The sequence below is a fragment of the Blennius ocellaris genome, assembly GCF_963422515.1.
Source record: "Blennius ocellaris genome assembly, chromosome: 6".
Taxonomy (NCBI): Eukaryota; Metazoa; Chordata; class Actinopteri; order Blenniiformes; family Blenniidae; genus Blennius; species Blennius ocellaris.
In genome coordinates, this window is record NC_137655.1 from 17,988,183 (window position 1) to 18,058,639 (window position 70,457).

The following is a 70,457-nucleotide window of genomic DNA, read 5'->3' on the forward strand; positions in this document are numbered from 1 at the left end:
ACAATTTGTTTTTCAGAAAGAGATCACTTGGTTAGTTGGAGAGAGCAACAGTATAGTTTTTCCAAATGCTCTCACGGAGATTTTTGATTTTTTGATTTTTTTTTTTTTTTGTAATGTGGTCCTGTCTAGGATTTAAGCAAAGACAGAAGGACCCCTAAACATAATCCCCACCCCCTTTTGACAAACCCACTCCTACCTCCAAAAAGCCACCACCTATCTCTTAGCGCAGTGTCATTTCGCAGTGTGTCAACCCACCTCTGGAATTTCAGTGCGGAAGAAGGGAGAAGCAAATTATGGGACAGAGAGTAGCGGCAGCATAGAAAAGAGTGTGAGAGAGATTTTTCTATCCCCTCCCTTTGAGGTGACTTGGAAGTTCGAGAAATACATGAAATCCAGCGTTCTTTCCATAAGCTCTCAACTGAGACCTTCTCCTGTCTAAGCAATTTAATGAGCGTTAGCCCCAAGGAGAACAAGCCAGAACGCACAGCAACAAAAGCCAGTCTCTTGGGAAACAAAGCGCTACGGCTGTGATAGACATGCAGCCATTTATTCTGGTCGGTGCTCTTATTCTCCTGCTCCACATCTCATCTGGCAGCACAGAAGCCCAAAGGTAAGTCAATCAAGCATGGGATGTTGAATGCTGGGCTTATAATGACTGAGACCTGCAGCAGGTGGGACTCGGATGTGTCGTCAGTTCGGAATCTCAAATCTTCCAAAGTTTGAGGTCTGACCGATGTTAGACGTATCACATAGCAGTAAGTCTGAATGCTCATAAAATCCCTCAAATGCTACCTATAGAAATGGAAAGTGTACAACTTATCCTTAATCGTGTGGCCAGGAAAGGAAATTACTAACACTTGAACTGCTGGTTTCTCCACATGCTATTATTTTAAGTGGAGCTTTAAGAGTAACACGAACCCCTTTAGTTTAAACTGATTTACGTGCTTTAAATCTTCACGGGAAAAACTGTTGTTTTGATGGTATGCACACATGCCGCTGCTGCCGCTGGAGACTGGGAGAGAGTAACAGCTAAATGTAGCACAGCAACTGTTGATAAGTGACGAGCACCTGTCACACTCAGGACCCCGTCTCCGCTGGACTATTCTGGTTGATTTCTATCAAGTCTCAGATTCCTCTAGTCATACTGGAGCCTAAGCCCCTGTTAAGATGCCAACACCACTGAAACCTAAACATCTTGGATGTCAAAAGTTAAGGCAACTTAGGATTTTAACTAAATTTACAGCTCCAAAATACACACATGTGCAATATCATCTGTCTGGCCCTGTGAGTTATTTTTGGTGGAATGTTAATTTGGTAACAAAATCCGAGAAGAAAATCCTGCAAAAAATTATTTTAGACAATGATCAAAGTTCAGTTAAAAAAAAAGGAGGAAATAGAAGTCTGTGAAGCATGAAACTGAAACACGGGAAGTGTCTGATTAGGGTGTTTTTTTTTATCTGTGGCCTACATCCTGTCAGCTGGCTCTCGCTCCACAGGGAGCCCCACTTTCATCACTTAAGTGTAGCTGCCTTAAAGGACACTTTATTTAGGTTATTGTGTTGTTGGACAGTAATTTAAAAATCTGACAACTGCCATTTAGGATAACTTTAAGGGTTGTTGATGTGTGGGCTTAAAATTTGCAATAGCCTACATTTACCATCAGTCTGTCACTGCGTCTACTGGGCTAAAACTGGGTTGGAAAACTTTATTTACATTGGGAAGTTCTGTGGGCTGGCCAAGGTCAGCTGTAAATACTAGTAAAGACACACAAATTACACATCTTACCTTTTACTCTTCTCTTCTTCAACAAAGGCATCACAGACAAGTCCCTACTGGAAACCAACCAGGTGTGTGTCGCTATGGCAGGAGACTTGAGTGTTGCTACGGCTGGAGGAAAAACAGCAAAGGACAATGTGAAGGTGAGAGGACTTCACATTTTCTAAAGTTGAGTTTGCATACAAAATGTGCTACACCGTGAACAAAGATCAATATATGCATGGTATATTTAATGCAATGTCTTTTATTATTGAACTGAGGTCTGAAATCCCTGCCTTGATCTCTTGACTATTGTTATTCTTTTCAGGAAAGATATTTTCCAAACCAAAAAATGTGGAGAAAATGAGAACCTACATTAAAAAAAAAAAAAAAAAAAGACATTGGCTGTGTAATAGAAATGTGTGGTTTGACTATGTTCCACTATCCTCCACCACTGATATGTCTGGTGGTATTTCTTCTTTTTTTTATGTTAAATGTTTTACCAGCTCAGTGTGAGCACGGGTGCAAGCATGGAGAGTGTGTTGGCCCCAACAAATGCAAGTGTTTCCCAGGATACGCTGGAAAGATATGCAATCAAGGTAAGTGTGGTTGCTGAAGAACGTCTGGAAACATTGTTCACTCTGGGTACAAAATAATCTAATTTCCTGTGGATAACTTCCTTGTGTTTTTAATAATCTACCTATCTGCTGAATTGCAATGAGTTTGAGTTAAATGTTGGAAAAGGCAGTGCTGCAGATGAAAAAATAACAAGTTCTTCTTTCTAGATCTGAATGAGTGCGGCTTGAAACCTCGTCCCTGCGAGCATCGCTGCATGAACACCCATGGTAGTTACAAGTGTTACTGCCTCAACGGATACACCCTGATGCCTGATGGATCCTGTGCCAGTGAGTCCAACTGAGAAAATATTCATTCAGGCACAGAGGATGACACAACAGTTGTTGTTATTTTTTGTATGTATAAGTCTGATCATGTGTGTGCATGCTTACAGATTCAAGGACATGCTCTCTTGCTCACTGCCAGTACGGCTGTGAAGAGGTACAGGGGGAAATCCGCTGCCTCTGTCCATCAGCAGGCTTGCAACTGGGGCAAGATGAGAGAACTTGTGTAGGTGAGCAGTGCTATTCACACAATGACAGAGCATAGTGAGTTAGTGTTTTTCAGCATTCAGTGTCATGCAGCTAAAACTGGATTTTTTAAATTTATTTTTTTATAATGGCAAGACAATGTGAGTATTGTGTTACGTGACTTTTGCACGCTGGAGTTCAAAATCAGATGGAGGCAATTAAGTTATATTTCTTCCCACAAAACTGCTTGAGCTGACCCTGAGCCAGCGGGGCACGATCACACAGGGGAAGTAATATACTGGCTGCACAGCATTAGGTTTCAGGAGGGCCATGGATCCAACACTCAAATAAATGTGATTAACAGCAAAGGGATTGTCTTTCAAAATGTGCCAAGAAAAAATATCCCGAGAGGAATTCTGCAAAATATGATGAAATAAGCACATTTGTACCATATCAAAAAATTAAATATCAAAATAAGCAAAATGTCAACTATCTGGTCTGCACCAGATATGATACAACCCCAACCGCCTGCAGGCCAAAATGTTCATTTGCTTCACAACTTTGACATGGCACTGGATCACGCTCAAATTCATGATGGCGATTGCGCTATTACCTCAAAAAGCTTCATGGCCTCCAGGAATATTCTCCATTGTTTTCACAGCAGCGGCAGTAGCTTGTTTGATACACACCACCACCTCCCACCAGGCTGGGCAACGCATCAAACGTATTTGAGCATTGTTGGGTGGAGAGAAGCCTCTGAGGAATTGTGTTGATGATCACCCGGATGGCGATGCTCCCTGCTGGCAGGAGGAAAAGACCAGCTAATTATTGGATGCAACCGGCTGGCCAGAAAAATGGATTGCAGGAAGTGGTGGTGTCTATGGTGCAGTAGAAATGAGCCTTTCACAAATAGTATAAAGAAAACGGATAAAAAAATGAATAATCCGATTACCATTATTAGTTGTGATGTGTCTAAAATGCAGGTTCCTGCAGTACAGAGTAAATGTGAAGTGATGGATAAGTATAGTGCCGAAAGATTGGGCCCATTAGATTCACACAGATCCATAAATATAAAAACAGAACCATGATAACTTTCTTGTTTGTTTTATCTCTGTTCAGATATTGACGAATGCGTGACTGGGAAGAACCTCTGCCCGCACAACAGACAATGTGTCAACACCTTTGGCAGCTATTACTGCAAGTGCCAGGATGGCTACGATCTGAAATATGTTGACGGGAAATATGACTGTGTAGGTAAGGTATACAAGTTTATGAATGCGAACTGCCTGTAAGCAGTTGTACGAACAGTACAAATAGGCTTCTTCCTATTCCAGACCTGGATGAGTGTGCAGCCGGCACCCACAAGTGCAGCCACCATGCTGTCTGTTTGAACACTCAAGGATCCTACAAGTGCAGGTGCAAGTCTGGCTTCAGAGGCAATGGCTTCGAATGCTCTGGTGAGATCCCAGATCTGCTACTCATAACTATGAATCTGTTCATTTTACGTCGGCCTTTTCAATTCTGCAAGATAGGGCAAGATCACAAATGAAGACGCTTACACTCGATGGCAGAAACATGTGTCTCAGAACTTCCCAGATGAGAGCAGTCAGTCAGATAGGAGCTGTTTAACAGCAACATATTTCATTTGGACTCCTTAAACATCAGAAACTGCGGTCCTGCCAAGGCGAGTTTCCTGTTTTCAGACTTCACTCCCTTCACAGATGTTAGCATGAGAGAAGCAGAGATTGAAAACACACCTGTGTAAATATATGGCACTGCACTGCAGCCTTCCTACTGAGGAAGTGGAAAAGAAGGTAGTGCTGCACTCGTTGAACCAGACCCAGACAACAGGTGAACTTTCATGTGGCCAAATTACATAAAGAGTTCACGAGTTTCAGTGTGAATGAAGATGCGTTTATTTCTTGTAGTCAAACCCTTTTATCAGAGGCCCTGGGATGGAGACAAAGGCAGTGCAGATGAGTTCCTGAATGGTGAGATTGTGCAGAGCCCAAACCTCTGCATTGGATGCTCATGCTCTGCTCTGCAACCCCATCCCTCCCATCCTTCACTCTCGCCGAATGCCTCTCCCAACTCTCTGCCTGGCTCTTGGCTGGATATGTTGTATGCCCACAATATGCACAGCTTGTTAGGAAAATCCTGAGCATGACCTTTTTTCATAAAGAGCTGACATGATGAAAGGCTTGTAGATTCATAATGACACTATATAAATATGCATTGAACGGACGTTACTGTCATGCTTCATTTGCATGCAGTAGTATAATCCTATCTGTTGTTATAGCATGTACATCTGCCATAGCTCCACCCCTGAGGGGAAGTGATCTATTTTGTTCATGAACTGGTAAGTGACTTCAGGGATGTGATTAATAAGAATCACATCTGCAGACTACATGACAGCAAAGGCACCTGCATCCTGGTGAAATATATTCATTTCCTTCACATGATTGCGGATCCATGTGTCTAATCCATTTCCTCTTCCTTCCTATACAGCCATCCCAGACTCCCAAGTGAAGCCCGAGATTCTGGGAGGCAAACTGAGCAACGAAGACATCAAAAACTTTATCCCCGAGCCAGTCTCGACTCCTCCTCCCAGGATCCAGCAGCAACCTTTTGACTATGATGGAGAGGAGTACATCGGCGTTGAGACTGAGGGCAGAGGACAAGAGGGATTTCCCGAAGAAGAGGAGGGTGAGGAAGAAGAAGACAACCAGCTCAATCCAAGAGGAGATGTTTTTGGTACGTTTCATTTTTTTTTTTTGTTAGGCCTGTTTGAAGTGAATTCATTCTACCATTCTGGGTGGTCTGTTGGGATGTGCAACATAAACACACTCAACTAACCCAAGTATGTTTCGACTTTTGCTCTCATCTCTGCGCAGCATCTGAACACAATTACACACTGTTCAGGAGGAAGCTAAACAAGTAAAACTGAGCAACCCCTGGATTAAACCATTGGCCAAAGAGGACAATGAGTTGGGTTCATCAAGTTCCCTGTTGAAATCAGTATTCGTCTGACAACACCAGTTCATAAGACCTCTGATTAGTATCCTATACATGACAAACTAGCAACTTTGCTTGACCATGGTCGCACTATTTTAACATGCACAATTTCATGAAGGTGATCAATTTATAATTTAAAAAAAGTGGAAGTCCACAATCATGATCATTTACTCTATAAATCTCACAAAATCTGAATAATATTTCTTTTCGTACTGCATTACAAGCACTGCAATTGTTGTGTTTTTACAATCACAAAACGTACCATTCTTTTGTTTTCTAATCTAACATACTTCTCTCTTAACTGCTAATACTTAATCGGGGTCTATAAACATGTTTGTAGTTTATTAATAATCCAGAAATGTGTGATTCAACGCAACCTCGACATTCGATTGATTATAACAAATCACAAATTAATAGTGTTCATACAGTAGCAGTCATCTGACTGAAAAAAATCCCCTAGATGATGTCTCTTTTCATCAAAAACCTCTATATTTATGGGAACATCCAAGCCTGTGGAAGAAGCCAGGTAGCAAGAGGAGACAGGCCCCAAGACATCCATCACCTCCAGGGAGGAATTTTACTTTGTCGGTATGTGAGAGCTGAAGGATCGGACCCATCCTGGGTTTGCTTCCCATCTCCTGGGAGGAGGGTGAGGAAGGGAGGATAGTTACAAAGCCCCCCGAGCCTTTTATTATGTTTTCCCCAAAACAGCTGTTGTGCAAACAGACTTGAGTCCTTGTAGGAAAGTCTGTCATCAGCACTCGAGACCTCTCTAACACCAGCCCACTGTGGCTTTGCAGGTTCAATAACCCCAGCTGTCACTCGTCTCCGTGTGAAAGGGGGTTTCATGGGGGTGATTTGCTGCAGGGGCTTTAAAAAGGCTCGGGGAACAGGGGGAGGGGGCTATATCCTAAAGTTGTAATTCCATTTGAAGAAATGGATGACAGCAGGGCAGGTCTACACCTGTTTGTTAAAAGCCCCTTTCTCGCTTTTGTTTTATCAGGGAAAATCTTTGCGGTATTATTTGGGATCTTTTTCCAACAGTACATAATTGCAAAAAGCTGTTTCAAAAACTATAATTACAATTCAGTTGCTCTACTAAAGTACACTCAGATGCCAATTTACGAGGTACCGCCACTTCTAAAATGCTCACAATAAATCTAAGCTTAGACTTTCTGTTTGAACAGAACATGACAACCTTCATATAGAGCACCACGGGCAACAGATTCAATATAAAACTTTTGCGCAGCGACTGCTTGTTAAAATAATCACAACAGATTATTTTCATCATAGGTTCTGCTAAAGTGAACTCAAACGCATGAGAAGTCCATTCATATGAGTCCCACTGAATGGCAATAAGATGCATGTTTACCGGAGTTAAAATTTGATGAATATAAATGATTGATCACTTTTCCTCCTTTCATTCATGAACCCAGTTTCAGAGGACTTTGAGTCGGTGTTCGGTCCAGCCACAGAAATCAAGGAAGTCCACATAGCACCAGCTCAGGAAGGTATTAATCAATTTGACTCCACAATGTTTACACAACGGTTTACTGAAAACTTTATGCAACTCATCACAAAATGTCTTTTACCTTCCAGAGTACATCTTGGACTGCAACTTTGATCAGGGAGCATGCGAATGGGTCCAAGACAGGGCTGACGACATCGATTGGAGTGTGGCTTACCACGATCATGGTAACAAAATGCAATTTTCTTTTTCCCCTTTAAGTTTTGTGTATTCGTGTGCTGTTACTCACGCGAGGAATAAACTGTCAGGTGCTGAGTACTACATGGCCCTCAGTGGGCTCCTGGGGGACCAGGGCGACGTGGCCAAGCTGAAGCTGCTTCTGAGTGACCGCGCTCAGCAGGGCAGCTTCTGCCTCGCCTTTGACTACCGTGTGGTCGGCCACAATGTGGGAACGCTCAGGGTGTTGCTGGATAACAATGCGTACCCAGTGTGGGAGCAGAGCCAAAGCCGGGACCAGAGCTGGCAGGCGGAGTTCCTCACCGTGGCCTGGACAGTCGAAGCCCCAGAGTCTGTGAGTACTTTGTCAGATTTAATTAATATACTAATATACGAATCACCCCAGCCCCTGCATCTCAAATATCTGCTCGTAATGGTGGAAATTGTTCTCAAGGTGTAATGACACTAGGTTAAAACCTATTACAAAGAATAATGAGTGATATCTGTGACATGGACATGTGATTGTATGTCTTTCAGATTATCTTTGAAGGTCAGCGTGGGAAAGGTCTTGGAGGTGAAATAGGACTAGATAATGTTGTGCTGACCTCAGGGCCTTGTCAAGATGACGCCAGTCCAATTTTTTAAGGATTTCCACCTCCGATCAACATTTCTGTGCTGACTGATACCTGCCAATGCTTCTCATTTCCAAAGTCCCGGGTCTTAAATGTCTTCAATGGAGCTCCCCAGTCTTCTTTCATGATGCAGCCGCGTGGTCTGGAGCGATAAATACCTACAATCAGCACATGCATGTTTATTTCACCACCATGCTGCTGCCCTCAGTGCATCCCACCGCATTCATACATTATATGGTGATTTTGCTTTTTCAATTGTCTTGAGCAACACAAATGACTCAGATCTCAGGAATAGGTGGAAATGCTAACTTTGCCTTTTAGTTGTGTTTAACAGTATTGTGCTTAGGCCTTTGTTGCATATGTGACAATGTATTGCTGAAGTTGCCCAAAAATAATATACAACATATAATGTGAATTGTTAGCTTAATTGTTCCAGATAGCTTAGATGAGAAAAACAATTTTGAAGGCTGTTTAGTTGAACTGATAATAAAAAAAAGTATTAGGACGTAAATGATGTAAAATGTTTTGTTTTTATTTTCTAATAATGCTGTATTAGTACATTAAAATTGTTTTTATACAATCCTGCCTGTTTCTTGTTCTATGTTGTTGTAATATTACATATTTGGAGGGCCAGACAGTTGACATCTCTGTATGGAAGTTCTCCCTGTAGGGTTTCTTCAGGTTGTCCAGCTTACTTTCACAGTACATACACTGATGCATTTCCTTCAAATTCAAAAGAGAAATGCGTCCATAATGAGATAGCCAGATCACAGAGTAACCCTAGAGAGAAATATTTATGTGGTTTCTATAGACATCGCTGTCTTTAAAGGAAAATATACACAAAGGACTCCTGGAGGACAGTTCTGAGGTATTTGTGCTTCGCTTGATTTAGTGGGTGTTTTATACATTATCCAAATCACAGAAGGAAAATTGCAGTATTAAATTGAGGCCTAACCACTACTATGCTAGTTAACCAAACCGCAATCCAAAAGGAGCAGCATAAATCATTCTTACTTTGAGTACTTGCTGGTGTACTTGTTTTTTCATGAAAAGCTCGAGCGGTTCTAAAGTATTTTGATATACTGTGTTGTTTAATTTAGTGGACATTTCAGTGGGATACCTGGTTACAATCAAACTAACTGCTGGGAAAACGATATATATAATTTATTTTAACCAATATGCATTTGGCTTATATAAAATGTAAACAAAGCTGATAGCTAACAGTTATATATCGCCCTCTGGTGGTGTTGCAATAAACTGCAAAGAAGTGACGTATACCAAATAATTTGTAACAGATGGGATACCAAGGTTAGTTAAAAATGCAATGGACACATACAGAAGCCAAGAGCATAAATGTGGCTTATTTGTCGTAACTGCGTGCCGTATCATCTGTAATGGATTAAAGTAATATATAAGTGAGGGCCTGCTGCGTTACCTCTGCGCTCGTTGGTTGTTTCTGTCTGCTGATGAGATCACATGACCGGTGTTTCGGATGAACTGGTTTCCCCGTCGACTGACGACCAACTTCCTTTAGCGTCCGTCGTTACGGCAGTAGTAACGACAGTTGTTAAAATAAGACTCCGATAAAGTACGACACTTCAAAACTTTGTTGTCAATGTGGTTAAATTGTACTCACCGGGACAGCGATGGGGTTATGTCGGGTTTTCTCTTAACATCTGCCTTTACTGGCATCAAAAACAGAGGCGAAAGGAAGTCGGTCACCAGTTAACAGGAACACCAGTTGAAATGTAACACCGGGTGCTAGTCTGCGGCTGCTCCATGTTAGCAGCGAGCCTCTGGACCTGACCAGGAAATTGTGCTCCCTGACGTTAAATCGACTCACGCCGGGGCGAGGGGCTGTCAAACTAATGCGTCTACATTACTCCACTTGTTTCGTTATCGTTGATTCAGCTGCAGCTTCACCCAAACTATAAGGTACTGTTATTAGCAAGAGAGTGTGCTTCATTAACTCCAGCTGTGTTGTTTTCCTCTTTCATGTTAGCCTAGCTTAGCCTGGAGCTAACTCTGGATATTAATTGTATCTCGTGGTATTCTTAAAGTTCGTTTTTGAGTATACTCCAGCCACAAGCTAAACCTTTTTTTTTAAAGTATTATTTATCACTGCAACAATGTTGATGGTTTGATTGCAATTGACTTCTCACGTCTCAGCAGCCGGCAGCCACAACCAGGAAGCTTGAAAGCCTCGTCACTGTGTTCCAGCTGGCTGATCGTTACCTGCATGGCTGCTCACATCAACATTAAACCATGAGCATGTGACCGCAGACTGGCGTTTACTTCACATGATCTGGACGAGCAAAAGGGATCCAACTCGACAAGAGGTGAGGGGTCGAACTCGCCAAACATTCACCAAAGTTGCGTTTCTGCAGAGGAGTTCAATACATTGAGCAACATGGATTCCAGCAAAGTCGACTTGCATGTTGGTTTAGGCAGAATCAAGTGACGTTCAAGGCATTTTATGCAGAACGATATACTAAATAGATATTGTTGAATGGTAAGAGATCCCTGACAGGTTTATGTAGTTGCAAAACGCCTACACAACCAAAAATATATCTACTTTCAAGGTGCAGGTGTGGTATTGACCACTCTCAGAAAGAATACATGGTTAAGTGTGTGCAACATTAACATTTTTATTGTGGAAGCCAGTAATCAATACACAATCTTCAGATCATAAGGTAGCACGGCTTTAAAAACAAACTCAGTTGTGTAGTGGAACTCAATACATGTATCAAGTAAGGACTCTGAGAACACAGTTTACTGTTGCACTCACAGATCCTTGTTAAAGCTGAAAGAGTCAATAAAGAAACACAAGTTCAATAACAGAACAGGGTAGAATCCTGTGATCCAGAAGAGAGAAAAAAAATACTTTGTGGAACAAGTAGAACTGTGATCTCTAATATGAATAGATGAAGGACCATCTGTTGTCAGTTAAACCTGCATCCTTGACTTAAGAGATACGTTTGTACATATGGTGAGCGACTGACATCCGTCATCATTAGTGCTGCATGACTAGTTTAGATTTTGGAGCAACACACACTGTTCAATTCAACTTTATTTATATTGTACCAAATACAGCAGTCATTCCTAGGTGCTTTTAACAGAGAAAAGAGAAACTGTACATTCTGTTTTTAATACAATTTCAGTAAGATGTGGCTAAACTATGTGTAGTACTCCACTGAGTAAGAATAACATGTATTAAATAAATAATTGCAAAGTTTCAAACATTAACCCAGTCTGTCAAACTTATATTTAGGTTATTTTTATACAAATATGTGCAGTGTTGGTACACCGTGTATCAAATGTAAATGGAGTATAATCATGGTAATCAAATCTTCCTGATTTTAAAAAGCCTCAAATATACTAAAATAACAAGGTTCAGTTTTTAAGAATTTCAATAAGCTTTTTATAAACATTTAAAGACAACTTAATTTAAATAGAAATACAATTATAACTTGCTTCTAGTCATCAGGTTTTGTTAGCTGAGCGCTATCGTCAGCAAGAAAGAGGAGTGGTTCAGGTCTGTGAATAAACTGAAGGTAAAGGGTAGGGTGCTATATAAATGACATGGCAAAGTGATAAAGGGAGGGAAAAACAGGCCGTGCTGCTTATGTAAAGTGTAGCGGAAGTGGCTGTGTTGACTCTTAACTCTCCTTTCCCGTAGTGCATTCGTCAAAACAAATGTGACGGTCCCAGTGATGGAACGGTCGAGTTGAGGAAATGAATCAAATTGTCTCAAAAGATGCTCTTCAGTCAGATGAACTGTTAACATGAGCATTCATGAGACCTGTACGCACACGTGCAAAACTCAATTGTGACGTTGTTTTCCCTCTATTAGGTCAGTTACTTACACGTGAGCGGTTGAGAGTGAATTACCATGACGACAAAGACGTCCCTGCTGAAGGTGATTCTGCTGGGTGATGGCGGGGTCGGGAAGAGCTCCATCATGAACCGTTACGTCACCAACAAGTTCGACGCGCACCTCTTCCACACCATCGGCGTGGAGTTCCTCAACAAGGACCTGGAGGTGGACGGCCACCAGGTCACCCTGCAGATCTGGGACACTGCCGGCCAGGAGCGATTCCGCAGCCTGAGGACTCCTTTCTATCGCGGCTCTGACTGCTGCCTGCTCACCTTCAGCGTTGACGACAACCAGAGCTTTCTCAACTTGGGCAACTGGAAGAAGGAGTTCATCTATTATGCAGACGTCAAGGAGCCGGAGAAGTTTCCGTTTGTCGTCTTGGGAAACAAGTTGGATGTGCCGGAGCGGCAGGTGTCACCGGAGGAGGCTCGGCAGTGGTGCCAGGAGAACGGCGACTACCCCTATTATGAGACCAGCGCCAAGGATGCCACCAATGTAGCGGTGGCCTTTGAGGAGGCAGTGCGCAGAGTGTTGGCAATGGATGAAAGAACGGACCACCTCATCCCCACGGACACGGTCAAGCTCCACAGAAAGCCTCGCTCTGCCACCACATGCTGCTCGTAACACCCGGGAGTTCTCACTAATATGAATTTGCTGGTTATGCCTGTTTTGTGTGACGAGGCTGTAGGTGTGCAATTCTGTAGTAACATTTTATTTAAACAAATTCTGCTACTGGCTTTGTGATTTGTTATACTGTCAAAGGTTGGAGAGTGAAAGTGGAAAGCAACACTAACATCAACACACTCCAATGATAAAATTAACCTCAAAGCATTGATTCACATTGGTCCAGTATTATGTTATCGCTGAAAAGTTCCATGTTCTTCTGAAATTGTTTGATTCTGTCATGAAGAAAAATGTCTTTGAAATCGTGTTAAAGCTGTGTACTATTTTGGGGGGTGCAACCATTAATGGACTTTTAAACCTCACTCCCAGAGTGTGCAGAGTGACGACCAATTGAATTTCTATTTAGGAAATAATCACATAGTTAGAAAATCGTATACCACTCAATAATCTAGATTTCTGCAAATAATGAAGTAGCTACGACACTACTTTGTACAACTAACAACTTAAGGCTTGTTATAACCGCACCTTTACGTCATGTTTGTGCACTTTGTAAATATGTTATGGCTTTGTGCTGGAAGCACCGAGTGCTGAGCGCCCCCACCAGAAAATAAATATTGACACAAACTTAACATGCATGACAAATACATTTAAGTTTCTGGGAACATTTTGTAAGCCATTTTTTACCTTGAAGAAAATCACCGAGTCAAGAAGGGACTCTGCTGGATGATGGTGTAATGAAGTTTTCATGGATTGATTGGGCTGGGTTTTTTTTTTTTTTTTTTCAATGATTCTGTCCTTCAAGAACACTTAACATTTTTTTATACTTACAAATTCTTTCTTCACAGCCTCACGCACTAGTGAATCATGTCATCTATCTTCTATATGTTAGGTTTCATTTCTGGTTTAAAACTGTACTACTGGAATGTCAAAGGATAAATAAACCCCTGAGAACAGTCTTGTTTTCTAGCCTGGAAACTCCACACATGTTATACAAGGGTTTTAACAGAATTGATAATTCAAGCTCTGCTCTTTCCTAACTGGCATCTCGCGATACAATGCCTGAACTGGCAGACGACTGTCAAAATGTATGGCTGTTAAACTAAGTTGTGAGGTGCAGGATCACAGCTTTCCATATTCCCCCACCATGATGTGTGTGGCCAAAGGCGGCATTACACTAGATGGGAACGTGTCAATAAGTGACGTTTTCAGGCCTTGGTAATACACAAACCCTGCACATCTCGGCCTGGCTTCCCATTCAGGGTTTGAATAAAACCAGGACTAAGATAATCTGGGTTGTTTTTTTTATCCTGGAGTTTGACCCCAATCTAGAATGGAGAAAGCGAACGGAAACTTTTAAAGAATATTATTACAGTCTCCCATAATTGAAGACAACCGGGATTCAACCACAGAAAACAAAAAAAAAAGGAATACATGGACTGAAATACTGAATGAATATAGTGCGGCTGACTCGGTTGGTATAGTCGTCTCTCAATCAGATTATTTGAATAACCTAAATTGAGATTATGTTCATTACAAATATAGTTCATATAATTCTTGCACCTGCCTCAGGAGCAAGGGGTCAGCTATTTAATTTTAGCACTACTCTTCAGGTTTTTTTTTGCCGTGTAACTAGTCCCTTCCCTTTGGGGAAACTTACATAAAGAACACATTAAAACATGCAGAATGTTTGGAAATAAGTTGCGCCAATGTTTATTAACGATTTGGCAAAGTGTTTCCTAATAAATCCCCCAAAAAAGCAAAAACAAATGGCACCTCGTAGAGGAGATCAAAGGAGATCTGTGTCCGTTGGGACACACATCCTAACCCTAACCAAACCACACCCTGGACAGGTTGGATGTCCATCACAAGGTCAACACACATTCACACCGATGGTCAATTTAAACAATTAGCCTTTATTGTTGAGAATACCTGAAAGCACCGAGTACAGACAGGCCCTCAGACTCAAACCAGGGACTTTCTTGCTATGAAGTGACAACCTTGTGTGGCTTATCTTTAACCCATACCATACATAACAATTTCAAAAAATACAAAGAGAACCTCAAACAACAAAAATGTCTATTTGTGTGAGATGGATTAATATTTTTTCAAACAGAAAGAGACATCAAACATGTAAATTATATACAGGAGATAGACAAAAACACACTCCAGTCCTCATGTGACGTGATTAACTCAGGAGATGTTTCTTTCCCAGAAACTGCACTTTCCTCTCAAAAGCCGTTGAGCGGATTGGTGCGTTGATTTCATAGAAAGGATTCATGGCGAACTGCAAATCAAAGCAGATGATGATATAGAAATTCCAAAAGCTCAATAGTTTAAACATTTTCTTGCCTTACTTAAAGTGATGTACATTACATTTTAGGCAGCTTACCTTAATGTACAAATCATAGACATCGTTAAAAAAGTTTTTGATCCCATCCTCCTGTCGCACGTCGTGCAGCATGATGAATCTTATATGTACGGCAAACAATTAAGGGAAATAACATTTCTACAACAAAAAATAAGTTTTCACAGTGTAAAAAAATGTATTACACTATAAATTAGTTTATGGCAGCAGATTTCTGAAATCCCAAGAAATGGCAGAAAATATTCAGGCAACATCTCAGACCTATAATCACAGAAAAAAAGTAAAATCAGAATGATTAAAAGTCTTACTTTTCTCTGGATTTACCTACAACTTTCAGATCATTGACATTATTATACAACTATTCAAAAGCAAAAGACGAGTTTACCCCCGAAACCAGTATTTAACATTACTGTACTTTCTTATATGAGTTGACTACAAAAAGGGGACTTGTCAACGAAGTGATACGCGGCCCTGGAAATCACGTGGCAACAATGTACACAAATATTGTAAATTTAAAAAAAGGAAATGACTGAATATCAAAAGGATATGTCCTGCAGTGACAAATGCAGAAACGAACCACTCGTTGAACTTGTCAACGGTTTTCAGGTACATGCTGTTGGACAGCCACATGTTTTCATCCACCAGGTCCAGCGCTGCATGTGCAATGAACTGGTTCAGATGACGATGGTCATCCTGGAGTCCATAAAGCACATATCAGAAAAAGTCAAGTGTTCAGTTCCAACACACAAAGATAAGGTTGAGAGTGGTGTACAGTGTTGACAGTTACATTGTAGGGTAAAACAGCAACATTTCATATTGTTTTGATTAAATGTTTAACACAGTTAATATAGTACAAGATCGGCCATAACATGATGAATGGTGAGGTAAACATTGATTATCTCTTCGTCAAGCCACCTTTGAATTGGGTGTGTTATAGTAGGCAGCAAGTTGACCTTTCATTGGGTGTAGGGAAAATGAGCAAGCATGAGGAAATTGAGTGTAGTTGAAGTTCGTGGTGTATGATGATGAGAAAAAAGAAGAAGTACACGGACAGGGAGGTCCTATTATGGTGGAACAGTGGATACACCTTGTCATTTAACATATATTTAATTATGGCAGTTGTAAAATGGTTCAACAAAATATAATGATCAAGAATTCAAAAGTAAACACACACTGTGGGAAAAATATTTCCCGAAATATTATTCCCAAATGACCAATCAAGAAAGATTATTTACACAGAATTTGTAATTTATTTATTATTAGAATAATAGCAAATGCATTTTATTTAATATAATGAATGTAGACTATTCAACCAATGTAAGCAAATGATACACTGCCTTAATTTGTCCGTTTTACTACGGAACCTAATTGAAAAAACAAAACAAAACAAAAAAGAAGTGAATTAGCCGTCTGTTAACTTTCTATACTTAAAAACAAATATCTTAATCCCACTGCACATGCAGAAACAGTTTGGGTTTTTTTTAAGAGAGGGGAGATATAAATTAAGGGAGGAACTAGATTTTAAACATCCATGTACCAGCACAAGTTTTAAAACATTTCATATTTATATTTGTATATATGATTGGCGCCAAGATGCCGCATTAAACTAAGTAGCTGTATTCTATATGTGCGCTTTTATTTTCTAAACAATCCAAATAAAATAGCTCGTGAGAGCTGGTGCCACTGACGGTGTGAATAAATAAGACCCGGTACCTTTGATTCGGGCTTCCCGGATGGCAAGAACTCCATCTCAAACACTGGATTGTCATGATGACCAACCATCACAAAGTAAAAGCTTCCCGACATGGTTCTCGCTTCTCTTTGTCAGCGCGTCGTTGCTCTGAGACAAACAACACAAGCAACACATTTGAATGTTTAAATGATTGGAGCTTCGATTTCATCTACAGTGAGCCCATCGGCTAGCAAGCTAAAGTAGCTTTATAAAAGCTTAACACGTAAGTTCAACAGAAATTCCCGTGAAGGATTTGTGGAAGCTTAATGAATAGATAATATACAACAACACAGTACCTAAAAAACTCACGATATATGTCCGTTTGGTGGAGAAAACTTTTGTTTACCTCTCAATTTCGCTTCCTGTAAAGCAGAAGTTGTCGCAAACTGATGACGACATAGATAGTGCGCACATAATCTTTTTTTTAAATTTGCTACCTCTCTAAAAAAAATAACAAAACATAACCATTTAATACGGTATTGGCGGTCGATGCATGTATACATTTTATTGTAAAAAAAAAAAAAAAAAAAAAAAGGATTAATAGTTTGATGGGTTTTTTCATTTACGTCATCTCTGTAAGACAGTTGTCCGTTGGTGGATTTAAATGTTCGAGGTTAGTCTCTTTCACAGACTGAGACGCTTTGGGGTCGTCAGGCTGGTAACTAACGACATTTTACCCCTTTAAGTAATTCCTGAACCATAATAATCTGTATTGTGATATTGCTCGGAAGTGAAAGACAAAAATAAAATACCCAGATCTGTTTAAAGGTAGTTTTTGTTGTTTATACGCGTTGTTTCTCCTCTGTCAGGACTATTATGGCTTCGTCTAAAGAAGATGGGCTTTCCACAGACGAGCTGCGTAAGAGACTCTTTCAAACCTTTAAAGACAAAGGAGTACTCGATTCACTTAAAGTAAGAGGCATCACACACGCTGCTTGCGGTTGATAAAGTCGTTTCAATGTACTTGTCCGAAAGAGCGTGCTCTTCATCCTTTTGCTGTTTCCTACCTGATTATAGGTCCAGTTGCGTAATCAACTGATCCAGGAGTTGAAACATCCCCTGGCAGGACAGGAGCCAGTTCCCAGACTCATACCTGCCAGATCTGAGCCCCATTTGGTTTCAGCCTGTAACAGCATAGTAGCAGACCATCTCCGCTTTTCAGGATATGAGTACACACTGTCTGTCTTCTACCCTGAAAGTGGTCTGTGTAAGAATACGGTGGGTTCTGATTATGAATTCAAAGTAAATGTAAAAAATTGGACTTAAGTTAACGGCAATTGGCAGTTAAATATGTCTCTAATCAATTTCATCAGGTTGCCGGAACCAGAGAATTCATGCAGTTTCTTCACATTAGTCCAGGATCAGCCCTTCACACTTTATTGGTAATTAAACATATATCTCTAAAAGTAATGACCTTCAAATGAATATGATTATTGTCTGAATACTAATAATAATATTGAAACCAATCATTTACAGTCTTCGAATGAAGAACACAGTGATAATGGTGGGTAACTTGTCATATTCCTACTAATCAACCCACTTCTGCCTGTTGGTTTCTTTTACATGCCATGTTTTTGTTTCATAGGGTTTCTGATCAACCTTTTAACACAGCTATTACAACATCATGCACACAGCCTGCGCCAGGATGCTGACACTCAGACAATGGGCTCATCAGGTTATGGAGAGTCTCTCGGTATGATGGACTAATGCTGAAAGTTTACCCTTTTTTATTCTATTCTTAAAACATGGCCTTCAGCTGTGGGTAAAACTTTGTCTCTTCTTCATTCACAGTGGAGAAGATGAAAATGATTGATAAGGAATATGATCATTTCATTTTCAAAGACAAAATGTTTCCATTCCAGTCACAACTGGCTGAATATAGAAAAGAGACTCAAGCACAGATGGAAGCAGAAATGAACATAAAGGTATTTATATACATATCGGCATATTGTTAGTTTAATTTTGTTTTCCATCTATTATTTCCTATTGAAAATTGTCATCTTGATAATTCAAAGAACTTTGGCATTTTTATATAGAAAATGTGTCATCTTTTCCTTATTATTGATTTTGCCTTTTTCTCTCATTATTTAGATGCAACATTTTAAAGATGTTGAAATCACAAAGGTGAGGATGGAGGAAAAATCGACTTTTAATAAAGAATTTCAAAAGCTGAAGCAAGAACTGGAAAAAACATACGAAATGAAAGCAAAGGGTTTAATGGACCGTGAGAAGAATGCCATAGAACGATTACAGAAGCAACAAGAGGTAAGTTATTTTGTCATATTTATTTTGTGTACATATGTACCTACAATTATGTTCATTTAGAATTACCTTTTTTTTTTGGCTCTGTCTTCACATGTTCTGTTCTCTCGCTGCCATAGATCAAACCCTTTTCTGTTATCAGCTCATCAATATGTCTTACCCTATCCTCAGCATTTGGACATGTATTTCCTCTGTAAACATTGTTTTAGTGGCTGCTATTGATCTTCTTAAAAGTTTTATTTTGATAATTCTGTTAATTGGCACATTTTGCACCCGTGAAGAACCTTTTCCGCCTGTCAGTGATCAAAGCTCAGCATATTGACCGGCTGCCGCTGTGGTCAGTGCACACTGGCATGACTGTGCTTCAGATACAACTGATCCAGTTACAAAAATTGATTTTGAGTGTCATGCGCTGTTCTCTTTAAAGCATAGTGTTTACCAGCAGAACAGTGTGGAGAAATCCCCACAGCCCCCATTGGAACATTTTAGCTTCTTATTCATTTACGCAAAGCTATTGATCAAGCATGGTTCATCTGTACGCCTCAGAAACTGCCATTTTTAGATAGACAGCTACCGTACGTTAACTCGTCACCAAACCACAACTGTGATTTCGACACTGCTTTAGTCAAAGGATAAAATACTATATAAAATATTAAATCATTTATGCTTAGAGATTTTCTTAATCAGACATTTAGCTTTGATGTAGTAAAGAATATAGTCAATAATTAGAATGTGATTAATATATTATTTTGAATGTATGATGTTATTTTATTATAAATGCGATATTGTTTTGACCCGTAAGAGTTACATTTTGAAACACTCAATAACTCAGTAAACTAAATTATTTACAATGTGTTTTTTCCCCCTTATCTTTAGATTGAGGAAAAGAACTTCTACACTCAGAGACAATCAGTGCTGAAAGAGATTGATACACTTCGGAACAGAGAAACGGAGTTGAGGATGAGAACGGAGGCGTTTGAAAAGTGAGAGCTTGCACATCCATGTTGCGGTGGGGATGCTCTGTGGTTGTAGCTACTGTTCATTAGTAACGTATTTGCATGATGCTAGAACCTGTCAGATCCACGAGGACAAGGTCAAGACGACAGAGGAGCTGTTGAGAAGGAGAGAAGCGTCTGTGAAGACGATGGAAGACACACACGACCAAAGGCTGAAGAATGAACTTTCCAGGTAATCTATATTGTTTGGTTTATATACAAGTCATTTATTGGTTTACTCCCTTTGCCTCTTAAGTCTCTGATGTTTATCTTTTAAAGGATATTCTTGTGTGGCCAGAGGATGTCAGTGTTGTGTTGGGGTTAAATAAAAACACCATGGGTAAATCTAGATCTCTTTTAATACTAAAATCAATATAGATGCTAAATTTCAAATAAAAATTAGGGAAAAAAACCACAAAGCATCTTGACAAATATTTGAACCATTTTATGGAAATTCCTGCAATCCAATACTACAGTATGATGTATTCTTCACCAAAGTCAGAAGTCAAGGCAAGTTTGACCAGGGTTAATTTACCTTTTACATCAGGCATTGTCCTATATGTTCGAGAAAGACAAAATATTCAGCATATTTGTATCTTAGATGTAGATCAGATCACATTTTCTGACCTGGAAAACTCCAAAGAGGTGAAATACTTTCACCTGCCACTTGATGTTTAAGAGATAAGGTCAATATCTTTTTATCTCAAATTAATATTATTTGTTGCTCTGTGAAAACTATGATTATTGCATTGAACTTATCACATTTAGAATGTGGAGGCGACGTTCATTGATCAAACTGCTTGTACTCATCTTTAGTTGACAACAGTCATAAATTCAAACTTTGAAGAACTCGTTCTTCAATTTACATTCTTTGAAATGTGTCGTTTCTAAAATCAGATACCAGCTTGAACTGAAGGAAGACTTCATCAAGAGAACAGAGAAACTCACAGAAAGTGAGACCCGAAACAAAGGTGAGTGTTCTAAATCTAATGAAAGTTGAATCTTTTGTCTGCTGTTGTCGTGATTTGATTGCTCACTCTCGACATTATCCCAGTGGAAACTGCACGCATCCAAAAGGAGGCGGCGGAACTAGAAGACCACAGCAGAGTTTGTTCAGAGCTGAAACGACTGCAGGTGAACATCACCACCTCGTTCAACTCGCGTTGATCACATGATCATTATAGACAACTTCTTTCCCGTGACTGATTTAAGTTTGTTTTGGGGTGTTTTTATAGTGTCTTTTTTTTCCCCCCTTGTTTGTATTTCCAGGCTGAGCTGGACACAGCACAGCAGCAGATTTCTCTGCTGACTCAACAAAAGGAGCTGTTAAAGGAGCGACTAGAGACGATGAGCGACTACTCTAACCTGAAAGTCGAGAGAGCAGAGCTGCAGGGGCAGCTGCAGCTGCTGAGGAAACAGCTGGATGAAGCCCAGGAGGAGAGCCGGTTTCTCCGTGCAGGTGAAGGGTGACCGAAGAACCTCCCAGGAGTATTGGCCAGATGTGTTTTCACTTACATTCCATGATCATGTAGCTAACATACTCAGGATTTGCTTGTCCCACTCTGTGATAACGGAGAGCAGTTTATTACGTGGCTTTGAAATGAGCTGCTTGAGTTTTTACTTGTAAACAGTCGGCTTAGTGCAGAATCAGTGTGTCAGGATATTTGTAGATGTTTCTGAGCCGAGATGAATCCAGCTTCCTGTGATTTATTCAGAGTGCATCAGTCTGGCTCTTTGTGAGCCGTTTGAGGTGCAGTGTACTGTGAAGCATTCAAGCCTGTCTGTCCCGCTCCCTCTGGCTGAGCGGAGGCTTTTTTGAATGCATCTTGCCTGCCAACGTGGGGCCTCTGTGCCGTGTTTGTGACATTGTAGAGAACCAGCGAGGGAACAGGAATGAGAAATGGAGTGGGCAGAGACACAGGGCTCCTTTGGCCCATGGCAAACACAATTCCAGGGCCTTTACTGAACGATGTAGTAATTTGTCTATTTGAGGAGCAGTGAGCCAATCTGTCTTACTTATCACAAGACAGAAGCATGATAATAATCTCCATATGCTATAATCTTGTGCTTGCCAGATTCTCACAGTCAAAACAGAGAAGTGGAGCACTTATAACTTCCCCTTTAGGTTAGAATTCCCTCTTTATGTTGCTGTGCAAGTTGTCCAGCAAAAATGGTACTTATTGGAAGTACAAGCTGCATCTTCAGTTTTATTTTTTTAACTCTCATAATCCCTCTCTTAGATTTGACCAAGCCGTCCAAAGAACAACTGGCCTTGCAGATGGAGGTCCGGAGGCTGCAGAGTGCTCGCAAACTGGAGGAGGAAGAGTTTGACAACCAGAAACAGGTGCTGCAGGCACAGCTCCAGAGTGAGGTCAGCCACATCACTGCCCCTTGCCGACTGTGGGAAACTATGTGATCCTTTTTTTTTTTTTCCTTTACTGCACTTTTACCTTGGGACTTTGTGCAATGTTCTCTTGGCTTCCTGCCATACACATATTACTTATTTCATACAAACTGTTCACATTAGGGCCAGATTTGAAATCCTCTTCTTGTGTTTTGAGCAGGTGGAGCGGAGTGCTCAGCTCAAAGCTCAGCTGATGGAGTGTGAGGAGAAGTCACAATGGATGACGAACCACGTCGGGGACATTAAAATGCAGCTCCAACAAACCCAAAGAGGTGTGATGAAACACGCACGTTCGTTATGTGTTAGTGTGGCTCATAGCTTTATGTTACGTCGGTTTCTCTGCGTGTATTTCAAGCCTTGTAATTCACTCTACTTTTCATCAACAGGCTTCCTTTCTTTCATAAGAGTTCAAATATAATCTTTGTTTTTAATAAATATGATCAAAAATCTTTGTAAATGCAAGAAGACAAGAAAGAAAGAAAGTTGCATTTGAAAAGTAGCGGTTGATTTGTACGTGTCAGCATGGAGATCCACCTCAGAATAGTTTATACAGTTCATCTTTGCTAAATCTTTTTTGGTGGTTGGTTTTTCTGTATTAGTGCTCAAACGTCCCTCTTGTGTGCCTTTCCCTCTTTCCTTTGTTTTGCATGATTCATGCAATGCTGGCAGCTCTTGAAAATGAAGTGCTGTGTTACCCCAAGTCGTCCCTTGTTGACCGCTCAGTACTGGAGCTCAGTGCTGACAAGCTGGTTCCTCCGGACATCTATGTGGACCGAGCCCTGCTGGCCGCCGGGGTGGGTCATTATGATGTTTGTCAAGCAGGTGTGCGCTTTCAAGGACGGAAGTCACCTCGGAGCGACTCTCCGGACTCCAGCATGAAGCTGGTAGCTGAAGCCAAGACCCGGTTAGAAGAGCTGCAAAAGGAGGCCGAGATCTTAGAGGAGGCCTATAGGAACTACCAGCAGAGGGCAGTGCACTCTACCATCTCACACATGCTTCCCCATAGACCTCTTTCTCCACAACAAGCACGTGTCTCACATTGCCCTGACTCTTTTCTTTGGAAACAAGACCCTCAACATTTCTACCCCCATGCAAGTGACAAGCCAAAAATCTCACATAGACCACTTTCACCCCGCACTATCCGATCTCCCTCCCTGGCTTCCCGTGGCACCAGGGACACCTTGCCAACTGGACAGTCAAGAGTCACCTTCTCAGAAGCAAATAACCCGCCAGAGGGAACAGTGTTCACTGAACATGGCCTCCACCCAGTCACTGCTCCTTTGTTCCCAAGAGAAGAACCTCCAGAAAGCCCCACTTCATTCAAACATGGACCCTCCACACTGCTCTCTTCTCAGAATATATTTCACAAAGAGACTTTAGAAGGTACCTCCATACATTTTATTTGCTCTATATCTTTATTACTGCATAATGCAAGTGCCTCACAAAGAAATCTTGATACATAGAACTTCCCATTTATTTTACATTTGATTATAAATACACTGTAATTTCAAGCTCCATAATTTTAGCTCACAAGTTATACAAATTAAAAACAAAAAATCTAAATATATTATAAGATCTCAGGATCAGACATTTTTCCAATTGTTTTAAATCACAATTACCACAAAGTTTTACTTTATAGGTTATATGTGTAGAAATAATTGACAATGATTAACTTTTCAATTCTATTAACCTGTACATGTATTACCGCTTGCATGTTCCCCGTGTGGCTCTATCTAATCAGGTTTTTCCTCCGTGTAGAAGCAGCTCTGTCTCCAGTTACATTCCCGCAGTTGTCACCTATCAGACGGCTCGCCCCTGACCCCCGCTGTGGGGTGCTGACCTCGGGTGACCTCTCGCCCGAGCTCAGTCCACCTCGCAGTCCTCAGCTTAGGAGCACAGCACGAGACCAGTCAAGGTACCATCTGGCACGCCTTTGGCAAGGACAGTGCGATGTGTTTCTACATTTTGCACGAAGGTGAATATTAATGCCCTCGCATTTCCCCACTCCCCGACACTTTCAGTCCGCCGAAGCTGCAGCCGGCCTTCTCCAGCTCAGAGTCTTCACCACAGCCTGAAAAGATCAGCCTGGAAGATCTCACAGGGCTTTTGTCAGGTACAGCCAATATTTGCTTCTTTTTTTTTGTGCGTGTGTCCCACTGGACAACACCGGCATATCCCAATATAAGACTATTATGTCACTATTTGTATTGTGCTGCACCGACACAAAAGCCCCATTTAACTTCCTCTACAGTCGGTTTGATCGCTTCATTGCATTTGACGCAGCGCTGCTCTGGACCAGAGTTGTGATCAAAGGGGAACTTTTAATCTGTTGGCATGAAGAAGTACTTTTATAGTTCTGTTTCATGCTGTTTGACTGCCTGTAAGAAATGAGCACAGATGGCGAGTCCTCTGGGTTTGTGTTTTGGAAGCAACATCTTCCATAACAATTAGTGCGCTGAGATTTCGCCCCCATTTTTTTTTTTTTTCTGACACCGAAAAGCTTTCAGTGTTTCCAGTGATAAAAATTCATATGTTTTGGTTTCACTTCATGCATTGATATGAAACATTCCTAACACAATTGCATATGATTTCTTACCTTACTGTTACTTTTAATTTGCGCTCACTTCCAGTGACAGGACGCAGTGCGTCTTGAATGAAAGATCTGGATTTTGGAACGGCTGTTTTTTAATGAGTGTGTGACTAGCCTCCAAAGTGTCCTTTCAGCAGCTCTGCACAATGGTGAAGATGAAGGACAGCTGATTATGTATTCTGTGCCGGTCCTCTGGCCCTGTTGCATTATGGTGGAGCATAAAAGATCCCTTTGTGCATGTCTCCCTCCAGAGCCCGGCCACATTCCAGAGCTTCTCCTGGACACTGCTGTCCCTCTCTCTGAGGAGGCCCCTGGCGGACCCACTGCCCCCCACCCACAGGACCTCCCAGAAGACCCAGTACACTTGCAGGGCCAAACGGGTGAGCCGTTCGCCCTCCTATTGGTGACCCATAATCCCGGCTGACCCAAAGTTGGAGGAAGGACCGTTTCATACATTATGTCGTCATTTTTATCGGGCAGATTTTCTCATGTTTGGCTTGAATTGGAGCGTCTCTGGACTAAATGTCTAATTCGTATCGTCTACATGTTTTCTCGAAGTCCCACAGATCTTAGATGAACCTTTTAGTGCAGAAGAGGTTGAGATTGATGAGCGAAGATGGGAAAAAGAGCGAAAAGAAAGAGAAGAACGAAGGCAAAGGGAACAAGAAGAAGCCAGAGACAGAGAACTGCAAGAACTTGAACGGCTGGAGAAAGAGATGGTGACTACAGTTTCACTCCATGTTCCAATTAAAGTCTTTCCTCTGAGTTTTATATTTATATCAAGTGAGAAAAAAGAAGCCTTACTCTTTACTTACTGGTAATCCTGTCCCACCAGCTTTTGCAAGAGGTGGAGCAACCACCAGGGGAGGAAGAGGAAGAAACATTGGTTGAAAAAAGAGACGATGAAGAGCAGACGAAAGAGACGGTGATCGAAAAGGAGGAATCTAAAAGTGAAAATCCACTCGAAAAATACATGAAGATGGTTCTGGAAGCGAGAGAGAAGCAGCAGGTGCAGGTGAGTTGCACTCCTGAGGCTCCTGTCAATCTTTTTTAATCAAACCCATTGCAGAGCCCCCTCTTCAATTCATTTATATTATTTTTCTGTGTTTTGCTTCAGAACCCAGTCAGAGAAGGTGCAGAGCACACAAGCCCCGAGGCCAGGAGTTTGTCTGAGGGGAAAGACGACAGGTAGCCAAACATTGTTGACTATAACGGACACAAGATGGATGAATAGTTTTTATCCATCTTCTGCGATTCTAATGACGTTTAATACATCTATAGTCTCCTCATTTTATTGCTTTTTCATGTTTCTCAACTCCTGGTCACTTAATGGTGATTTATCCTTGAATTCATATAGTGTACACTAATCAGTTAATCTGGTTAAATTTTTCCAGCATTGCAGCATATTCACACAAGGATGAAGACGAAGACGATTTCTGGTGACGAGATATTTCCTGAACGACACATTTATCCGCAGACCCAATGTTTCAATTGTGAAGCCAACGTCGTTCTTGTTTTGTGTGTTTGTTTGTTTTTTCTTTTTGACATATCAATAAATCGTTCATGAACAATCAGAAAGGATGCTCAATCATACAAAAACACAACAAACACCAGCTGTTTTTTTTTTTTTAATTCACTTTTAATTTTCTTAAAACCAGTCAACAGGCCAGTTGAGTCGTGTCATTAAAGGGTGCCTAATCAGACAGGATGCTTGTTGATTGATTGTTGTCCTCCTGGTGATTGACAGCCTTATTTTCCTTGTACTTTTTGGTTCGTTCAACAGGAAACAACACATGTGGATGAAATGGGATGTACAATTGCTTTATATACATTAGCCAGTCCCACAAAGAACACTGGAATGTTTATACTGTTTAATACACAGGACACCAAGCCACAGTGGCAATTATACTTTGGCTAAATTTACCATTCATGTCTTTGCAGTTTTGCTTTTTTTTCCCAAAAGACTGGTGCTTTAACTTGCTTGAGGGGTGAAATAAAATCAACGAGTTATAAGGAAGCCCTTGACATTCATAGAAAATACAGGTATGCTATCAGGCAAATAAAAAAAAATACTCATACTTCTCAATTTAATGAAAGAACCTAACAATATCTAAAAAAACAAACAAACTAAAAAGCTATATAATGTGGGTTAATTTGTATCCGGTTAGAATAAAAAGGAAAGAGGCAAACACTGCCTACTACTCACGTCAGTATACATGACCATACATTACACGTCACTGCAGAAACAGCTTTTTTTCATGCAACAAAGAAACATCAAGTTATCCCTGTAACTTTACTAATACAAATAAAAGATTACATGAGTAATTATGTCAACTTCATGACAATTGCACATCAAAAACAGATGCATTGATAAAAAATTAAGAAAGAATTAAGACTTTTTTTTCTCCTCCAAAAAAAAAAGACTACCAAACAAAATACAAATGTGGACTGTTCACACTTCAAATAGTGATGATGCACATGGGAGTGTAGTTGTGCATGTTTCATGGGGTTTTTAAAACAGTTTTAACTGTATACATTTGCCAAAATGAATACACACGAGAGATTTAAGCTATTGAATACACCAGGTAACATTAACTTATTGGCAGCATCCACATTAATTAAGCAAGTCATTGTTATGGCATTACCCTGAACAAGTGGTTTCTGTAATACTGTGAAATATGAGCGCTCCCTAAGTACACGTTTGTTACAATTAAAACAGGATTCTAAGACTGTGCTTTAAAAAAAAGGGAGCAATGTCTGTTAATTTGTCCGTAGGCTCTGGTGCACACCTGAGGTAGTGTTAATGTAGGCCATTAATGTTCTGAATGTCTCGGGTACCTGGGTGAGGGAAATGGAGACTCTAAACCTAACTAACAACACTCAGTGTATCATGAACTGTGATGTAGATGATCCTCGCTTTGTAGTAAAAACTCATTGTTTGTGTAAAACAATCTCTGGAACACATTGATTATTTGACCTCTTTATTTGTAAAAACCTAAGTAAAACCTCTTGGTGAGCATAATGTGACACATCAGCTCAGGTCGTATGTAAGGCCTTACATGTTGTGTGAAACTCGCATTTGCATCCTAGATTATAAAAAGACAACAGAAACAAAATGTTCCTCCCTAGTTGAGGACTGGCCACAGAAGGACAGGCCGAGCAAGACTATAAAACAAACTCTCCTTGTTATGCGTTGTATACAAATAGTGCAATGTCTTGAGTTTTACCAGCAGAAGCTGGCTTATTACAAAAAGGCTACAGAGAATCAACAGCTACATGAATATCAGGCCTCAACTGTGGTTTTCTACATGAAATGAAACATAAGCGTCAGCATGACTGAAACTTTACAAGCGGTCCTGAAAAAAACAACCTGAAGTTAGCGCAGAAAGCAACACTGATGCATTAGTTTGTTAGGAGCCTGGTTAGTACTGCACAGTGTCAGGGCAGGTGGCAGGTTATGTTAGCGTCGCCTCGGTCTGAAAAAGGGCCACAGTGATTGGCCTCGGTGTCTGCGTGTGTCTGTTTGTGTGTGTTGCGTGTGTTTATGATCCTTATGTGTAGGAATTGAGGCATTCCTTTGAGCGTGAAGAGATGTCCTGCAGCTCCCGCTCTTCCTTCATTTTGATGTCTTGGTAGGCATGCATTTGACTGGCATCCTTAAGGTAGGCCCAGTTTGCTGAGAGAATCATGAGGAAGTGGATCTGGAAGAGAAGGGTGAGGTGGATGGCCGGTGAGCATGTCAAAGAAGCAAAGCAAGCTACAGGAGTCAAAGCTACCCTACGTAACGTCACGGACATACACCCAACGCAATGTTAAGATATGAAAACAACCTAACACACAATGTGACAGAAGACTTAATAAATAAAAAAAAAAAAAAGACATAACTCTAGGTGATTGTAACATCTCTGTTACAATCATGACAAAACCTCAAGTTACTACCGTTATGTGTTGAATACTACAGAAATGGCACTTTAAAGCCAAGACAAGAAGGTGAGTGAGGCAGGCAAGTCAGTGGTCAAGCATGCAAGCTGTGAAAGGTGAAGGTTAGTGCAAAGCACATAATTCAGCATTTATATATTTACTTTGACCCTGCTCCGTACCTTCTTACCCATATCGCTGCAAGGTTTATAAGAAATAGACCAGGGGGGGATACTTTTGTAAACAAAGATTGTTTATTTTATATAGAAAGTAAAAGCTACAGTTGAAAAACATAGGAGAAATTAAATATATGAAATATGAAGTATAAGTAACTATAAACAAAGAATCTGAAAATTGTAAGCATGCAGGCTCAGTGTTAAGGTATAAACGAATGGCTCTTTAATGGCACTTGTGAAAGAATAAAGAGAAAATGTATGAAATAAAACGTCAACTTTAAAGCCGAGGCTATACCAGCGTCAGCGCTCATAGAAAAAAAAATACATTTACTCTGTCTTTCTCAGTTTCAAGAAAATGCATGAAATTTAAGTGAGGTTTAAGACCTCATGCAGAAGAGTAACCCCGGTACTGGCCTAACTTTTAATTCATCCTATGCTATGTATGTGCAGCTACTTTGAAATCTACAATACTCAAATGGTCACCATAATATTCATCAGCATAATACAGTGGATAAAAGGTGTTTAGTTCAGATTAGAATCTAAATTGCAACAAAAATAATAATACTGAAGGGTTTTGTATCTTTTGTCTGTTGGCACAAGACTTTTAAGGCTAAACGGTTTAAACAAAAAGGGACAAGGCACAAGTCCTCTCGCGAATTCATCCTCGTCAAGACGGCTAATCTTACAATCAAATATGATAATCCTGAGAACACCTTCAGTACTCGTCATTAGACGTCCACAGGAACAAACTGTAGAGCTTCTTGCTGTACAGCTACATGAGCTCAGTGCAGTGTATGTCCTGCCCAGACCTCACAGCCAATTCAGATAGCTTTTAGAAAAGTATGTTACAACCTGCTCATGTGCCTCAGGAGTTTGTGCACAGATTTGAGGCTCTTACGCTCGTAAGTTTCTCCAAAGTTAACTACTGCATGCAAATTGCTGTGTTTTTATATCTCTTAATTAAAATTACTGCCGTCGATGCCTTCATGCAGGCCACGTCAAGCTCGTAACAAATATAAATAACACTATAGTGGATTTCTAGATGTGCGCATTTCTAAAAATCTGATGGTGACAAATTTCTAAGTAAGTGCCAAGGAAAGCAGAACAAACCCGTCAACTAAAGGCCACCCCATCACTCTGAAGACAACTCTGATCAGGTGTCCTCAGACAAGCAACACCCCCCCGGATACCACATGCTAGAAGAAGCATACAATCAGCTATTTACAGGTTGTGTGATTACTAATGAAGAGATGTTGATTTTTCTAAAAAAAGTTTTTTTAGTTCATTTTGTTGTCAATGGTAACTGTCTCTACTCAGCACAGCTTTAGAAGGCTGTGCTTTTAAACAGTTTAAAACTTAGTGCAGCAATCTTCTCGACTCTTAAACTTCAAAACAGCAAAGTTATAAGTGGTAGCCATCATGTAGATCAGCTGGTGGAAGAGAACAGAGAAGGTGGTAAGAGCACATGCCGGTGACGTCCTCGTCACGAATGTTCTGACAAGCTGGTAAATTCAATTGACCAATCAGATTTCAGTAATAAAATACTAACACGGTAAGAACCATTGGTCATTATTACGATGACTATGATATTTCTCCAGAAGATTTTAGGGTTTAAAAGACTTTTTTTATCAATAATTGAAAAAAAGACAAAATTACCTTTTAATAAATGCAGTGATGATAAAAAAAAAAAAGTGTGCCTCAGTGCATAGGCTGATCCATCATGAAATATCAAGAGTGCCAATTGCATTTAAGCAGACGGTGAACAGCAAATGAATAGAGCTGAGCAGACGTCTGTATGTAAATTAACCTCGGTGTGGTTACATAAAACTCATGGCAATGAGAAGACGAGTGCCCGACGCATGATCCGCTCATACAAACCATGCAAAGATGGACTACGGTTGGCTAGATGGAGAGACTGGGGGGGAAGCTTACCAGAGCGATCACAGTGGCTCCTGCCCCAGCACACGCCACGATGTACAGGTGATAAGACAGGTAGAACTGAAAAGAGCCAACAAACGCTGATCATTCTTCCAATATCACAGGTCTGTGTGCCTTGGCCGTGCTGTATGAATATCACTAGCTCACCTCACTGGTGTTGCAGATGTCACCTAGCGTCGAGCCGCAGGCCTTTCCTGGTGTGGCGTTCCAGGGAATGATTCCTGAAAGTATTAGATTGAAGGTTTTCAACAATTGTTTTTTCCACTGTACGAATCAGGATGAGAATTCAAATGTACAACACTTGAGCTACACTCTACCCAAAGAGCAAAATGATAGTGACATTTAACAAAAGGCAGCAGCCGATGAAAAGAGAGCTGTATGATGTCACTTTTGGCGCCAAAGGATTATATTTTCTGTGTAAATAATCCTGACAGATTCATCACTGTTATTATAAAATGGGATTGGAGATCTCAAATAGAAAAATAAGGTTATGAAAATAGGAGCTATTCACCAGTGGAGGTGGTTCAATGAAAAGGTTCATTCCAGATCCATTGCGGGAAATGTAGGATTTCATGCTCCGTTTGTGATCAGATCATTTGACTTCTAATCGGCTAAAGGAAACTTGAAGAACCTCTGAATGAACTTTGATTGATAACGAAAACAAAGGATCCTTAAAGTTGAATGTTGAAAGTTCTACTTCATAGAAAAAAAAATGAAAAAACATGACAATAAAAGAAATGTATGTTGAATTCTACAAAATCTTTTCCCCACATTGTCTTTCACCTGTGAATTATTTGTTAAATAACATTTTTTGGAGACTGTCAAAATACTTTGATAAGAAAATCTGAATTGTTGTGCAAGATGACAATGTTGCGTGTTATAATCTTATCTTGTGCACAAACAAAGCACTCGTATCTAAGATACAATTAAATCGGGTTACCCATATGCTTGTATAGATTATAACAGCCGTATCACAGTTACTGGCAAATAAATCTGCTTGTGCAATGACCAAAAGTTGTTTTGAAGCAGATCTTCATGACAGGCTTTCATATCATGACACGCCAAAAACTCCCTGTTTGGTGAATGGCAACCAAATAAAAAGAGAGTGCCAGGAAATGTTAAGTGTCGCATTTTGAGTGTCTGTCTCCGTAACCATAGCATGGAAGCAGTGGTAGAAAACATGAATCAATGGAGAGACATTTTCCATGCAAGCATAGCATATTAAACTGGTCGTACGGCACAAAAACACAGGTTTGAATTCAGAGGGGGGGGTTAAAAAAAAATGACATTAAAACTTTCTCCACAAGCCTTTGCTGCTGTCGGTATTTGTGTTGCCTAGCACAGCTATTCACAGGTAACTGCCATCTGTTAAAAGATAAAATGCTCAATACAATACAATGTTTACATGCAGGTCCATCCTCCATCCTCAGTGCAAAGGCCTGCGTGTTAGATTAATTAGTAAGTCAAAATTGATTGTCTGTCTCTCCATGTGCCTTCCAGCCGGTTCAACTCTCCTGCAACCCTAAACTCAGTCTATATAGAAAATGGATGTTTAAATGAACAACAACAATGGGATACTGAAGTCAAGCTAAAAAAAAACTCCTCACATTATTTTAGGAAGTAATAATGTAAAAGTAAAATAATACCCTCTCATTCAGAATACGGTGTTGGCCCCTATGGCTCTATTTGTATTTATTAAATCTGAGCTGAGAGCTTCCCTGAGAAGACTGCCGTCTTCTTACCGTACTGGCGAACATCCACGCAGATGGAATCAAGGTCAGTGATGTTGGCCGTGGGAGACTTCATGGCAGCACAGGTGGACCACATGTTGTAGAAGAGGAAGACGGGCACAGCGGAGAAGCCAAACACGCCGAGCCAGGCCACACCCAGGATGTATGTGAGGAACACAAACTGACACCAAAACGAGACAGCGTGAGTGCCCACAGGTAACCATGAAGCTGAGTGAGGTCATCCTCTCATTCTTGATACACTTGTTTACTAAAATGAGCGCCATCGTCTCATATGCATTTTATAATCTAATCACGTGCCACAGAACATTTTTCAGTCAGTGTGGTTATATCAACATACCATTCCACTGATGCAGCGTCCACAGATGGTGGTCTTGAACTCGCTGTGCAGTTCCTTGACTGCACTGGTGGTGTAGAAGCCCTCGGCGAGCAGAATGATCCCATACAGGAAGAAAAACGAAGCGATGCCATAGATGACATACTGCATCAGCTGTATTCTGTTAAAGAGCGGTGCCATGCACAGGTTAAGTCGCGCCGGTAAAGCTGGAACAGGTTATAAATAACAAGGCGGAAGATCAGATACCGACGTGTGTGTAGCTGCCAGAGCAACACCTGCGGAGATGCACTAAAAATGTCAACATGTCAGGTAGAGTGAGAGCAAGACGCATCACTGTCTGGTGTGGAAAAGAGTTGTTGCCATTTCAACTTATTTATTTTTTCCCTTGTAGTCTCTGAAACATGAATAACAGCAGTGGAAATCATAAACAGATGCTTGTGCTGAGATCAAATCGAAGCTTTTTGACATGAAGACAAAAAAAAAAAAACTAAGGCCAAATGTGGAGACAACAGGTGATGCACGTCTCTGGAAATCGTCCACCTACAGACAGATTGCCTCAGTGGACATCTTAAATTAAACAGTGCGCTCCAACATAAAACACATGTGCGGCCCTGCCTCGTATCATTGCCCTTTTATTGTCCAGACTAATGGATGCATCGTTTTCAAACACGGCCCATATTAGGACTGATACAGTGAACATAGAAGACATAGCCAGCTAAAAATAGGCGACATAAGGTCAACCACATTCAAGGAGTTCTTTAGTCTGATGGTTAGGTGAAGACACATTTTCCGGTAAGCATATTGTGTGACGTTAAAAGGGGAGCGTTTTTTAAAATTAATTACTATGTTTAGCATGATGTTTTACAAGTGAGCTTTATTCTGTTCAGACTCTGGGAAACACAAGGGGCCGCCGTGCATTGTAAACATAGTGAAGCAGGTCACTTACACGTCGGTCAGCATGGCATGATCAGTGGTGACCTTGGAGAAGTGGGTCTCCAGGATGGTGACTGTGCCGGTCAGAGCCACATGTCCACATCCACAGAAGAGGGCGACGCCAGAGAAGCAGAGAATCGTAGCCACCAGCGACGCGTAGGGCACGCCGCCTAAACACTTGATGCAGCACTCAAAGCAACCTGTGCAACAAAGAGACAGAGAACGTGTTTGACGGTTTACTTCGTAAAGAACTGATGTCAACACCATCTTTCAGACAATGTTGGATTAAAGATTACATCCACAAAGACGAACCCAGTAGCAACATGTTGGGCAAGAGGCAGGGCACACCCTTCCAACTACTTACAGCTTAACTTATCAAAAGTATAATGTCGTCTTAATGCTACCAGCGGAAGCAAAACAGCCCCCTGAAGATTTGTCTGAGGCTGTGCTTGACGGAGCGCACTACTTTCGAAACCGTTTGCTTTGCAAAGTAGTGCTAGAGACAGCCCAGCTCGCTGTGTGCCACAATCTACATGGCCTTCATGTTTCATTTGACAATTCATCACCACACTTAAAAGGGCACTAATGGCCATGTAGCAGGTCAGTGCAGTGGGTGTCTGCTGCCAAGCTGCAACGGAAATCAATGGCGGCTAACCAGGAGGGAAATGAAGTGACCCAGATGGGTCTGTCTCGTTCAGTGTGTCCTCATCCCTTGTGAAAAAGAGCCAGTCACCACAATGTCCTGTCTGTGGACACATGCAATGAGCCGATGTGCTTCGAATCAGACCCACGTGTGTCTGAGAGGATGCTGCAGAATCACAGGACAACCAGGTCAATGTCCGTTTCTCTCCTTTAAAGGCTGCACATACATCTGATGCCACACTAAAGCAAGGTAACAGTAGTTAAAGCTGATATAATCAATATTTTTGAAATCGACGACAGATCAAGAGGCCCCTCAGCTTCACAGGAGATTTAATTCTCTTTAGAAACATTGTTTTGGAAATCTTGCGTGCAAAGTTGCTGCTTTGTTTAACTCTCGCGATTACCATTGAAAGCCTTCTAAAAACCAGTATCCAACTACTTGAAGCAAAACTCTTTTTGCTTGCCATCGATTAGGAATAAGCCAAAAAAGATAAACACAGAAAACAACTGTGCAGCTGACAAGCAACATTCCAATCACACTTGTGTCAAGGAAAAACAGAGAAACTGTGAGTTTTGGACACTTGTTCAGACTGCAAAGGACAGATATCAACATCAATGTTCATTTATTTATTTCTGTGTATCTGCTGTTAATCTAAGAAAGGCCAACCCCCCCCCCACCGCCATCTGACTGGTCTGCGATAAATTACTAAGGGAGACTTGTTTGATTTTCCAGAATAGCTTGAAACATTCACACGGGTCCACAGTTTTCTCTCATGAGTCACAAATGTGCTTCCTGCATTTTGAATGTGTTCAAAAACTTTGTACAAGTTTTTCGGAGTAAAATAGCTGCTTGGTCATTGTGGATGTCTCAAACCAGCCTCAACTTGAGGAATGAGTCCTCAGCAAGTCAGTCTTATCTTTACGCACGTTGGAGTCCTCATCCAGCAGTTTCTGCACTTCGTCCAGGATTTTGCTTGACCTCTGATAACAAAGTGATTGCTGGATTGTGGAGATATCCCATAGTTATATGGTCAAAGATTCTCTCAATTGTCTCGCATATAGCATTTGTGCAACCGTTGCACAACGTATGTGCTTCTGTTGTCAGACAGTCGCAAATGCAAATGCAAAAAAAAAATAAAATTGAAATGTTATCTGGCAAATGACGAGCAAAAGGTTAATTGTGACCCACATTTTCCCCGGAGTCTGCAACATTCATGCTCCATCCGTGCAACTTATGATAAGTACCACTTTAGTGTGATTCCACACGACAAACATTGATGATATTTCTGCAATTACTATCAATAATGATTGCATGTTGCTCTGCAGCCAAATGGTCGAATATTCAATCACTGTAAGTTTTTAAGATATCCTGATTTTAAAAAGTATGCAAGAGTAACAGAAAGTGCATGCAACCGAAGTTTCAGAATAAACCTGATAGGTTTTGACTGACAGTAGAGATTATATCAGTTCAACATAAGTTTGTATATTTCTTGGAGAAACGAAAGCAAAATTCAGTTGCACTTGTAAGATCACAAAGTTCATCTGGGTTTGTGCTCTTTACCATAACAAAAGGAAATTAAAACAGATACGTAGCTGCTGGGCCAATATTGTTGGAGTGGGATGCTTCATCCTGACTGTTTGTGTAGTACCGGGAGATAAAGACCATTTCTGCCTCACAGTGTATGAATAGGCGTTACCATGGCAGCATGTTAACCACAACTCACTGACTGTGCCCACTGCAGAGTCGCTAACTTCTACCGCAGCCCACATTTCTCTGAAGAACATGTCGGGGAGGGAGGATGGGTTGCTGGGAGTCAGATCATACAGCTCCACAGGATATTGAGCCCAGCTGCAAAGTAAATACAGTCCACTGGAAAAAAAAAGAAGAGCTGTTCATGCTCGAGATGGGACAGTCAGGTAGCTTCGATCCATTGGCTGATTTTAGCACAGATTTTGTAGCGGTTCACACAAAAAAGTTCGTTCTCCAGAAAGGGCAGAAATGTTTCTACAGCCAGCACACTCACACAGTTGTTCTGAAAACATTTGATACACTTTGGAAGAAAATCAATGCAACTGCGTCATCTGTGTGGTTTGAAGCTCTGCCTTGAAATATGTCAATACAATTAGGCATTTAAATGCTGAACAGAAACGAATGTGAGGCCACACAGTGTGGTGAACCCTTTAAATTCACATTTTCAACACTCTACTTAAGGACATTCTTACTACCTGGATGGATAGAACAGAATAGAATAATTATCAATGTATGTTTGACACACAACACAATTAAAGTGAAAATTGTTGTGCTCCAATAGAAATATGTACCCACACATGTGACTGTTAAGGGTATACATTCTTTGCCAGTTTGTTGGCAGCAAAAGAGAGAAATTGTACATTAAGTTTGACAGTTTGGTCAATAAACCATCTGCTTGATGAATCTTTCCAGGAGTGAAGTGCTTTTGAAGTACCGTATCTAAAAGTCTCTCTCTCTCTCTCTCCTCCCCCCCCCCCCCCCCCCCCCAAGTGATTTAGTGATTGTTATGCTTAATAACACAATAAATCCACGCTGCTATTTTCACAGCTGGAACAGTCATGTTGTCAGGTTACTATTACGCTGTTCGGAGTTAACCCCAGCACTGGCAGCTGAACAGACCTACAAACATGGTTCAACTATCAGCAACATCAGGAATACTACTCTGCTCACAAAGGACCTCTGTCAAATGCTCAGCTCCTCTATTAAACACCAGGGAAGAAGGTAACGCCATCTACGCCCAGCACCACTTTGTGAGAAGTATAACATATTATTGATATTGGAGTCATGTCCAAAATAATAAAGACCAGTTCAGCAGATTGATTCAAAGTAAATTTGAGATTTTTAAGTGGCTCTGAGGGCTGAGTCCTTATCATCAGCCTGCTTCAAAATCACCATTTGTCACACTAGATTTGTTTGAAGGAACTGCTGACTGCCCACTTAATTTATAACATTAGGAGCTCAAACAATATTCACATTTTTATAACCCTTTCACTGTTTGTCTTCTTTGCCATTTTGCCATCTCGTCTCAAGTGTATATTTACTAATCTGGATTTATAGCAATGATGTTGCTCCTGGTGTCATTGGGTTAAAAAAAAAAAAAAATGCCTGATGACTATCATCAGACAATACAAATATCTAAAATAAGGCTTTGTCAAGAAGCAGCTAACTTTGAGATGACAAATGATCTTGTTTTGTATTGTTCATTTAGTCATTAAAAAATGTGAAAAAAAACTTTGTGGGTCAATAGGTAAACTACTGGGATGTTTCTTGACAGGACACATTGTTTTCTGGCGTGCCCCAATAACAACAACAAGGTTTCACTTTGACAGATAACTTTTTTTTTTTTTTTTTTAGAAAATCTGATTTTCTGAAATTGCTCAGAATATAGGGCTTTTCTCCACAGATTATAATATTATTTGCTCCAATGATGTGGTTATTGTTGGACTCTGCACGTTACAACCTGTTTTCTGAGAGTACTGTGTGGTACTTCATAATATACAGGATATTGCAGCACATGCTTTGGGTCAAGCCATCCTCCTCCGCAAAGGATAACAGTAGAAGCTGGTGACTCTGTAAACAACAAGCTTGTAGTAAGTGAATCTTTTTGGCTTTCCCCTCAGTGGAGCACCATAAATGAAAATCCCATTGGATCCTTTTGCTGTGATGACTTTCACATGCTCCCTGTCTGTCCCAGACTAATAGTCTTGGTTAGCCCTCCAACCACTTCAAGACACTCCATCCTCCATGCTTTTCAGACCTTGCTTGAATAAAAAAAAAGGAATAACAGAGTGAGAAGAGAAAAAAAACCAGACAAGTTAGTGACTGTTTGTAATGACAATGTATGACCTTGGCCTGTGGCGAGATTCGTCGCATCAGGATCACGAGAAGTGGTTGAAAAAAGGCTCCTATGTGAGAAAAAGTGTGTGACATTGTGTTATGAGAGAGAGAGAGAGAGAGAGACAGAGAGACAGAGAGAGAGACAGAGAGAGAGAGCAAGAGAGCCCAAGCAGCCCTAATACAAAGGGCTAGTGTGTGAAGCTCGAGACTGTCCATCACACTGGACTCTCAGGGGCCATTCAGAACAGCAGTGAACCACGGCCCCGCTCTTCCGGCCCACAGGCTGGAAGCCCAGGACAAGCCCACCACTGAGCTCCATCCTGTGTGCCCCTCCAGCGCTGCACACAGCTTGGCCACAATGGGCCAGAACAGCCTCTTCACACTCCAGGAGGATCCTGTTTGTCAAAGCGTCTGAAATCCGTCAGCGTGTGAATGAGATGGTTCATTAAGACCAAACATGAGGAGCAGACAAGCTGGCAAACAAGCCAGAGATGCCATGGAAATGAGAATGAATTACAAAGCAGCCAAAGTGGGCGACTATACCTAAGTTTACCAAGTGTTACTTTGGTTTGACTATTTTTAGCTTTTTTTTTACAGCTACTTTCTCAATAACTGACAGAGAGTACAGGCAAGAAATTAGAGAAGACATGAAGTAGATATCAATGCAATGAGTGGAGAGGGCAATCTGATAAAGTTGTCATCTTTGAATCACACCTCAATCTTTAGACAGACAGAAGTACATGGTCAATAATTCCCATTTGCACTACTTTGAACAGTAGTCATTCTACTGTAGAGATAAACATAGTCATAATAAGATCCTAGTCATAGACAACTATACAGATGTACATTATTTATAATATTAACAAATAACTGTTGTTTAATTATTGCTAAATACAGCAATTATTACTCTTCGTGTGTCTGTCCTCTACCGCTGTAGCAGTTCAAGAAGGGGGGAAAATATATGCATGTAATGTATTTGTCAAACGTCTACAATGTAATATGCAAAACAAAACCAACTGAAAATCAGAACCGGCTGCCATACCTGCCAAAGTCAGCAAGTTAGCCCATTAGCCCAAATCTGTTTAGTCTTGCATTCCCAGTTTCCAGATTCAGTTCCAATATACCAGTTGGTGTACTGAGCCCAAGGTAAGAGGCAGCCAGGAAAACTACCCAGTGTGTCATCTACCCTATTTGATAGAGCCCTTTTTAAACTTGCTTTAACTGCATTTATTTTACTATCATATCGATCCAATTTCCCCAATCACCGCTTCAAGTTTTTCTTGACAAAAAGACTTGGAAGAACTTCAGACTCAAGCTTCAATGTGCTCATGAGGGCATTTTTCCCCTCAATCTGGGCTCTTCCACTGCAACTACCAACAAAAATGTTACCAAAACTCAGAAGGCCAGTGGATGGACATAAAACCAAAAATATGCGATTTTTTTTCATTATAATTTACAATAAGAATAAAACGTTTTTGCTGATGTATGGGACGGAGTGCAATGATGAACGTTTTCTAAGTATGTATGTAAAACCATGAATAATTTACAATATCAATACAGCTCACATCTTCTATGCATTGTACAGGAAACATCAGGGGCTCAGAGGAAAATGAGCAGTCTCCAGACAGGCTCCTCCTGCTGTGCATCACCGGTTTGTTGACCTCAGAGTCATAGTTGACCTCTGCAGCTGGTCATCTTCATCACCACTGTCCATCTATCAACACCATCCCTGGTATAAACACTGCCTGTCACCAACATGGATGAAATCTTCAAACAGCTGCTGTGCTCAGTGGGAAGTGAAGAAAAATGTCTTGATAATCTTCTAAATGATGTATAGAGAAAGATTAACATGTGATGTGAACAGCTGATATCCTGTAAAACGGTATGGCCTGTAAAGCAACAGACACAAACAATCATGTGCAATACAAACCATACAAATCCCACTTAATGACATGAGCGTGAAAACGTCTGTATGTGCTATACAAACAAACTCCAATGAACTCTCCGATGCACACGATTTGTGACAAAGACATTGCAACTCTTCCATTCCCTTGCTGAGTCCTCAACAACAAGCAGACTTCCAGCTCCATTTAAAACACACCGGCCAGTTCCTCTCTCAGGTCTGCACTCATTGCTAACAGATGTGTCTGTTTACGGCTCATGCATAGTATTGTTGTTTTCTGCGCCATCAGGGCAAGCCGCCAAAACAGCATTTATGAGAAAGAGCCTAATTTTCCACACTCTCCTCTAAGAGGAGTCATACTTCAGAATGCCATAATGGCTTTAATGGCAGTTCTCGAGGGATGTGGGAGACCTGAGCCGGCAAATTCATCAAAAGTGGTCTCAATGTTTACTTATCTAACAAACAACCTTTAACTGTGTCAGCTAATAGCTGCTGACTGCAGCTCACCCGCAGCTGTGTGTGTGAAGTTAGATGAGCTTAGGGAGTCATGGATGTGTTCAATGACAATAAATGGCTATTATTTCTGTAATGCTCACAATGTTTTACATATATCTGAGGAGTAGAGGATTAAAGAGACATTTCTGACGGGTGTGGCATTAGCCACACAATGGAAATAACATGTCAAATGTACTTAAAGGCCAGAATCATAAACTGTGGAAGCTTTACAGTTTCAATTCTGAATTGAAGCTTCTATAATAGTCTACTCGTTTAAATAAAAGAGAACTCAAATAAAAGTAGGCCATGGCAATGATCGACAATAAAAAGCCCTGGGAGAGGTTGGTTGGTCGGTCGGGGGTGTAATAGGAGCGGCAGTTGAGAAATTGGCTTTTACAATAAACAAACAAAATGTAGATGGTGACTACAGTCGCGTTGGTTCACAATATGCCTTATTTAATCGGACGTGATGATTTATTTTAAATGTCCAGTGTGATGCAGTATTTTCTAGCTACTTTAATTTGTCTTCCTGAACTATTGTGAAATAAACTTAAACCAGAAGTTTTTCTTTCATAGGTGTAATGATACTAAAACTATTCCCTATGGGACTGGACCACTGCAATTCTCCAATATCAGGATGTACCAACAACTTTCTGAAAGTCCTCCAGTTGGCCTAAAATGAAACAGAGAACATGCAGAAGAGATTATCAGTCTCCATTTTGTTTTAGTTCCATGGTTTGTTTGAATTTAAGTTTTATTTTGGGAGACACACTTAAGCCAACTGATCCATTCAAATAGATAAATCTTCTCCTGATTCTTGGGACTGATGATGCTGGGGTTCAATAGGAAGCACAGATGCTTTATTAATGCGAATTATAACTTCTCAGGATGTAAGGATCTGCCAACGACTTGTTGTTTTGATCAAAGTCTAAGATTATTGAGCAACTTGGGATAAGAGGGAGTCATTTTGCATACGAATAAATCTGAACTTGTATGTACAAAACAAACAATAAAGAATAAGCAAACACAATGGCTGGTATAATCAAACCATGAGAGGGTTAATCCCCCTTTCTCTCTGTGTGCACTCCTAATGGCCGTCTGTTTGTAACACTGACTCATTTATCTTTGTCCTTGTCATACCCTTCATCCACCTCATTAATTTTCAGTCCCCTGTGAAAGAAAAACTGAAATGCACCCTGGGGTTTGATAGATAGTTAGTTGCATCTGCGATCGTTCTTAGAAGTGACACTGACATGATGATGGCCAGTGGCGACACGGCGTCCCTCCTGTCGACCGAAAGCGTCACAGACTTGAGCTGCGAATATCGTAAAACAAGCACAAACTCTCAAACAACAGACAAAACCGAGCTGGAGCAGTGACAAATATTTTGCAGAGGTAAGCAATGCCTGATTTGAATACAAACACTGTGCGTATGATGCTGTTCTGATATTAAAAATTCCAAAATCTGCCCAACTATTGTACTGAATGAAACCGAGCAGGCTGGAGAAGGTTAAAGCCCCAGTAAACACAGCACAGAAAAGAACTGAACTGGCTCTTTGTAAGTGCTCATTGGTACCTCTTTTGTCCTGCCTCTGGTCTTGGTTTTCTTCTGATTGAGTTTCCATGGCTGTCTTTCTTCTATCCAGCAAAAATGCTTTCTTTCAGCAAATTCTCTCTTCCTTTCTCCCCCTTGATCTCCTCTCTCTTGCTCACTCTCCTTCCCGCACGTCTCTACACTCCACTCGTCTCTTGCTCTCGCCTCCGCGACCATTCGTTTAATCCCAACCTGCCTCACAAAGTCACCGCTCGGCTGTAAATCACAGCCCCTTTCCAAGGCAGAGGTATTTTGTCAGTGAGGATTTTGCCCTGACCACAAAGTTAATTTATTTTGTCTGCAGTGACTATTTTGGGATTGAGTTTTCAGGTGGTCAGGTCAAACTATCCTTTCAATGACATACAAAAATCTTTGACCAACTCAGCCACCCCCGTCTCACAATCTCAAGTAGCGCCATGAGTCGCAATCTGGGGAAAGCTCTCCGTGTTGAGAGCAGGAAAGTTGGATTTTGGGTGAAAACCGCTCTGTGCTTCATGCACTGCAGCAAAACGCCTACAGGCACACAATCACCTTTGTCTACTTCCCGTCTGACCACTGGCCAAAGGGGGGGGGGGGGGGGGGGGGGGGGGGGGGTGGTGGTGGTGTTGTGAGGGTGAACCCTTCATCTCTTGATTTGCACCATATGCCCCCTTCATGCTGCAGCATACATTAACAACCTCTGACCGCGGTCTCCTCTCCATCTGGTGGTTTGTATGTCACAAGGAGAGCACGTGAAAGAACGTCAGATCTACATTTCCTTGAACAGGAAGTAAAGCGTCCTCTGGCCTTTTACAGAAAATACAGGAAACGGCATAAAAAAATGTTTTTTAAATAGGATAAACAGAGTGTCGAGAATAAACCAAATCAGTGATAGCTTTGAGCCAAAATATGCTGATACAATAAAAAACAACAACTTGTGCAACATAAAGCCACAGGGAGAGATGGATGAGCAGAGATGACCAGAGAAACAGACAGTAAAAGGGAGACGGAGAAGAAGATTTTGGCTGTGTTTGTTTGGCAGCAGCAGGCCGGGGAGCCCCAGGGGCATGCTAATGAGAGAAAAGGCCTTTCAGCAGAGAAGTGGGGGGGTTCTGAAGTAGAGCCGGAGTGAGGTCTTCTCACGGATACCAGACCTCGGAGAGAAGGGGGGATCAGCAGGGAGGGGAGCCTCAGGGGTCAGGGAAGTGAACTTAGCGGGGATCCCACAACAACAAATGCCGCACTAAGCTTCAAGCCATTTTACACTCAGCCCTGTAACATCCAGGAGAACCAACAACTTCCCCGAGAAGTCATGGCGACTTCGGTCCAATAGTGAAGGTGAACTTTGTATTTGTGTGCTGATTCATTTATCTGCTCTTATGATTCTCATGTGAAATGCACTCGGAGCTCAAGAAAAGCATCACATGAAGGAGATTATGCACAGGACTGAAACAGTTCAACTTGAATCACCCAAGGCATTGCATGTTAATTAAGGCACTGAAGTCAAAACCAATACAGTGATTCATCTGCAAGCCTTGAAAAAAACTGAATAGTCAACAAAATGTTTATCGCACTCGTGTGAAGACAAATTGAAAACACGTGATCAGGCTTGATCAAAATGTGCTTTTGATTCATTTTAAAAACTACAGATGTACTATCTGATGGTTATTTAATCAAGATGGAGCAGGTAAATAAATATTATTATTGTTTTCCTCATCTTGTCCTCGATGCAAATAAACACAGAAATCTCAAATATGTTACCTCCAAGCACATGTCCATTAAATACTTCCATTGGAAACTTTCTGGGAAAAGCGATTAAGTATATGGATGAAAAACTGCTGCAATAAATTTCAGAAACTCAACACAAATGGTATTTATTGGTAAATAGTTAGTTAGAATTGTGGTCAAAAAGAAAAATGCTTTTTGGCTCATAAGGGGTTCTTCCATTAGCGACACTAAAACCAGCTCAAACCAGGTCATTCACACAAACCAAGAACATCAAAACAAATTATTAGGCCAATATATATATATATATATATAAATATATGAATACATTATGTGCATTTAAAGTTTAGATGACATGGGGAAATAACAATTTTTCATATCCATTTGGTCTTCTTTATACTTATGATCACTCAGTAAGCCTCTGTTCTCATTTGTCCGGGAAGGACGCATCTCACAGCAATTCAATCAGGCCAACTATACTCGACCATTTGTCATGGAAAACCATTTTTTTTTGAGATTGTCCAACATTTTTAAAAAAAAGTTCCTCCCCAAATTGCAAGAAATGTGCTTATTTTCCAGGTATAATGTGTTCAAATGACTCTATGTGCATGTCCAGTTGACCTGATTCAATTGATCTGGACCGTTCAGTGACATGGGCTATGTTGGAATGTAGACATTAAAAACTGTGATGCAGATAAACTTCAGGAAACTGTAGGGAGGGACGAGGTGTACTGACGAAGAGCGAAAAACATAAACGTTGTTCTTACAGTTAGGAATGAAATCATCTCTTAGCTATGCTGTTTTAGTAAATGCCAATCAATGGAGCATTAATAACAGTTTAAGAGCAACTAATTACATAGTGAATGAAGCACACCAAATGAATATAGAGCAGGAGACTGATTGGACTGAGATTTACTGAAGTCCTGACAGGCCGAGTGGGTGTGGGAATAAACATGTGAATGTTGGACACGACGCCAGAGTGCTGCATGCTCAGATTCAATGTTGAGACAGCACCACTCCCCTACTCCACGACACAAACTGAATGATGATGAAGCTCACACAAATGAGGGAGGTTTCATTGTGGGTCAACCTTTCAAGCTGTGAAACCGGGGGCCCTCAATGCTCCTCAGTGCTCAGTCACCCGTGAAGACCTGCACCCTGCCTGGCTCATACTGAAGAGGCAGTTCTCAGAGAACAGATCTGTGCCCATGCGGGCCCAAGCACCACTTACACCCGCCGCTAACGGCCTCAGAAAGCAGCCTCACACCAGAACATAGAGAGGCAAGGCAAGCTAAATGGGCCACATGAGCGAGTTGTTAAGGTCTGCATCTGTTCATAGAGAGGCAAGTGGCCAAAACCAGAAATCAAACCTGATTGGTTAAATGTCCCTGAAAGCTTTGTGGCACACGAGAGGAAAACACCAATATATTGCCTTGGAGCTCGAGTTTCTTGTAAACATTGCTTGGACAATTTGTTTCAGAGAGCTTCATGGCAGTTTCCTTCTAGTGCACTCCACTGGCATTACTGGCCTAGTTTAAAAATACCAACCCCCCCATATATACGTCAGTCTGATCAGGCATGTTTGGGATGAATCCAGGTTATTGACTGGTTTACAGGAGCACCACACAACAAACCCATTATTCAGATCTATTCCTTTGCTGACCTATTTTTCTCTGTAGGCCTGCTAAAGAGCAAATGCTTCACAAATTGTTTTGCACCTTTGCAAAACCGAATTCGCATGTCATCTGTTGGAAACTGCAACTATAATCAACATTACATGAAGTAAAATGCTCCTAACTCACCACAGAGGAATGACTGCTGCTGCTATATAATGAATAAACAACCCAATTCCATCGATATTCAACTCAAAGCTGCATTTCAATGAAAAGCCATGTAGCTTTCTATGGAAGAAAAATGAACATTATTGGAAGAAATGTGTAGAGTGAGAGGGGAACCCACAGTGTTCTGACTTATAATGAGCCTTCCTTTTGGCCCTGTCAAAGAGCTATAAACTAAGAAAAATGTCTTTACTTTCTCTGACCTCTTTGTGTACAGAGCAGAGTAAAAATACACCCACAAGAGGTTAAAAGGCATTTAATTACTTTATATTGTCAGACGAGAGTGTTTTATTTTCATTGCAGTCTGTAAAGATAGCAGCTCCAAAGATAACACAGAGCTGCAGCAAACAATGGCTTGTTTCCCAATTCAACCTCTGATCATTTTACCAATCCCAGAGTCTTTGAGTCAAAAAAAGGTGGATTAAGTTGAATTGTCTGACCACTAGTTTTGGATGTATGGAAATTAAATATACCCTGGCCTAAAATGTCCTTTTAAACACTGAGTGGGAGCCTAAAAGGATGTGTAGCAATGTTTAAAAGTGATCACTGTCCCAGATGTTACTAAACGTGAGCTTTGAGCTTTGATTCTCTGTGACAGACGTTACCCTATAAAATCGGTAACAGCTAAAAATGATTCCTCCATTTATTCGTGGTGCAAACTGTCATCACATTGACCAACACATTCCTCATCTAACGAAGCAATTCCTCCAACCACGGGAGATGAAGAGGCAACACAAATACACATAATTTTTTGCAGCATGGGAACGAAAAACCCTGCACTCCTATTAGATTTCAGCCTCCTTTAACAGAGACGGGCTGTGTTTTGTGGTGTTTCTGCATCTGATCAGGTTATTGTACTCTGGTCTTAGTACCAGTATAAGACCAAACAATATCTAAAGTACCTGACTCGGCACTTCTCTGATTGCATGTTCGTGTTACTATCGTGTTCATTCTGGAAACGGAGCAACACTCACTCCGAGATGCCTGACAGCCATGTTTTTCCTCTGAAAATGACTGCACGGGCCTGACTATCTGGCACTTCCACAACCACTGTGGTTTTGGCCCAATGGTGTTGGAGGCACAGAGAGAGGCACAGATGCTTTGTATTATCCAGGATTTCAAACTTACACAACCTTGGACACTGACCTTTTGACTTGGCCGGACAGAACGCAAACGTCATATCTCGACCTGGAGGCATGACCTCTAGAATTGTAGAGTTTCAGTAAATGAGTGGAAGGAAGCAGAAACAAAAAGATAGAAATTCGGGGAAAGAGGGGGTATGTGTTTACAGCAGTTGAACTTCATGACACCATGTGCTGGCCACAAACTTATAGGCGAATAAAAGTAAAGGTCTTTTCATAATGGCTTGTTATTCGTTCAGTGTGTTATGAATATTTTAATGATGCGTCTGGTCAAGAACAGTCTTTGCCATATTTGTGGTCTGCCACAGTTTGATTACACAGCAAATCAACCGAGCAACAGGAACTGTAAGGAAACACCTCTCTATTATCCACTTACACTAATGCCACATATCCTTTTGTCTGTTCAATCAACACTCTCAGAATACAGCCTGATGTGGTAGAAAGTAATGACAATATCCAACCTTTGCTGAAATATTTATTTCCAAAAATTACAGGTTCTAATAGTAAGTTTCTGCAGTTCATGGAACGGCAGCACTATTAAAGCATTTGCATAGTTATGGCTGAACTGCATCCTTCTTCAGAGGGCTTGAGAATAATAAAAAAGAAGCAGTGACATGAAACACTAACAAGCAGAGTGGAAAACGCATTAGTAAAAAAAAAATGGTGTTTATCGTGAACACCGACTTTTGCAGATTAGCACTGTGGAAGTTCAAATCATCAACAGAAGGGATATTGAGTGTGAAAAATGAGGAAAGTTTTAGAAACTGTGGGCTCTAGCAGTCCTCAAACTGTGAGATGCAGAGGTGGAATCTTTGACCGTGTCCAAAGATCATCTCAGGATATCTTTGGCCGTGAGCCATTCAAGCCCGACAATGGAATCCACCATCTAAATCAAAATGTCCCAACTTAAGAACAATGGTTTGGGTTTTTTTTGCCACAAGAGATGCTTGCCAATCCTCTAGAACCAAAAGTGCAAAGTGCATGCCCAACTTTACTCCCACAACCCAGATACACGCTTTTTACAATAATCGGTGACTTGGAATTGTAGATGTATAGTTTATGGATGATGATGGGCCTGTCTGTTTTAGCATTGTTGGGAAATAGCAAACTGTAAAAGTGGCAACCTGCACTTTCACTCAATGTCCGTCACACACAATGATTTCAAACGGAGCCACCCACTAGACACTTTTACACCCTGCTTCTCTTGACGCCTTTTTAAAATGTATGATGGTCCATTAAACTGGAGTCAGATTATAAATAAGTCCCACAGGACCTTACTTAGAGGTGCTAATCCTTTAAATACAATACCTATCACTGTAAGCGTTTTTATATTTAGCCTCTGATGAGCACAGTTGAGATGCCTTAACGGTTACTTGAGTGGCTTGACAGCAATTTTAGCAGTGTAAACATTTAGGAGGTTGATACAATGAATTTGTCAACACAATTCATATTGACTGATAGAGCGGGCACCTGCAGCTTCCTGAGAATAATATACAACCTGACACTCATACATCTTTAATGAGCATCACATACAGACCCGTGAACAAAGTGATGGCAATGATTACATAATCCAAAATGGCATGTGGGAAGACACCGAAGTAGAGTGGAAATAACAGCTTTTCCATTTCTATGCATCACACGCCATGTGTCCATCTCGTGTGGATCTCAGACAGCTCAAACTTTCTCACACTCCAGCTGCTCACATGTCAAATGACACTGCGACTGGAGACTTTCATATGCCGACTTGTTGCGCAGTGCAAGCATGTGAACACACACACACACACACACACACAATAGAGACATAATGAAGCACTGAGACACGAAGACAGCACACGGGATTCTCCGGCTAATCTCGGGGCTGCTTCCCATGAAAAGACCCCACCCTCCCCTGTGTCTCCCCCAGCTGTTGGCATATCTCTCCCTGCGTCACTCCCACCAATCCCATTGTCCTCTGCCTCATGCTGCCAACCTCTCACCCTTGACCTGAGACTTTACCCCTTTTCAAACCCACCATTGCTGTTCCCCCAACCCCTCATTAGGAGGGGCCTCCTCCTTTCAGCCAGTCAGACCCTCTATGTCAGGATTCAACGTCAGCACTATGACAACGGAGCGATCGCTTTAATTCCATTGTTGCGCGACACTCCTCCCGTTGTCTCAAAGCCGAGCATCCCGGGGCTGGATCCTGGAAGGATGTGAGAGTTGATCATAGCCTGAACCTGACACTTCCACCCACGTGGACATGCTCTTTCCCCTCTGACTCACAATGGGGCTAAGTGCTACAAAACAAGTGGGAAACAAAGTACAAAGCTGGAAAAAGATAGAAGCTAATCTCCAGTGACTGGCATCGCGCCCGGTTGACCTCTATGAGAGTTGTGTCAATCCATTACTTTACTGCTTTTAGCGCGGATATGTAGCTCTCCAGCTAATCGCACTGTAAAATCCTGTCCATCACACTAGACATGTCTACGGTGCCAAGTGGGACCCATTTATGGCCCCGTTTGATGTGAAGCAGTCTCTCCATCATAATCAGTGTCTAAACATTGACGTGGCCATGTATGGATTCTGTGCACGCTCCACACTTCAAATGTTGCAAAAAATATGCCCGCCTTACAAATCCATCACAAATCACTTTGTTCTTCTTTTTCTTACTATTTTGTGCTGACAAGGAAAGAGCACTGGGATTAATTTGTAAATCATCTGCATAATTTGAAGGGTTTGCTAAAACTGACTTTCTTACAGTTTTTCAGATGTGCAAGCTTCTGTGCACCAGCTGGAATCCAGACAAACTTCTCTGACGCCATATATCACATTGAAATGACTTTGAATACAATGGGAAAAGTGTCAGCATCAGTTTTCTCAAAGATATATTCACATCCTCCGACATGGCCCAATTTGGAGAATGCTGTGTTGGAAAATAAATGGTAGAATCTGAAGAAAGAAAAAAAAAGATTCAACAAAATAAACCTGCTCAATAATTAATAAAATATGTAATTAAATATTGACTTTTTATTATTGTCAAATTTGGATATGGCGGGGAACCCCAATCAAAATGTCAGTACTTAACCTTGAATTCTGAATATATTTGGTCAAACTTTAAATGTTTTACTTGCGACAACAAACAAAGTCAGTCCAAGGGAGTTGAGGGTAATGTTCCATATCGTGTGGCAACTTCTGATTAAAAAGACACACTTTGCACGAATCAAATCCTTCACACATTTTTCTCATACAGATTCCTGAGTCTTAAGTCTCAGGAAGCTTACTCAGTGGATTCTGAATGCTTTGCGCCTTCACGACGTTACTTCTCTATTTTCAGCTGGCAGCCACTGAATTGTTACAGTATTGTTTCCCCATACGGTGGAGGCCAGAAGCCAAAATGACTTACAAGACCTCTCACTGGTGCAGCTCTAATGCTCATACTGCTCACTCTCCTCTGGTCTGCGTGTGGTTGTGAGGTCAAGCTGTTTTTCAGACAGAAACATCTGGGATTTCCTCTCCCCTGAAGCTGCAGTGAGCTTGTATCCCCCCCCCCGTAGTAAACCTGCAGTGAGTGACACAAACACTTCAGAAAGCCACGAAATGTGCAAATGGAAAACACATTGGTGAACCACTCAGTTGTGAACTCCACAGTGAATATATTGATTTGCCCCCACCCCCATATCCAGCATTCAGCTCTTTAGTTAAATTGAAATTCATCCTCCTCAAACCCCCCAAACAGTCTGTGCCGGTGAAACTAACAGCCTCCCCAAAATTCTCCCCGAGCTATTGAGTTTCCTGCAGCTGTCGCTTTCTAAAAGCTCGGCTATTGCAGATTTTCATCTGCTTTGGCAAAAGTGCCTCTTCCTGCCGATCAAGCTTTTCTCTTGAGGATAATAAGCAGACAATGCAAACTCTCACTTGGAAAGTTTTTTTTCTTTTTTTTTTTTTCTCGGTCAGGAAAATGATTCCTGGCAGCAGAGAATGACTCCACTAACTTGCATGCGGCTCCACGTCACGACAACATGAGCAGAGAGGAGTCATGTGCCATCACCGTGTCTTAGATGAGAAACACAACAAGCTTCGAATAAAAATACATTTTTTTCGTGACAGTGTCATCGCAAAAACCTCAAACATCCTAAATAGGATTTTACACATAATTGTGAATGCAGACGCAAATAATCAGTGATAAGGGGTTACAAGGGTATTCATTTAAATTCCTGTTTAATTCACCCTGAGTAAAGCGTTTGGCTGCTTCCCAGTGGTCCCAGGCAGTCTGGCACAGCTCTTCATATGGGGAACATTTCTCATTGGTGCGCTGGGGTACCCCAGATTCCTTTGTCTTACGGTTGTTTAGCAGCTGCGTAAAAGCGCTGAGGACAAAGAGCTATCTGTGGAGGGTTGAATACACTCAGTGGGCACGGAGCCCACTGCTCAATCCTATAGGCTCCCACAGCTGAAAGGCAGACTAATTCATTCCGCTCTCACTTCTGACAGTTGATCTTACAGGAAAATTAGCTGGAGCCGCTTTTTATTTTTCCTCATAGTTCTACATAAGTAGTTCTACATCTGACCTGCTGCCACATCCAGCTCCTAAATAACTGTATATAGTTGTGTTTCTTGATTTTTAACGCTTTTGACACTTGTGTCTTTTTTTATATATTAGGAAAAACATGTTGGAAAGTCCCTCCCCTCTGATAACCAAGCTAAGAGAAAATATAAAATGGGACCATCTGTGACAACTCCCATGTGATTCCAACAGGAAATACTTGTGTACATCTTTTTTTTTTCCACCTAGTGTGTCTAAACTTTTCAGACTTGAAAGGACAGGAGAAACTTTAAGAGAAGGAAGGGAAAGACAGTACTATTCATTTGAGACACCTGTTGATCAGCCGACTGATAGAAATATCGCTCATTTGTTCTTAAGATTGGCCGTATTGTGGAAGGACCTGTAATCAAGTTGAAACCATAGTTTAGAGAACTTGGCAACCCCGCAGGAATCCTTATGGCTGGGATCCTCCAAACAAACTTGTGTGCTGTGTCATCGGACTGCAATCTAAAAGCAAATAGTTGATCGCCGCTCCAAATGGCCGGGCTTGATTGTGGAGGGAAATGAAATACATCATGGCTTGACAAGTGTTTGTTTGATGTATATGCACACTTTAAAACCTAATTTGGATACAAGACACAAGACACTGCACTCAACGATTCAGTACTGATGGGGGAATAGTTCCTTTGAGCGTTTTCAGAATGTTTTTTTCTAATTATTATTTTTATTTTACATGTGTACTCATGATCAGTCAATCGCTCAAATCCAATCATATGTCTAACTGTCTGACCACTGTAAATATTACATATCCTCAAGGGTGTGTTTGGGTATACACTTCAAATGAGATAATCTACTCTCTAATCAGCCAATCAGAATCCAGCAATGCCTCAATGCTTTCCAAGATAACGCTGAAGCGTATTAGAGCACTAAAAATATAGCAGAAAGTGATGCTCCAGACGTTTTTGCATCTCATAGAAACACTCACCTGAATGCTAAAGGTCTTCTGTAGTCAAACTGACAGGGCAGCAGGCTGCTGAATACCCAACAATTCAGTGTGAGATACCTAGTATATGCAGTCAACAATAATCATATGATGGAATATATTTAACGTTACAATTACAAAAACTGATTAATCTTGGCCTGAATGCGTTTGCCCAAATACATTTGTGAAATACAAAAACAGTATAACATGTCATATATATATTTACAGTGTGAAATGTGTTTAAAAAGCTTATGTGGAGAGATATGCAAAAACAGACAAGAAATTAATGCAAAATTATGACCTTTTTCTGTATTGCATGCTTTCCAATATAAAAGTGGGGCACATATTTAAATGTGTACATTTTTGAAATACTGAGCACACACTTTGACAATGCTGCAATAACAATTCTTAACAATATCTTCAATAAATAGATGACGACTCGGCATGAAAGTGACTTCAGAGTAAAATTTTCAAAACTATTTTCACAAATTGAATATGTAACGAATATGACTTCTCTCCTCACACAAGTTAGCGATGAGTCACAAAGTGGTGGGACCGCTGGTTTCTGTCTTAGAGCCATAATTTCACGTACAACAATTTGCACTGATTCTTCACCTTTCAGCAGAGTTTGTATTATATTTGCTCACCCAAGGACCGACATAGAAAACATGGAATCAGGTCATGGTGGTGAAACATTATTGACTATTACATCAATGTCCCTTGCTCATGTGATGAGAGAAGACTATCAAAGCATGCACTGTTTTTTTTTTCATCCTTTCTATTGCTGTGGGAAAACCATGGTGATCCAATGTGATGTGGTGTGGCTTACTGTAGATAGCATAAAATACTGCATTTGCCAAATGCCTGTTGGATCAACATGTAAATATCAATCAGCTCCAGTGTCTGCTTTCCCCAACTGACTAAAGCCCACGGGCCTTCGAGAACAGTCATCTGACGGTGAACAAAACACTGATAGAGTGCTGTTCGCCTCGTAAATAATCATACCACGCAAGTTGTTAACATGAAACCAAAAAAGAAACTTAATTGTGCATTAGTATGTGCATTTTCTAAATTCAGTTTTTAGTGTTTTAGATTGTATTTTCATTGTTTATCCAACACTAGGCTATAGCTGCTTGTACTTATCTAAACGCGTTACGACATACAAAGAGTGAACATGCATCTGTCCACACAACAAAGATCTTGCAAACAGACATGTACACGCATAACTGCATGCATCATTTCTATTTGAGGGTGAATAGGCTTTTACTAAAAGTGATACCCAAACAAGAACCCCCACTCAGGAAGTCCTATTCCTATCATTTCATGTCACAATACTCAATAGCCGTCTTTGTTGCCAAATTTATGAGCTCAACAAATTAACATGACTCCTCTGGCAGACCTGCATATGAGACAATTTGCAAAGGCGGAAAAGTGCAATTAAGATTTTAAAAAAGAGGAGAGAACCAGAGAGAAATAGAGCTGGGACGATCAGGAGATGAATAAAGTCTTGACTGAACTGAAGAGGTTTCCTTTTAGAGCTGCACGGTCGCACGAGGGATTCTATGGGTCTCGTCTGCTGTAGAGTTCCCAAAGAGGCTCGGTCATATGCAACGCCAAATGGAAAGGAGCCCAGAAATCATGTAACGATGACAGCAACTGCCTCATTATGGAGGATTCACTATAATTAATCATTGCAGACCCAAGAAGAAAAGCAATTTAGGAATTATTGATGGCGACATCAAAATGTGGGATCGGTCGCAAAGGATTTCAGACTCGGGGAGTCTTGTCTTGGAGCAAACAAGGCTTTGATTTACACAAACAAAACAACAGCAAAGTTCAGTTTTGGTTCCAGTACCCACGGTGACTCATTCCTGCAGCCCCATGCTCTTCACTCGTGTCTTGTGAGGAGAAGCATTGACCCAGCAGTTGGAGCAGGATAACCATGAGTCAACGAAAAAATAGAGGGGGGGTAATCAGCATTTCTGTTCTGGCTCCACCGTTGGTGACAAGTTGTTGATTCCAACAGTTCAAAAACACTTCTCGTGGCACAGCATTAGCAGTCACGGGTCTTTTCCTCCCCTCAGCCTCAGGATGCAGGGTCATAGCTCCTAGAGTTCACGCTGCAGCCTGTGACAGTGATCAGTGCTGATGTGTAATTGGACACTTTCCAGACATCCTTCTCCAGATGCACAATCGCAAAGCTCACCAGACAGTCAAAGACACATCCCCCGTGTGTTATCGCCCATCAAAACATGGATCTGAGCTCACTGTATCACAAACGTTTGCTTTATTCACACACACATTACACAAGTCAGCACGAGCTGAGCCAGAGAATGACAGCAATGTATTCGATTAAGGGCTGATTCAGAACTGTGCAGTTTCCTATGCTTACTTTTCTTGACTTACTCATAAACTGTGATGTAACGCTGGATTCTGGATCCAACACTGATAGCCTTTTCCACAAGGCCACGGTGAATGAAAAAGACTCCAATGAAATGGTTCCTCAAGGAAAACCTGCTCTTAAATGGAGACAATAAAGGCCTGGATGTAAGGGGAACAGACACACTGCTCATAATCACATCCTACATTCTCTGCATTGGAATGGTCGGATCACCTGTTGGATTAAATAGTAGAAAAATGACGGTATATTTCTCAACACTGTTGAACGAAGATATTTTCCTATAATGCTGTATTCACTGCCAAAAGTTAATGAAAATATGCTCTTTGTTCATATTCTTGTGTGAATATGTAAAAAACTAAACAAAAACGCAAGGATTTCCGTCATTTCTCTGTTCTAGTGAACACAAGAAAGAAAACCACCTCTTTACAAACAGCACTTTCTCTTCAGACGTTTGGCTCTGGTGAATTACAGGCAGAGCTGAGACCTCAGCTATACTGGCTGTTTAGCTATCAAACCGGCTGTGCCAACTATGCGGTGGCCTTGGGGGTAATTGTTTCAGAACACAGAGAACTTAACAAGACATTGGTGGAAAATGACTCGTCTCCGTCTGAATTGAGAATTCAGGAGAGTGAAGCCAAGTATCCTCCCACAGCCTTCACACAGGCCGATGCACTGCTAAATCATTTGGGGCAAGGGCAGAAAAGCGTAAAACACTTGGTTCCCTCAGCGGGGTGAAGGTCACCGCAAAAATCAAACCAGACATAAAGTTACACAAACTCCGAGTGACATCTACCTTCAGAGCTTCACACACAGTAAGAGATGTTTTGTTCATTTTGGGCTGATGTGCACAGTTATTCTATCATTTGCTTTTAAAGATACTTCACATGCAAATACAAACGTCCTCGCATTACAGCACAAAGTTGTTTTTTTCTGATAAGAGACCTTTCCCTCAATAAATCATTCTCCTCTTGTACACAACAGACTCTTCTTCTTTTTTTTTTCCTTTTTTTTTTTTAAAAACAGCCAGGGAGAATATGTGAATATAAAATGTGAGCTTTAGGAAGTGGACAAAGCACAAGGGCTGATTGCCATGCAGAGTTATATCCTCTATGAGACAGTGAATAAGGGTCTGTGGGGAATTAGTTCACAGGGCATCCGCTATGAAACTTGCAATTCAGTGAACTTCGCTCTCTACATTAAGAGCCACTGAAGTCACACAAAGAAGCGGCTCCAAATTAGGAGCACAAAGATGCTTCTGTGAAAGCTTCAGAGCGAATTAATGAGCATTGATACACATTCTCACACAGTGTTCTTCCCCGGCCTCAGCTGCACCGTGACAAACAACACAAGCTATTAAACGCTGCCCAAACTCAAGTTGGTTGCTCAAAAATCAAAGAATAACAGTTATTAATGTAATTTATGTCATTTTACTGTCTAATATCTCACCATGATTGTGATAATAACGGCATGTTAAAAGTGAGTGGATCTGGTGCAGAGCTGTTCAGCTTTTAGTTGTTTCCATTTCCCAAGTCGTGAGAGAAATTCCTAAACGTCCACAACATCACCAACTCGTTCTTGCCAGGAATCCCCCACCCCCAGGTAGGAGGCAAAGCTGGCCAACACTTGGGATTGATTTAAAGATGGGACAGTCTCAGCTCAGCCCTTCATACTTTGCAATTACATGACACATGCAGCAAGCCTCAGCCATGAAGCGTCTGACAAAAACAATACGCTGCTTCCAGCGCCTCATCCGACGCATGCAAAGCAGTTTAACGACAAATCAATACAATGAAGCTCCGAAACAACAACATAATCAGCCAGCTCTGATCAGTAAAGCTCATCGCAAGTTAATAAAATAGGGGTGGTAAATGTGAAAATATTTCAAACGAAATGTCTGAAAGTTTGTAGGAGAGGCTGAAGGCAGCATGTTGATCCGGGTTTAACACCTCGGCAGAGCCGCACAGAGATGACTGCAGGATCCCTGATAGACTTAATCTCACTAATCGCTTTCCTTCAACTTGCTTCGGCAGGCTGCTCTAATGCCGATTCCCGTGAAACCGGGTCAGGCGCGCAGCCCGGATCCGTCGAGGACAGTACAACCATTCAAACAAAAGTTGAATTTCTTTGTATTAAATCAATAGGCGCGCCCCGAAAGTTGGAGCCACGCAGGGCTGTGTTGTTGTTCCACACGCACACAAAAGCAACTGTCGTGCGCCGCTTGCAGCTAAAAGTTCCTAAATTCTGCTTGGAAAACGTACCCATTTTTTCCCCCTGAAAAGAGCGTTAAGTTGTCGCTGTCAGCTGGAAGTTGAGCCCCGGCTCCTCTTGATGCTGCGTCCTGGGATGCGCACTGTCCGCCTGGCTGCTGCAGCTCTGAGCGAGACGCTGCGTGCGTCCGGAGAGCCCGTGTGACGTCACCACAGGGGGATTACTGCCCCCACCCCACCTCCATCTCCATCTCCCCGGTCCTCATCAACAAGTTGCATTGGAGGCAGGGGGCGTTTCAAGAAAGGCCCAGGCAAGAGGAACCTATATGGAAACTTAACATCTCTGCTGCCAGCAGACATTGACTTGTGCACGTGACGATCTTCCGTCAACCTTCCCGTGAGTCCCTCTTTGTGCATGTTGGCCCGTAAATAGCTTTTTTATTATCAGCTTTTAAACCGAAAAGCTCCTCAGTCTAAGGGATGGTAAAGACGCAATGTCGTACGCTGCATTTAAATACGATTTGCACTGTATATCATAATAACTTTATTTATATAGCACATTGCATACTGACAACGCAGCTCAAAGTGTTTCACAATTTAAGAAATAGAGATAAAAAAAAATACATTGTAGAAAGAGGGGAAAGGAAAATATACAGAGGAAAATTGATGATAAAAGTTCACAATTGAAGATCTTGAGTTTAAAATGAATCAAATATGTCATTAGAGCAGGTGGAGTTGTGGTCAGGAAAAGAATAGGACACATGACAACTACTGAATGACGATGATCGCTCTCTAAGATTCTGCCTGTTTACTCTTTTCACTTTTATTCCCTCCATTATAGTCATGGTTGTTTTGGGTTTTGTTTTTGTTTTTGCAATCTATGGAACAAAGTCCTCCATGAAGAACAACAAGATATGCTTCATATTGACGTGCAAGTTGATTAAATAAACTGACTTCAGTCAAGATTATCACCTTCGACATAAGTAGAGGCTTTCTGTGTTTGTCTCTGAGACAAACATGTCAACGAAGGGCAGACAAAGTGACATGAAAGGTCAGAGGCCAACAAGAACCACACACTCAGCAATAATCATTGTCCGACAAATCTGCTCCCTCAAAAGTGTTTTAAATGTCCATTAAAAGCTCTGAAACATGTGATCTCCTCGGGAAGAAAAATTAACTTTTGCATATGCCTGACGAATAGGCCGTATTCTTCTGGTTTATAATGTCTTCCATCTCTTATCTTGTCACTGAGAGTGGGCAGAAGGGACGAGATTAAGGATGGGTACATTATAAGGACATCTCATGTTGAACTGTTTGGTGGGAGTGTGAGAGATAAGAGGCTGACATGGTTTATAGAAGAGACGATAGCTATTGCAGGGAAAAGGGTGCCGAGGATGGAGCTGCCAGGCAAGTGGAGAGGCTAATGGAAGGAAACGATCAGCTGTTGAAAGCTCTGAAATGGAAACAAAAAGGAATGTGTGCCATAGGTGAAATATAAGCACTGTTTTTTTCATCACGGGAACCAATAACCTTTTCACTTGTTCCTTTATAAGTTGTTGCAGTATGTGCAAAGGTCTTTTAATGAAGAAAAAATATTTACCCACAAGCAAATCAAATCTTTATTTTCTACAATCTCATCACAAAAGAAATGAACAGGAAAATGTTTGGGCAGATTTGATTGTGAAATGATTGGAAATGTGTCTAAAAAAAAATACTGAGATCAGTCCCATTGACATAAACTCCATTCCCTGAAACTTTTCACCTCTACTAGAAAAAGTAAGAGTTAATTTAAGTGCAAATTTGAAAATAATTGGAACACTATGATGTAATTAAAGTAGTTACCAAGCTATTGATCTGTGAACATGGATAAATTGCACAAGAAGCCTTAGATTAAAGCTTTCCAATCGCTATCAATCGAGTCATCTGGTATCCAGTATCCGAGGAGGACTGAGTATTCTTTAATCCAATCTAGTCTCAAATCTCAACGGTTTTGTTGCAGGGCATCTTCCAAACATGGCAAACAAAGAAGTCACCGAAAGGCAACTATTAAATTGATCAACGTCAGAGCTCGATATCAACTCTCTCACCGCAATTATGCAAACATTTGTGTTCCACTTATCTGTTGATATTCTTGAATGGATGTTCAGACTTACAAATATGCTTTTGTTTTTTTCCCCACTGCTCATGTTGCTATAAGGACCTAGCACAGTGATGTCACTGTTTAAAGTGAAAGCTTCCAAATGGCCCCGCTGTGTGAAGTTTGCATGTTTTTCTACAGGTACTCCAGATTCCTCCTGCTGTATGAATACATGTCGCCTACATTTCAGGATTCTGTGTGTTAACCACTGTCCTGTACAGGGTATATACCTTGTCTATTTGCCTCATATTAAGGGGGAAATGCTCAAAACCTGAGAGTTTATGTACAGTAACTTGAAAAGGAAGAAGGAATGATTTAATCTTTTATCCACCATGTGCTGTCAAACCAGTCATGGTTTAGAGGCCTTGCATTTTATGTGATAAAACATGTGCTTTTCAGAAGGTAATTTTTTTTAAATCAAAAATACATTCTTACATTGATGAAGTGCAGCAGTGGCTCTGTATTTGCTTTCGTTCTGTGCTGTGTACATGAGCTGCATGTCGCTGTGTGAGGATGAATAGAGGATCTGCATGGGAACGTTCCAGCACTGCGCTGGTTGTTACAGCCGGCGCAGCAGCTGGCAGACAGCCGGCATCAAGTGTTATCCGGGTGGACTGTTGAACAACAAAACACGTCACACTAAGGTGTTTCATTATAGAATACACACAGCCACCACTTACAGTCAGAGACTTACAACCAGGACGCCGTCGCTCACTGGAAAACCAGTCGTCAGGTTTAATTCAGGCGTCCTTTGTTTGGTTTGAATTGTGATTCAGATTATCTATAATGAACAACAACGTTGATTTGGATTGGATGAGCACCACAGTTATGTGTTTGTTGCAACTAACTTTTAAAAGATTTCATCATTTATGATTCCACCTCGGTCAGCAGCCCATTTATTATTTTTTTTTTTTTATTTTTACTCGATTACTGTCACTAGTTCTATGAGTACTGTATATAAGTACCACTTTTAATTGTCTTCCCTAGTTAGAATGTTATAACGGTGTGGACGTAGTTGTATTACTCTAATTATCTGAGATGTCAGCGCTGTGAGGGTCTGATTCAATTAAAGTGTTATGATCAGATTCACGTTTAGCTGCGAGAACAAGTTCAGTGAGTTGGAAGTGAAACCATGAGGCACAAACTTTATTGTAGTCTGCTTGAGTCAACAATTATGATCATCAAATAATAATTAGATTACAATTCTGGCAATAATTCATTTAATTATTTCTATGGATTCATTTTTGGCTGCAAGTAGTCCACTGGAGCTGGAGGCGGAGGTGAAGGTCCCCCAAATGAACTAATGTCAATTAAAAGAAGCAGCAAAAAAACAGCGAAGATAAACTTCTAACATGGAGAAAGCAGCAAACAGTCCTCATAATGTTTATTTCAGGCTACAAATCACAGCTACTGTCAACTAATACAGTTGGTGCCAAAAGAAGTCGCATAATGTGATACTTTATAAAGGGATTTTCAACACTCAATCTCTGAACTACTGGGTTTGTTTGTGAGATGGGACTTCAGTTCATCATTCCAGACAAATACTGTCAGCACCAGTAATTCTGAAGTTAAGAAACATCTTTCTTCACTGCAATTGTTTTCTACATTGGTTGAAGGCTCAATAAAATCATTTGAATTACATGTTGGCCAATGACTGAGAATGAGATTGAGTTTTGTTTAGTGCTGAAACAGGTCATCCAGCAAACTTGTTTGAATCCACTTGCCCACTGAAATTTTTTGCAAATAGATCATATAACACTTTTCAGGCATTATGAGATATTACAGTTGAAAACCAAGCATCTTTTGAAACAATTTTCTCATTGTTATGTTCCGAATTAAAAGTAAGCACACTGTAACTGTTGATTGCAGGCATTAAAGGTAATCTGAGGTATTCCCGCAGCGTCTAATTGCAAATAAAGGAAAGCTGCGACCAAACACAACAACCACCATGGTTACCAACTAAAGAGAAAATGGCAGACACTGCCAATGGCCTCAAAATTAGAAACATTTTTAAGTGCAGCGAGGGCGAGGTTGGCAACAGACCAAGTCTTACATGGCTTGGTTAGACATTTCTGGCCAGCAAGGCGTTCCCTAATGTGTCAGATTTTTTGGGCTGCAAAACAGAACTCGAATGACAAAAGTCCCCCCCTGCTCACAGTGGCCATGACAGAAAAGGACTTCCTCTTTCGTGAAAGCTCCAGTCTTGGGAAATAGAAAAGTCCAGCGCTAAATGTTTGCTTTTCAGTCTTTCCAAATACCTTTCCTCGAGTAAACAGTTAAGAAAGAGGGTAACAAACCTCCAGTTCCAGCACATATAAGGAAAAAGCACAAGTCAGTCAGTTAAACAAAAAAAAAAAAGAAAGAAAGAAAAAAAATCTTGTTCCACCTCAGATGCTTTGTGGCCTAATCTGTAGCCTCGCATTATATCTGCACATGGCAGACTGTTTTCCCAGAAACCTCATGATTTGGCAAACAGAATTTTACAATTCCATGGCTCCACATACAGATAATATTCTTTAAGCATATCCAGTTCCTAAAGGAATAATACACACGAGACTGTGTTGCCAAGTCCGAGATTAAATTTCAGTTGGCTTCCATCAGTATTGAAACACCAATGCAGGAGAAACTGACACTTTGATATACTGTGATTTCATTACACAAGTTTAAAAGTAATCAAGTAAATGCACCACAGACAGTGGTTCGCTGATGCAGAGAGAAAACAAATAGTTTGTGTTTTCTGCTTACAGAAGACAGAACGAGAAGCAGAACTGTGTGTGATGACAATGTGGCAGTCAATGAACGACGATGACTGAAGTCACTGAACATCATTGCAATGAAGTTTGTCCACTCGAAAAGACTCTGTAATGTTACATTTTGCAATGTTTCTCAATGACCTGTGTGTTAATGATGTGCACATAGTTATTGCTATTCTTGTGTTGCTCACACACATCTGTCTCATATTCATCATTAGGCTGAAATTACATCAGTTATTTGGAAAAAGATGGATCATATTCTGGATATTACTACACGATGACAATAAGAGGCGGCCTGAAAACAGCTGAGATGAATCACCAACATACAGACAGCTGCTAAAAAGGTGAGCCAACATTAATTTAAACTCACTAAGACATCTGAGGCAGCGGCTCCCAACCTTTTTCTTCACGTATCTTTTAGGTTTGCTTAAATAAATGATAAATGAGATAGATTCTGACTCATCTATTATTAAAACATAAAAGGAACGATATGCTTTAAAGCAAATAAGGCTTTGCGGCCCTCTGTGAATCTTGGACGCTTCCTTGAGGAGGTCACTGATGGACGGTATTGTGGAAAGAGTCGAACCAAGTAAACTGAGTTAGTTCTGGATCAAGGAGGGGCTTCGCCTCCTTTGAACAGGACCTTTGAAAAATAACCCACCAAGACGAATGCTGCTGATAAAGAGCTGGATCAGTGAGTGGGACCGAGAGAAGCAGCAGCTCTGCAGCTCCAACAAGTCCAACAAATCCAGGGAAACCTCTGTTATTGCACCCCTGCAACTAATTCTATCATGGTGATCGATTATTAACGTTGCCATATGTTTATTTTTTTTTACGTTGAGGTGTCACTTCACGTGGTGTCATTTAGACTAGGCTCTGAGTGACTAGGCTGAGAAGTTTGCAGGTTTGAATCAACAAATTGTCAAATCCCATGGGTCTTCGCCCTAAAGGATCACCCTTGAGCAAGGCTCCTAAACCCTAAATGCTCTCTCATATCACACAGTGTCTGCCCACTGATGCCTTGGATTTGGATTTATCGCAGAGGACAAATTGCACTGTACTGCGACATACAAACGATAATTAAAGGATTTGTTTTTCTTCATGTGTATCAGTGTGAAACATAGGAACACCTTAATCTCGGGTAATGTCTTATCAGTTCTTGTAATTTCCACACGCTTAACTTCACTGAAAATCAGACTTAAGAACAAAACTGTTGAAGCTGCTGAAACACTTGGTTCTTTGTTGTCGCAGAGACAATGTTTCAGTTCATTGCAACTCAAACAGCCTGCAACAGATGCTGATGTTCAGCATATATAAAAAAAATCACTTCAGGACTCACTTTGTGAAAGTTAGGTGCCTCTGTAATTGTGGCTGTGGAACTGTGTATGTTGAAAAATACATTTCAATAATAATAGTTGACAATCATGTCAAGAATATGGCCACAAAATCATTTGTGAGGACTGAGAAGAGATGAGTGAGAATGTGAGTAACTCCAAAGTATCTGTATTCATAAATCAAACTCTGTTGAACTCGGTGGGGAAGAGCCGTTCCCGAGACTTTCCTGACTTCACAGAAGAAATATAGGGTAGAGTGAGGAATCAACATCTGGTTTAGTATTTGAGAAGAAGTGGAAAATAATGCTCCGTTGCCATCTGAGGGAAACTGCAGAGGAAGTATGTTGTTTACTTCAGCTCGCAAAAAGGCCATCAAAAGACTTTAATGTATTCAGCTTGCCCATAAAACTAAACCCTGCTTACAAGTTGCAAACATATGTCAATTACAGACAAAAGCATGCTGAGGTTGTGGCTGAATCATGTCGTTGTTTTTTTTTGTTTTTTCCCCACTAATTCAGCAAACTCGACTGTGTTTATCAGATCATATCTGTGCAGAGTTCATCCTAATAAATGTTTTGGACAGGTATGTCAGCCTCTGCTGGAGGCTCTGTAAACACGAAGCGTCGCCGGTGCTTATGAGTCAGGGCAGACAGCGGAAAAGAAGTGGCTGGTGTCTGACTCAAGCAGGTCGAGGGGAATGGTGAACATGTAAGCAGCTCTGAGCTCATGTAATTCATTGCCCCCGAGGCCCCGGGACAGGCGGAGGGTATAGTCACAAAACAGCCCCACTCTGAGCTCGGAGCTGCGGGGGAAGTGAGATCCAGGCTAGTTATCTCCTCAAAGCCCTCGTGTGAGAAGAGAGAGCTTATAAAACAAAAGCTTTGTTAACATTGGATTGCGGCAGATAGACAGAGTCAAGCTTGGGCAGTGGGAAAGCAGATTCTCTACAGATTGTGTTGCATCTGCTCCTCTTGACTTTCTGGTGGATTTCATAGTGGAGGATGATGGGAGTGGCCAGGTTTTTAACAACACTCAGACTTAACTTTGGGAATGGAAAAAAAAAAAAAAAAGAAACCAAACTATGTACACCCTCGTGACTGTGCTGATAATTGGGTCACAGTGTCTCTGTTATGCTCCACAGTACACAGGATGCACCGTGAAGAAGCCATCAGCTGTGTTTCTGGATGTTCACATGTAAATCACTTCAGTCCGGCTCATATAAACACAGCGGATGAGACAAGTTAAACAGAAAAAAAAGAGCAAATGGAAACTTCAAATGACTTCGCTACTCTCGCAAGTAAATGCTGGCCCAATACAAATGTAAATTATTGCTAAATTCTTCCTCCACTCCTCCCATCGTTTTCTGGCTGGCAGTGACGACCTTCGGCCCGGACAGCAATATGAGTAAATATTTCATTCCAGCAGCTCAAAGTTGAGTTTGATGAATGTGGTGAATTAATTATTATTTGTTGGAAAAGAACATCTTGAAGTTATTGTTAAGGAAGCTAATGGCAACATGGACAAGCCAATAATATGCTGCCATCTAGTGGGCTCTTTTAGGTAAAAAAAAAAAATCTGGTATAAATATGCTGTTTTTGTTAAATATAAAAGAATAAAACATGGTTTGGAAAAAAAAAACTTTCTCACACTGCAGTCCCCTACTTGGACATGAAGATCTTTTCCTTGACTCCTCTGGTTATGGCTCATTGAAATTAATAATAAAAACATGGTGCATGGTTTGTAGTGGTTAGGATTCGAGCTTCACATTATGAAAAGCCCTGGTTTGAATCTGTTGCTGGGAGGGTTTGATATTTTTCAAATTTATTATTGCAATAATCTGAACATACACGTATTCTTTTTCTATTTGTAGTCTCTCCTTCACTTCTCAGTGATTTTCCCATCAGAAAAAGTGTTAACGGGACTTAACGTGTCAAATTTAGAGTTTAACCAAAACATTTAGTCCTGCTCCATCTCTGATGCCTCACATCAACAATAACATGTGGGAATGACACAACATCTATTGACATTTATTGCTAAATTATTAGATAATTCCAATTAACAAATGACATTCCAGTGATTTTTTTCTCTTTGTCCATCACAAAATGTTGAAAACCCGATTCCTCCAGAGGACTCCTGTTATGTTACTTGACAGATTAAGCAGTGCGCTCAGGAGTACCTGAGGGAAATTATCAACTCACTGGATAACAGGCGACTTATGTCATTTGAATGGTATCACCTCCAAGCAGCTGCTCTCCTGTTGACTCTACTGAGTGTGGTTTGAAAGCACAGAGTTCTGTGTGTGTGCAGACAAGTGTGCTCTCAGGACTCTGCATCTCAGTCCTGTTTGAACCTTAAGATTTACATATATATATATGTGAATAATATATAAAATGAATAGTTTGTACAATATTCAGATACCTGGAACAGAGAATCGGCTGATACATTTGTTTTTACTGTGCACTTTTTTTCCCCATTTTGCATGTTTCTAAAGTGAAGCAGTGAGATTTTGTTTTAAAATGGAACAAATCAGGCAGATTCTATATACAGGTACATTTGAGCAGTACATAATCACCTCTGTGAACTACAGCTCTGTGTAACTACAACCTTTAGTAAGTGTTCTGAAGTTATTTGTTGTATCTGAAACAATTACATCCCTCTAAGGCAACCGTAAAAATGATAAGTAGCACCATTTAGGTTTCATATTAATGCATCGGTTCACCCAATTAATGAACATAATGTCTCTTCTAATCAGAAATGAACTCACTGTCTTATATTTTATTATTTCTCATGTTGGGCGACCTCCAAATGTTTGTGTTTTCTTACACCAACAAAAAGGATTCTTACAGAAGCCATTAGCATTCTGTCTATCTCTCATATTAGAGGCACTGTAAGCTCCTTGTGTGATTACATCTTTGTAAAATGGATTTTATCTTTGAGCTCTCTCTCTCTCTCTGACGGGATCCCAGCTCTTGTTATTTACTTGGAAAGAGCAAATGAGGTGAAAGATACAGTAGGAGCTGCCACATTTCTGTCTGACAAACACATTAAATTATAAAGCACATCTTCCTCTTCCTCTTCTTCTTCACTGTCACAGTAAATCAATTTGTTGGCATGTGACTTTACATGATTTAAATGCTCTGCAATATGCTGTTTATGTTGATGGTACTGTTTATGAATTCTTGTTGCAAGCTCCTTAGCATCATGGGAAATTGAGCTGTTATGTGTTGAACATAATGGTAGATTGTGCTTTGATGGCCTGGTAGTGGCTGTGATTCATTACCATTTCCAATTACAGTACCAATAGCTCATTGAAGCTTGTGAGCGCTATACGATTTCAGTGTTTCACATATTGGCACATTTTAGCCTGAATTTCTTTGCTGTGGATATTAAATAATGATCAGATCGCTTCGTAAATTGCCCCTGTGTACCTCTCACACCTACCTGGACCTGTGTATTATTAAACATAATATTATTACTCATAGCATAAATAAAGGAAACGTGGCTGTCTGCGACTGGCAGAGGCCAGTGGAGTGTCATTATTTCCCGAGAAGACGCTGTTTCATTAGAAAACAGACCCATCAGACTGCCGGTGGGGAACGAGTTCAGCGCTGAGCCTCACTCACATTGATCCACATCCAATACCTCAACGGAATGAGAAATGTAGATTTCTAAAATGTGTCAGCACTGCTCAGACAAAGTGTTAAAGAGGTAATAACATCGTCCATCAGGGCAGCAATTTACTTCAATTTCACTACCTAATTTTACCTACTATTATACATGTTTATGTTGTGGAAATTCACCATCTGCTACGCCGGTGGTCACTTAAAACTCCCTCCCACTTAAAACCTGAAACTGTGTGTGTTCTCGTAGCTTCGTGGGGGGAAAAAGTCTGTTTTTAGGTCAGCGCTCTTGTACTTTCTGTGCAGCCCTTTCAGGACCACAAAAGCAACTGAGGGGAGAGATGTGCTGCTGTCAGGCAAAGCAAATCTCACGACACCATCAGAGAGTGTGTGTGTGTGTGTGTGTGTGTGTGTGTGTGTGTGTGTGTGTGTGTGTGTGTGTGTGTGTGTGTGTGTGTGTGTGTGTGTGTGTGTGTGTGTGTGTGTGTGTGTGTGTGTGTGTGTGTGTGTGTGTGTGATCCCAACAGCTGAGTCTCAGGATATCACCTGGAAAGACTTGGGTCGCAGAGCTTGTCTCCTCGTCGAAAGTGCAAACACTGAATATTCATTTCTTACACTTAAAAATAGAATTCTGTGTCTGATGCGGCCTTGGACACCTGAAGTCTGTCTTTGCTGGCTGTGGGCAACACACACACACATACACACCCATACACACACACACACACACATGCATGCATGCGTAGGGAGAACATGCAAACGCTACAAAGAATGGCTTGCAAAGATGGAAGTGAATCAGGATTACTCTCGCTCTAAAGAGGCAGGGCTCACCGCCCATCCACAGGGAGAACATGGAAACCCAATACTGAAGACGCCCGGGCAGGAAGCAGACATAACCATCTCAGGGCGGCAATAGAGTGCGGACCAATGAAGAACCTTGCAGCCTTTGGAAAACAAATCCCGAAGCTCCTAAATATACAATACTTTTCAGAAAGCAGGTCATGCACTTACCTCGGGAACAGGAGAAGTTTATTTGTTGGATCATCAATTTGCATTAAAATGATCAAAAAGGTGTACAAACACTTTTTAAATCAAATCATGGTGCAAAAGATTAATTAAAATTCTGTTTCTGATTATTGGTAATGTTATTCAAATAAAAACAAGAAACCACAAAGATATTTATATTCTAAAACATGTCTGACCTTCTGTTTTCTCCAGCTTCTTAGGACTATTGACTGACGCCGGGTTAAGCCGGACCTGATTGTTTCTCTCCAGGTTGATGAGAAGAGATGCATCAGATCAATATATCAATTTGCCACGGTGAATCTAATTGGAAATTGTTGCCTATTTGCAGCCGCTCTGAGACACAGAAGCAAACCCACTGGCTGGTTGACTGGTGAGGCGGGCAGAGCCAGCGGAAGCTGTTGGTGAAACCAGATAAGAGCGGTTTGTTATCGTCGTCATAATGAGAAATCAAATAGATTCCTCTGCTTATGTGGATCCTTCTGCCCCCAATATATGGGCTGTGTTTAATTGTGCTCGCCAGCTGAAACCCTCTCAGCTTCTAGAGGTTTCATTCGTCATCAGAGAAATACAGCTGCTCCAATCCGCTTATCAATGTGTGTCTCGGTGACGTTTCCATGGAAACTGTGTTTACTGCCCCACAGTGTTCTAAAAATGGTTCCAAAGTGATAACGGTGCCAGAGAAGTGAAAGCAGTGCAAAGATGTGATGAACGATGACAATGATTGACACTGTGAGTTTCAATTTGTACATGCAAATCCTTGCTTATTCAACACTGGTCTCCTGTAACCCCCTTTGTCAGGAACGAGACATTAATCTCTATTTTTGAAACCTGCAGCTACACAAAATGTAGCAGCTTGGCTTCTCACTCGTTCTAACTTACGAGGCAACATAACAGTGTTTCCTCACTGGCACACACTTTACAATTTCAAGATTGTTCTGATCATTTTTAAAGCAAGCTGCGGTTTAACTGTCTCGCATACCTTTCGGAATTAGCAACCTCCACTAGGCTGTCGGTGTCCGATCCTCAGGTGGGATAGTTTAAAAAGCCAAAGGTGAAAGAGCTTTTAGCATCAGAGCCTCTCAGCTTAGAAAGGAATCTGAAATAATAGTCAAAATATACTTCAATTGACTTGCATAATTTCATTTCATTTCAAGATAACACTTTTTTTTGTGTTTTACTTACCTGCTATCATCCAGGGTTTTTTTTCTTATCCCTTTAATTTTACCATTATTTCTCTTGTTTGCCCTTTTTCCTTGTCGCTTGTCTGACTGTGGTTGCAGTTCTTTGGTCAAAGCACTTGCTAACATGTTCTATAAATAAAGATGTTGATATCATAGTTACTCTTTATACACTGTTCAAAGATGCTGATGGTCAAAAATAACTTTACATTCAAAGAAAATAAACTCGCCCACTTCCCCTGATGTTCAGATCATTAAATATCTGTGAAAAAAGTAGCTTAAAAATATCCCTCCTCTGTCTTTCTCTCCCGTCGTCCCTCTTTCCTGCTTCTTCTCATGAACCTAATTTGCAGCTTTGTTGAAGTACTATATCTAAACTAAGAAACACAACTCACAAATACAAACGAGGAAAGCCTATTGAAGTTGACCTTGCAGCAGTCACTTCTCAGTGTGAAGCCCAAATAGTGGATTTTAAAAAGGCTAACTGATGTCATTATTTCTCTTTCTTCTTTAAATAATGTGGCTTATTGTTGCCACACAGCCCAAATGCTGAGATATTGCCCTTTTATGCAAAAATGATTAGTTTTTAGTGGGTCTGATTATCTGTCCGTTTCTAAATTGTGACTGCATGCTCCTCATTAAACTGCTGAAAAACAGCATCATTGCTGCAGTGGTTTGAAGCCGGTCTATGCCAGTGGCACATTGTTTAAACCAGCTATCAGACCATCATGAATGGGCACAGAGCACCATAAACCAGAAAAACCAGCTTCAACCAACAAGTCAATGATGTTGGTTTTAAGTATTTGTATAGAAATTCATTATTCTAAAGCATTGTTTTCACACATTGTCACATTTCATTTAATGGAGGTGAAAGTCATAAAGGAAACAGGTGCAACAGTGTTTGTTATGGCATTGAGCTCGGTCCAGTTTAAAGTAGCAGTAGTGAAGTTGATATTATATAAAGTTTTGATGCGATTATTATTCAAGCCTCACATTGTAATGGAACTTTTTGGGCAAGATTTTCCCATTTCGGTTTGTTTTCTC

General features: G+C 40.9%; 6 protein-coding genes across 8 annotated transcripts; 4 read left to right on the plus strand and 2 right to left on the minus strand.

Moving 5' to 3' along the window:
* The first annotated feature begins 378 nt into the window (after positions 1-378).
* Positions 379-8,690, plus strand: egfl6 (EGF-like-domain, multiple 6). Its single transcript, XM_080498756.1, has 13 exons — positions 379-610; positions 1,813-1,919; positions 2,262-2,354; positions 2,541-2,660; positions 2,765-2,884; positions 3,960-4,094; positions 4,175-4,297; positions 4,769-4,831; positions 5,349-5,594; positions 7,292-7,366; positions 7,455-7,550; positions 7,632-7,894; positions 8,077-8,690. Exons 1-13 carry the CDS (start codon positions 537-539, stop codon positions 8,182-8,184), a joined length of 1,623 nt encoding a protein of 540 aa, XP_080354882.1. The 5' UTR covers positions 379-536; the 3' UTR covers positions 8,185-8,690.
* A 1,275-nt stretch (positions 8,691-9,965) lies between these two features.
* rab9a (RAB9A, member RAS oncogene family) lies at positions 9,966-13,589 on the plus strand. The gene is made up of 3 exons (XM_080498474.1): positions 9,966-10,106; positions 10,344-10,510; positions 12,025-13,589. Exon 3 carries the CDS (start codon positions 12,064-12,066, stop codon positions 12,670-12,672), a length of 609 nt encoding a protein of 202 aa, XP_080354600.1. The 5' UTR covers positions 9,966-10,106; positions 10,344-10,510; positions 12,025-12,063; the 3' UTR covers positions 12,673-13,589.
* Positions 13,590-14,587: 998 nt separating this feature from the next.
* trappc2 (trafficking protein particle complex subunit 2) lies at positions 14,588-17,161 on the minus strand. Of its 2 annotated transcripts, none has more exons than XM_080498519.1 (5): positions 17,116-17,161; positions 16,751-16,877; positions 15,582-15,730; positions 15,062-15,143; positions 14,588-14,956 (listed from the first exon to the last, which is right to left on the minus strand). In XM_080498519.1, exons 2-5 carry the CDS (start codon positions 16,841-16,843, stop codon positions 14,858-14,860), a joined length of 423 nt encoding a protein of 140 aa, XP_080354645.1. In that variant the 5' UTR covers positions 16,844-16,877; positions 17,116-17,161; the 3' UTR covers positions 14,588-14,857. The 2 variants fall into 2 exon arrangements, with proteins under 2 accessions (XP_080354645.1, XP_080354646.1); XM_080498520.1 differs by having other exon boundaries at positions 17,079-17,144.
* A 424-nt stretch (positions 17,162-17,585) lies between these two features.
* On the plus strand, positions 17,586-18,476 carry LOC308131471 (centriole and centriolar satellite protein ofd1-like; the record flags this gene model as incomplete). The annotated part of the gene is made up of 3 exons (XM_080498199.1): positions 17,586-17,681; positions 17,787-17,976; positions 18,355-18,476. The coding sequence occupies 3 exons, from the start codon at positions 17,586-17,588 to the stop codon at positions 18,474-18,476; spliced, it is 408 nt and encodes a 135-aa protein (XP_080354325.1).
* Positions 18,477-18,603: 127 nt separating this feature from the next.
* LOC308131498 (centriole and centriolar satellite protein ofd1-like) lies at positions 18,604-26,541 on the plus strand. Its single transcript, XM_080498231.1, has 17 exons — positions 18,604-18,694; positions 18,861-19,034; positions 19,908-20,014; positions 20,100-20,219; positions 20,924-20,997; positions 21,081-21,160; positions 21,296-21,485; positions 22,267-22,397; positions 22,591-22,702; positions 23,100-23,813; positions 24,189-24,345; positions 24,452-24,543; positions 25,272-25,400; positions 25,579-25,739; positions 25,856-26,035; positions 26,138-26,208; positions 26,415-26,541. Exons 1-17 carry the CDS (start codon positions 18,617-18,619, stop codon positions 26,461-26,463), a joined length of 2,619 nt encoding a protein of 872 aa, XP_080354357.1. The 5' UTR covers positions 18,604-18,616; the 3' UTR covers positions 26,464-26,541.
* A 96-nt stretch (positions 26,542-26,637) lies between these two features.
* Positions 26,638-57,551, minus strand: gpm6bb (glycoprotein M6Bb). 2 transcript variants are annotated; one of them, XM_080498232.1, is made up of 7 exons: positions 57,420-57,551; positions 34,084-34,270; positions 33,141-33,297; positions 32,795-32,963; positions 31,200-31,273; positions 31,047-31,112; positions 26,638-28,721 (listed from the first exon to the last, which is right to left on the minus strand). In XM_080498232.1, exons 1-7 carry the CDS (start codon positions 57,421-57,423, stop codon positions 28,572-28,574), a joined length of 807 nt encoding a protein of 268 aa, XP_080354358.1. In that variant the 5' UTR covers positions 57,424-57,551; the 3' UTR covers positions 26,638-28,571. The 2 variants fall into 2 exon arrangements, with proteins under 2 accessions (XP_080354358.1, XP_080354359.1); XM_080498233.1 differs by lacking the exon at positions 26,638-28,721 and adding an exon at positions 28,736-30,544.
* Between the last annotated feature and the right edge of the window lie 12,906 nt (positions 57,552-70,457).

What these genes read in the sequence shown, in the direction of transcription:
- gpm6bb (XM_080498232.1), bottom strand. An exon ending in CATGCCATGCTGACCGACGT is followed by an intron (nt 33,298 to 34,083) that starts GTAAGTGACCTG and finishes GCTCTTTAACAG; the next exon opens with AATACAGCTGATGCAGTATG. An exon ending in ACATCTGCAACACCAGTGAG is followed by an intron (nt 31,113 to 31,199) that starts GTGAGCTAGTGA and finishes GGCTCTTTTCAG; the next exon opens with TTCTACCTGTCTTATCACCT.
- egfl6 (XM_080498756.1), top strand. Translation starts at nt 537, where the DNA reads ATGCAGCCATTTATTCTGGTCGGTGCTCTTATTCTCCTGCTCCACATC. An exon ending in GGCAGCACAGAAGCCCAAAG is followed by an intron (nt 611 to 1,812) that starts GTAAGTCAATCA and finishes TCTTCAACAAAG; the next exon opens with GCATCACAGACAAGTCCCTA. An exon ending in TCCAAGAGGAGATGTTTTTG is followed by an intron (nt 5,595 to 7,291) that starts GTACGTTTCATT and finishes TCATGAACCCAG; the next exon opens with TTTCAGAGGACTTTGAGTCG.
- LOC308131498 (XM_080498231.1), top strand. Translation starts at nt 18,617, where the DNA reads ATGTTTCCATTCCAGTCACAACTGGCTGAATATAGAAAAGAGACTCAA. An exon ending in CTGAAGAATGAACTTTCCAG is followed by an intron (nt 20,220 to 20,923) that starts GTAATCTATATT and finishes TTCTAAAATCAG; the next exon opens with ATACCAGCTTGAACTGAAGG. An exon ending in GAGCCGGTTTCTCCGTGCAG is followed by an intron (nt 21,486 to 22,266) that starts GTGAAGGGTGAC and finishes TCCCTCTCTTAG; the next exon opens with ATTTGACCAAGCCGTCCAAA.
- trappc2 (XM_080498519.1), bottom strand. Translation starts at nt 16,843, where the DNA reads ATGTCGGGAAGCTTTTACTTTGTGATGGTTGGTCATCATGACAATCCA. An exon ending in CCGGGAAGCCCGAATCAAAG is followed by an intron (nt 15,731 to 16,750) that starts GTACCGGGTCTT and finishes TATGGACTCCAG; the next exon opens with GATGACCATCGTCATCTGAA. An exon ending in TTTGTCACTGCAGGACATAT is followed by an intron (nt 15,144 to 15,581) that starts CCTTTTGATATT and finishes TGCCGTACATAT; the next exon opens with AAGATTCATCATGCTGCACG.
- rab9a (XM_080498474.1), top strand. Translation starts at nt 12,064, where the DNA reads ATGACGACAAAGACGTCCCTGCTGAAGGTGATTCTGCTGGGTGATGGC.